The sequence below is a fragment of the Pieris brassicae genome, chromosome 6 (genome assembly GCF_905147105.1).
Source record: "Pieris brassicae chromosome 6, ilPieBrab1.1, whole genome shotgun sequence".
Taxonomy (NCBI): domain Eukaryota; kingdom Metazoa; phylum Arthropoda; class Insecta; order Lepidoptera; family Pieridae; genus Pieris; species Pieris brassicae.
The window spans coordinates 18,030,857-18,102,945 of NC_059670.1; the positions used below are offsets into that span (position 1 = coordinate 18,030,857).

The 72,089-nt window shown below is 31.7% G+C and overlaps 2 protein-coding genes across 5 annotated transcripts in view; both read left to right on the top strand.

Moving 5' to 3' along the window:
- The first annotated feature begins 1,642 nt into the window (after positions 1 to 1,642).
- LOC123710970 (proton-coupled amino acid transporter-like protein pathetic) lies at positions 1,643 to 40,424 on the top strand. Of its 2 annotated transcripts, XM_045663314.1 has the most exons (11): positions 1,643 to 1,751; positions 24,524 to 24,590; positions 25,567 to 25,710; positions 26,090 to 26,206; positions 28,178 to 28,328; positions 30,611 to 30,732; positions 31,424 to 31,508; positions 34,510 to 34,754; positions 36,224 to 36,436; positions 37,998 to 38,167; positions 38,441 to 40,424. In XM_045663314.1, the coding sequence occupies exons 2-11, from the start codon at positions 24,538 to 24,540 to the stop codon at positions 38,731 to 38,733; spliced, it is 1,593 nt and encodes a 530-aa protein (XP_045519270.1). In that variant the 5' UTR covers positions 1,643 to 1,751; positions 24,524 to 24,537; the 3' UTR covers positions 38,734 to 40,424. The 2 variants fall into 2 exon arrangements, with proteins under 2 accessions (XP_045519270.1, XP_045519271.1); XM_045663315.1 differs by lacking the exon at positions 25,567 to 25,710.
- A 5,224-nt stretch (positions 40,425 to 45,648) lies between these two features.
- LOC123711235 (proton-coupled amino acid transporter-like protein CG1139) overlaps positions 45,649 to 72,089 on the top strand; it is a 31,130-nt gene continuing 4,689 nt past the window's right edge. Inside the window, exons 1-6 of one of the 3 annotated variants that reach the window (XM_045663725.1) lie at positions 45,649 to 45,753; positions 65,777 to 65,937; positions 67,841 to 67,924; positions 70,486 to 70,636; positions 71,231 to 71,352; positions 71,753 to 71,837. In XM_045663725.1, coding sequence (XP_045519681.1) covers positions 65,858 to 65,937; positions 67,841 to 67,924; positions 70,486 to 70,636; positions 71,231 to 71,352; positions 71,753 to 71,837 — 522 coding nt within the window. In that variant the 5' untranslated portion in view covers positions 45,649 to 45,753; positions 65,777 to 65,857. Of the gene's footprint in view, positions 45,754 to 64,112; positions 64,131 to 65,776; positions 65,938 to 67,653; positions 67,716 to 67,840; positions 67,925 to 70,485; positions 70,637 to 71,230; positions 71,353 to 71,752; positions 71,838 to 72,089 lie in introns of those variants that run through there. The other 2 variants (XM_045663726.1, XM_045663727.1) reach the window with 2 other exon arrangements.

The following is a 72,089-nucleotide window of genomic DNA, read 5'->3' on the forward strand; positions in this document are numbered from 1 at the left end:
GTGGTACGTGAGATTTTCTAACTTAAATTTTATGTATCGTAGAATATTATTAAATAGAATACGGATAAGTACGTGATGATAGCAAATACAGTTTATAAACCAAATTCAACGGCTTAGTTGGTACTTAACATAAATGTTCTATTTTTAAAATATGTTGTTGAGTTGCTTCGAAAATCAAAAACCAAATGTTAAATATTTTAAGTACACCTGTACGTACGGTTTTTCCAGTTACCTTCAAACTAATAAAATATATTTGTAGGTATTAGGTACAAAACTGTAGGTCAAGTTGAAGTCACCGTAGGTTGTTTACATTATAAATTAAAATAAGTATACAATAATTAAAATAATTTTTCATGTGTACTCCCAGGACCCAGACAAGTTACGCATTATAGTTAAAGATGCAGGATAAAATATTATACATGAATTAATTAATTAATTTTATACAATATTTTATATTTTGTGAATTGAATACAGAATATTTTTAATGCGATCTATCAGATTTCAAAAGACACAAATCAGTTAATAGTAGATACACATTTGTAATAACCTTGCCTACTAAGTAAGTCATGGCTTCATTATTATTCCAATAACAAGGATTAACGTTTCAAACAAAACACAGGGAAAAAAACAATATAAATTATTCAAAGTTCATCTCGCTCCATCGAGTAAAAGTTGTCTGAACTTACCTCGCCTTCGTCCCTTATTCAGGAATGATTTTGATCGTAGGCGTTGACAATTTTTATTGAAGTTAAACCATATTTTAACTGACCGAAGTTTACCGAAGACTGACAGAAGTTTAACCAGCTTTTAACATATTAGTGAAATATGGATTTATATCATTTTGCGCCGGTTTCAATTTATTTCATATAGCATCTGAGCCTTTTAGATTTTAATAGGTACTACTAAATACTTAAAGTTTCCTTAACTTATAAAAAAACGGCGTCATCTCGGTGACTAAAATTGTTTAAAAGCATTCATAATAACTGGTTCTTAAACTTAATATTCTAGTAAATCTAGTTTTTCAGTATGATTAAAATTGCCCTTGACAAATTAATTTCAATGAAAGTTTTGGACCGCGAAATAAAAAAGTTGGTTTTCAAATTGACGTGCAATATCGGCGCACAGCAATTGTACAATAAACTTTAGATAGTAGTAGTTAAGACGTAACTAATAACGCAATGAAACACCTTGGTATATTTTTCTCAAGAACGCAATCTTGCGGACTTGTATACAAGCTTAGTATACATTTTAAAAGGTAATTCAAAATATCGACGGCTTTAAATTTTTGTAACTTAAATGACTTGATCTTGGTGACACCACACGTCAATCAAGTTTTTGTACACTCACTAATTATACTACGTATAACGAGGGCAGGCGAAAGGCGCAACCGTCCTGATTTCTTGGACCAAACCTATAGGACTGAGAATCGAGACAAACTACTTTTTCCCATCATTTCTCCCAAAGTCGATGAACCCACAAAACCGAGGAATAACTTTAAAACCGCCAAATTAATTATAATGGACGTCCAGTTTGTATGACCCACTTTTTCCATGAAATAAGCCCATAAGTGCATAGAATCAAGGGTCTCGGGTAACTGGTTGCAGTCCTGCGCGGACGCAATGTATTTCGCAAAGCGGGTGCACGTTTGACTATAGTGTCGTTTCGACGTTTAAGTGAATCGCACGTGGCGTGCTAGTGCAGTATTGGTTTAGCGAGATCGATGGATTAACTTTTTAATAAAAAAAAATCAAGTAAGTTTTTCTTTTAATTAAATTGTAAAATAATACTAAAATAAGAGAAATAATAGAAACAAAACTAACTTAAAATTAAAATATTTTTTGAAACCTAAATACATATGATACTATGTAAAGAAAATTTTAGAAGTTATTTTAACAGAACATTGTATGTATTTCTCTAGTCTCAGTGGGTACACTTTGAACCTTTACTTATACCAGTTTTGGAATGCTCATTTTAAATCAATAACTAAATACTTTTTATATATATCATAAATAATTTGTTTCTTAGCACTTAAAATATTTTTACAATACTAATATGAACACATTATCGTCTAAATAGTTCAAGTCAATCTAGCTAGCAAATAATAAAGTATAATCGTGATTTGAAAAGATATTAAAAATCTATTAATTTTAACATTCGTGGCTATATAACATAACATTTTTATAAATAATTTATAAAATGTTATTATTCATATATTTTGTATTTTTTATATATTATTTTTTATGGCTATTAAGTGTCTATTTTCTGCGTAATATGATCTGTCACTAGTTAATAAAAATTGTAATTAAATCAAAATATCATCTTAGTACTTAAATCAAAAGAAGGACTTTCATTCTTATTTCATAAAAATCCAATGCAAAATATTATGGGTTGCGTCAAACATTTAATCTTCATCACATCGATGATACAGTAAATGCTCACCTCAAAAGGGTATTATAATTTGTTAAAGAACGTATTTATTAGAATTTAAAAAATGTAGAATAATGTGAGCAATGAAAAAGGATTGAAATGTATATTGGTTATCAAATAGAGTCAAATAGAGCAGTGTTGGCATAGTGGCTTCAGCGTGCGACGCTCATCCCTGAGGTCGTAGGTTTGATCCCCGGCTATGCACCAATGGATTTTCTTTCTATGTGCGAATTTAACATTCGCTCGAACGGTGAAGGAAAACATCGTGAGGAAACCGACTTGCCTTAGACCCAAAAAGTCGACGGCGTGCGTCAGGCACAGAAGGCTGATCACCTACTTGCCTGAACAATTTACAAATGCTCATGAAACAGAAACATAAATCTGAGACCCAGACATAAACAGGTTGTAGCGCCAATTATTATTATTATCAAGGTACATCGTATGTACATACGTTGAGTATTGCAATTCGGTGGCTTTTCTAAAATCATAATTGAAGTTCAGCTGCTACTCTGTAATACGATATTCATGGACGATTAGGCTGTAGGAAGTACACTGGGACAGCTAGTTTTTTTATAGGCAGCATTATAAACACTTAGGGATGTTAGTAAAAACAATTGAATTTCTCAAATCAAGGCCGTAGAACGGACGAAAATAACTGACAATAAACCCTCTATCACTGTTTTAAATCACCAATGATTTTTTGATAAAATGTTTGTGAGCTGCAACCGCTTCATCACAATAAATAAAGCAACTAAACGTTACACCTCAGTCAGCAAGGTACAGTGAAATAGGAGTATGTACTCACATTACTGTGGGAATAACACGCAAAGATGTAGTATCAATGTGAATAAATGTTCAAAGATCACAGATCCTTTATTAAAGTATTTTTTTGAAGTGGAACTTCTTTATCGGCGTTGGAAAAAAAAAATTTCGTCACATTTTTCGGCTACGCGTCACATTTTTCGGTTACGCACCGCCTTTTTCTTGCCCCGGTTGATTCGAAGAGATTCGAAGCCATTAATAACAAAAAATATAATAACGATAACAATGATAGTAATAATTAATGAATGAATATTACAATTAATGAAATTCTGTAATAATCTTAGTAGTAATAAGGTAAAATGAAATAATTGTAATATTTGTATTCATGTCTAAGATAATAATAGCCTTATGTTAAACTTTATTTAACCAATTTCTGTGAAGTTGCATGTAGTTTTTTTTTTAAAATAAGGTTATAATAGGTACTTTGTATTGATATTTTATTACTTTGTTTACTAGATCGATATTGTTATCATATTTTTGACACAACACAATAAAAATCTATCAAGTATTGCTTCATATGTGACAATATAACAAATAGTCTGTCCCACATTCCTTTAAAAAATTAACGAATGAGCTCTTGTTACTTATTGACCAAGGTTTTTAAAATAAGTGTCAATGGGAAGCGGTAACTGTGATTTATGACTATTCCGTAGGCTGATCTGCTCCTCACATACAGAAAGAAACAAAATAGATCTTTGTAATCAAATATAATAATAATGGTAATACGTAAATGAAATAAATTATTATTCATATTATGTGGTTTATTAAAACCTCTACGGCTTATAGCCGGTGTAACGTCAGTACCACGTCCCATCCCGTCTTGATTGCTTCAAGAAAAGTCACCATATTTTTTTAAATATTATATTTATTAGTCGTGCGCTGTGGTGTAGTTGGTCTATAAAGAAAGAATCTTCTCTGTCTTAAAGCCGACGACAAACAGTTATTTTTCCATTTTAATTAAAAAATTACTATTCACCATGAGCTTTTTATGAAGAAAACTATAAATTAAAGCTTATGTAGAGTTGTGTGTTACGGCTACATACGACGAAATTCCGCATAGTAACCCGATTGGTGCAAACTTCATTTACATCGAATTTATTACTATCACATCGATTCATCGTTTGACTCGGTGAACATATCATAAAAAACTGATTCAAAAGACGAGCTGTCTTGCGTGAAACGGTACTTAAGGGCCTCACAACTCCAAAAAAGTACATTGTTTCTTTCCATTTTTTGTCATCGTTTCATGAAGTATGGCGAATGAAAAAAATATATGGTGGAGTTGAGTATCCATTTTGAAAGATCGATACACGATTTAATTAACTTCGCTCGATAGAAAAAAAATCCAAACAGCCAATTTTTGACACATTTTATGACGAAAATTTATATAGAACATGATTTTGAAATTAACACGATATATTTTATCGCAAGCCAAGTAATCCATTTCATTAAAAAAAATTGATAAAATTACACTAATTTAATGTTTTACATAACTAATTGTTATTACGGGCCGGCGGGCCTCAGCGTTCCAGGTCTCCATTGCGTACAGCAGTCCAACCCAAGACACTAGCACAGCAATGCGTGCTGGGATAGGGCCTTAACAAATTGATTTAAATTCATATAGACTGAGTGTGTTTAATTAAAATGCTTTCCTCCGTCAAATAACTAACGATGGAAAACACTCCCAATAGGGTTCTACCTCAAAGGCTGTCAAAGCACCCATTTACGTGACCATTTGCTGCGGCGACTGCCCTTTTGGGCGGGCTGTAGACTCGTGTGCATAAAAGATATATAACACCTAAAAAAGTAAAAGTAAAAAGCGTTTTATACTCCCTTGGATATTACTTAAAATGGCTCATGCAATTAAACAATGATTTAGGCACTGTAAGCAAAAGCATGTTTAAAAATTATGCATAGTAGTGGTACAAGTATTCGATATGCAGCCTGTACCGCCTAAATTTTAATTGTAAACTTAGATAAGAAAATAACTTTAATAACGCTTACGTTAGTAAGCGATTATGCTCTTGATGTGCATTTATAAGGAATCACCACTAAACATCCTTTTTGAGACTCGTCTCAAGTTTTGTGTAAGTTATGACTCAAAACGAATATGTTTATATGTATTACGTTAAAAAAACGATAAAACCCTCAATTCAACTCAAAATTTTATATCCGCAAAGATAATGCAATAAAAATGCAAATTAAAATCACTTAAGTAAATTTAATGCAAGTTAAATGCACAACATGACCAACGACCCCAATCTGTCGAGTGCTATTTCAATTAATATCTCTTATTTGTATACCTGTTTGTTTCATACATAATTAAGATATCTTGAAGGAAACAATCACTAAAGAATTAGGTCTGCGATATACTTAATTATGGGTTAATGAGAAAACATTATAAGCAGATAGTCTAGGCGGCAGCGATTAAATTTTAGATTTTTAATCTGTTTTATGATAATTTATTTCTAATAGGCTAATAGGTGATCAGCCATCTATGTTCAGGTCTAAGGCATGCCGGTATTCTCTCGTAATTTCCTTCAACGTACAAGCGAGTGTTAAATGCACACATTTAACACCTGTAACATATTGGAGTACAACCGGGGATCGACCTTACGATCTGAGGGATGAGGGTCGCATGCTGAAGCGACTAGCGCAAAAGTCTGCTGTCTGTTTTTATTAATGATTGATGTTTTCGAAATACGATTCAAGATCTGATGATGATGCAACTGGTAGAATGCGATACTGACCCTAGGGCCGCTACTGCAACCATTTTGTACCTACCCCAGGTTGTAGGGAATAATTATTACATTGATTTATTCGATATATTATTCGACGAGTCTTTATTGATAATTATTGCTAAAGTATATATGTACTATTCAAGAATAACGTACAATCAAAAAACTGGATACTTGTCTAATATTATTCTTATCAACACGGCGAGTTATTTTTCATGTTATACAATTTATTTTCTTATTTTGTTTGCGAGATTGATTTTTTGTATAAGTGTAATTTCACACTCCTAGAAACTGCATTATATCACCGATTTCACTTATTATTGAAATTTAACCATGTCGGAATAATCTACGCAAATAAAAATGAACCGTAAAATTTGTTGCTAAGCTCAAAACTTGAAAACCATTTCAACTATTTTTTATTTATTATTTTATTGAGAGAAAAAATGTTAAATTTACAAAAAAATGGTTTTATTTATTAATTAGGTTCTGATTCCGGAAAAGCAAACATAATATTAACGGCGAAACGAAGTTTGCGATAAAAATAATCAGTTAAAGTCGAACGAGTTCCCACTTTAAAAAACTATTAAGTATTCACTCTCCATTTCGTCTTTTCATATATGCCCAATCAATCCAAATCGATATAGTAAAAATGACATCTTAATTAACTCTGGTTGGTAATTCCGACCATCACACTAACTTTTATTAAATTAGTAAGGTTTTTAAACTACAGAATAACTTGATGATATCATAAAGTAAAATATATTTAAAAAATGAAAACAAGTAATATTTCGCATGAGGCATACAACAGCAATCAACAAAATCATTAGCTCTGCTTACTCCGATAGTTTTTGAATTTCGGGACACTTGGAGCCTTGGCCCAAAAACCAAAAACTATCGCATTCAAATTGCCTAATGCAACCACAAACGTATCTCCATGCTGTCGTATTTAATTAAATTTACATAAAATAACTTTAACAGAGATTAACAACTTGCGAGTAGGCGACATCTTGACATAAAGGTAGAAGTTCCTGCCCCACGGGACCACCTCTGTTTATAGAAGGATTAGGAATAAATTGAATACACTCAGACTCAGTTATGAAGTGGTTAGCCTTTTTACTCGAGTAGAGAAGGCGTAGCTCATCACTTGCTCCGTGTAAAGTATGCAGAACTATCATTCCATCTTTTTCATTATATTACAGTTAAATCACCACTGTGGTGATTAGTGAATTATATAGCAATAACCTTGTCAGTCAATTAGGGTGCGTTTTCACTGATGCGGAGACGAGCTGAGGTCATAGCTGGCTGTGACGAAACAAATATGATTTGCTCTATTTAAAGGACACTATGTAAAACGTACGTATATACCTTAAAAAAATAGTAATTTTACAACACTCGTGTTAAAGTTGCTTGTTGTTTGTGCAAATGTTTATAAAAATAAACAGTGTTTCAATTTTAATTGCATTCGTGATGACTTGTACCAAGCATAATTAGGTAAAACATAAAAATAAGAAAATTACTCTACATACAGATATCGGCAAACCTTTTGAACAAATGTCCTTGCCTGCGCAGAAGCTATTTGTTGGTATAGCTTGGGGGAGAATGACGTGTCGATCGCGTGATTGGTAAATCAGTTGACGTTTGTGTTGTTGTCTTTTGCTCGTGTGAGTGAGAGTGAGAGCATCGTACACATACGCAAACTATCCCTCACTCTCTTGTTTAATGCTCAAGAAGTTTGCCGGTATATGTATCAAAATCGTATTGCATTTGACATATAGTCTTAAAGTAGAGGATTGCCGGTACATACAAACTTATCGTAACTCTAATAGATTTCAATTTTGTGTTTTCGTCCCACATAATTTCAAGTGTGAAATCAGAACGTTATCGAACAAACTGCATTAGAATTGGACTCCACCGTCACATAAAAACTGTTATTCTCAACGATCGTTTCTATTTATAACAAAATTTAATATTACAATACAACAAGAGTTGAACGTTAGCTGATTAAAATTATATTACAAGTAGCAGAAGAAAGACCTATAATATGTCAAATGTAATACGTATAACGTTTTGGCTCCGATTAGCAGACGAACAACATCCTTTCGCATTAATATAAAAAAAGTATATGACGGCGGTGATAGGTAGTTAGTACAAAAAAGACAGTCATATCGAGCGCGCGCGGAACGTGCACCTGACGCCATCGCCCCATTACGTTTCGGGTTTATAAAAACCCGAATCGCCGCTGTATCGGGACGCCCCTTCCATAGCATAATGGATGAAGTTGACGTCCACACGCCAACTTCATCCATTCCAATCCGCTGGTGCGTAAAAGCATCAATTACTACCCATTCCCGACAAAAAAGGCTCGTAGGAGGCCTCGACATACACTAACGGATCCGGACGATCCAATTGCCATAGCTAACAATAAATTAAAAGCCGCCCGCGCGGCTAGTAATAATAAAAATAGCCAAACACAGATTAAGGTAAGAAACCGCCTCCACCGGGGAAGGCGAGGACCTTTACTTCGCACTCCAGTGAGCTTCCGTCTTGCCCTTCAGGCGATTGTCCACCCCGCTTCGGCCTAAGCCGAGGTTCGAGTCTCACAGGAGACGCTCTTGCGCTACCCGCGGGATAAAACGCCATTCTGGCCGAGCTACGCTCGCCGAAACAGCCCGAGCTGAGCTGTAAAGGCCCTTAAGGCTAACAGCGAGATTCCATTCAAAAAAATGAAAGAAGTATCGGTACGCATTTCTCTGGTTGCGTCGAGAAGCACGGACCGCAGTCTTAACCGACTGTTACCTCTCTCCTTCACTGCTATTATTTTTATTGATTGAATAACTAATTAAATAGTATTTCGGGCTTTACTTCTGATGTCTGAGCCAATTCCAACATATACAATCATCAAAGATTTTATAAATAAACTACTTTCACAATACCTTGTAGATGAATCGGCGAATCGATAAGTTTTCTTATCGCTGATCATGATGATTAATTCGGTAGCATAATATCGAAATCTATAGAGGTACCAATTGCCTATTATCTTTATATTTTTAATGAATTCATGTTATAATATGTCGATAATATAAGTATAGAAATCATGTAAAATATTTATTATGACAATACCTCATAAACTAAACGCAAAAAATATATAGTCAACTAAGATGATTTCTTACAACATAGAATTTTCACACGTAATAATTAACTATGAACAATGTAATACAGGTTAGTGGCGCAAGCATATGAGTTTGATGCGAATTCTTTTTCTAAATATGTTTTATAGCTTTTGTTAATATGACGGTACATATTAGTAAATTATACCGTCAAATTTGAAGTTGTTGTATATTTTATAGTCAGCATTATAACCTATTGGTATTGTATATGGAAAATCGGTATGTAATTATTGATAAAATTTATCGTTTAAAGGATGTTTTATTTCCGCGGTCATTTATTTATATATTCATGTCATTTTTTTATGTGAAAAGTTCATAGTCCTCTAATTTATACTTTGAGATATCAATTACGTAAAAGATATCTATCTAAACTGATTTTTTTTTCAATTGCAATAGAATATTGCTGTAAATTTCACTCGCAGCCTGTTCAAGAATACACACAAAATTCAACTTGAGTTTAAATTACTCGCGGCCATTTCGTTGGGATTGTCCGGAATTTTATTATTCAGCTACTTTCGTTGAATGGATGGCTAAAGAGAAGTAATTGCGTAAACTAAATAACTACGTATATTCTGCTCAATTTTTATAGTCCAATTGCACAGATGTCTAACCCGACCAAAACATTATGAAAGCATGTCCAGCACCGCAAGTTTTAGCTGCTTTAATGTTCTTCTAATATTAACGCATAACAAAACGCTTCTATTGTGATGACATTCTACGTCATTCATGGAGTACCATGACTCATTGAACCTTGCGCTGACCGGAAAGGCTTTTAGGCAACACATAACAGCACTTTCGGTTTTAATTTACGTTCGAAACGAAAGTGTTTTGTTACGGAATAAATGTATCTAACGCATAATATTTTATCACCTCCGATGCTTACGACGAAACAGTTGTTATTTTAATTTGGCAATTAAAATGGCAGTAGAATATAACAAATTAGCAATAAAAACTTACATTAATTAAGTCTAATAACATAATATTTAACAATTAAAAAATGTTTAAAAATTAGCGTAAAGCATTTATATATTCCTGTTTTTATGAAGATTTTTGTGGGTGATAATTATTTAAACCAAAAACTGTTTCTAAAAGGGACAGATGGCTTCTAAAGCTAGATAGCTAATAAATAGCTAATAAAGATAATTAGGTGTCCTTGTATTATTTGGAACTTCAAATCGTCAATAATTGTTGACGATTTAATTTTATTACTAAACAAATATTTTGCTAAATCTTTGTTAATCATTACGAAAAAACGGTACATGTTTTTTGAAAGGAGTTTGTTTACCTTCAACTTAACAACTTAACATTGCGGTAACAAAATCTGAATGACTCACGCTTGAGCAACTCTGAAACAATGAATGATTCATTATCATATTTTTTCTTATTAACTTAATAATATTGGAACAACCCTGTATAGGTTTCGGAATCTGCATTCTATGATTTTTTTAGAAGGTTACCAGCATTTGCATTACTCATGTTGTCGATAAATGTTTGATAAGTATCGAAGACTAACTATGTCTCAGATATTAAGAAAGATCCATTGGTGCACAGCCGTGGTCCGAATGCACGACCATTGTCGAGAGATTCGTTAAAATAGTTGTGGGGGTTCCTCCAATTTCCTATATCTTTATATAAAAACGTTATTTTAATTTCTTTAGTTTATCAGTTTAAATAGTATTGTATAATAGTTTATAAATTATATAAAGTATAGGAGAAGTATATATCTCTTTTTATATATCACCGCGTAAGCGTAAGTTGGTAGAGAGAGAAAAACATACAAAATTGTAGCCATCTATATTAAAGATAATTTATTCCAAGAAACAAAATCAAAATATTTTTTTTAACTAGTGAGAATTCGTCTCTGTCATAGTGGTTTTTAAATTGGCTAAATACTCGTAAATATCTCATACTCATACTCATCTCATACTCGTATTAATCAACCTAAAATTAACTTAATGCTTTAATTCTCACCGGGTGAGATTAGCTTTAACAGAATCCGTATGACAGAGTAATTCCCTCTGTCTTGCTGAGAACAACATACGGAATTCTCAGTGCGAATGCGCTTAACGTAGAATTAACACATAAAGTCGTAAAGTTAACGTAATTGTAAAAAACAGTAAATTTTTTGAAAGAACTTGAGCTGGCTGTGGGCTACTTTAAAGTTATTTTATTTAATTTTTGCTTTGTTCGGAACTCAGTAACGAAAGTGATTTGTTATCTGTATCGCGCAATTATAAAAAGTACATAACTATCAAATGTCAATTTGAAGTAAGCTAAGGGGCTACAAGATTTTTTAATAATGACAACAATTTATGTTGCCATTCATGACGCAGTCTTACGGTGTAATAAGAATTTAATAATATTAGCCTAGTAGACATCAAAACCATTGACTATTCAATGATATTTAATACTATTGATGTAAGTGAGAATCGTGTTACATATAATTTAATATCTAATGAATCCTATCGATACATTGATAATTGACCTCAATCACCATCATATATCACCAGATTTTGTAACATACCAATATTATCAGTTATTTGTTAAAAATGTGATAAAAGTAATATTTCGTAATTCAAACGATTAAGTTATATACACACAAAGTAATAATCAAGTTTAATTATGACAATTAAAAAATATTTTTTAAGTAATAGAATAAAACTGTCTTCACATTGAGAGTGCAGCATTTATAATCGCGTTTATACGTTTATAGACTTTTCGATTGTTTCACTATTCATTTATTTGATAAGTCGAATAAAAATCGTCGCTTTTGAGTAAAGAAACTAGTTTTTAGTGCAGTTTAAAAAAATAAAGGTAAAGAACCAAATTGCACTAAAAGTATTTTCATTGGATTTGTTTAAAGTGAGTTAAATATATTAAGCGATAATTTATTTATTTATACACAGGGGTTGTAAAATATTAAACTAAATTGGCTGTCGGTACCTCACCCTTTGGCAGCAAATTTGAATCTTTTGAAACCACCATCATCCAGACCGGTCAGATTTTTTTTCACTGTGTTACACGGTACTTACACGAAGTACGCAAATAACAATTTTTTCTATACAATCGAACCTAGGAATTCCAGTTTATATGCCCACTAGTGGTCCATTAGCTATGCATATTAAACTATTACCCTAAATTGAGTACTAAAAATACACGACCTCTAATTAGACTAATTATTTAAAATGTAGTAAAATTATTTAATGTTAGTAGAACACGGTCGAAATGTATGAATAATTAATGGGTTCTTTAGAACCGGTTTTACCATTAAATCAAGTTATTATGCGCTATGCAAATTGGAATGCATTTATTGTCTTGAAATAATATCTTTATATTTAGAATATCTCCACTGACTGAAACTTCCAGTCTTATTAGCTTTTAGTTTTTTTTTAATTTAAGATGTTAGTTTCATAATTTTTGAATTTGTAAGTCTACATTAGTTACTTTTAAGTTAGTTTATTTATGCAATTAGTATTTCTTTTTTCCTATGTTACTTGACTTTTTAATGTATCAAAGTAAATTTTGTCTTGCTTTATAAATAAAAAACAATTGCAATGGAACCTAATAAACGTGAAACACGACGGCACGTCGTTTGTCGTATATCTTTTTTGGTTTGTTTACGATATCATTCCTTACCGTATGAGCAACAATTAATGGACATAGGGTCCGAGTGCATGAACGCACCGTTCCCGTCCCCAAAACATCCATTCCCCGACACATTCTAACGGATCTGGATGATCCAATCAGGTAAATAACAAATACACAATAAACAACTCGTAAAAGCCATCCTCGCGGGAAGACAAAGTCAGATTAGGTTAAAAAACGCAAAAATCTCACTCCAGTTATCTTCCATCCTGCCCTTCAGGCGATTGACCATCACGCAACGGACCAAATGCGGCAAAAGCCTATTAACGCCGAGCTACTATCACCAAAAGCCAGCCCGAGCTGACCTGTCAGGTTAACAGCGAACCTTAAAAAACGTTTTACCATCTGCCTTAGTCGGCAATATGGTGTCATGAATTATTTACTTAAGAATGCCATTGAAGTTGAATGAGGCAATCAACTAGTTATGACTTATGACTCATTTTCAAATTTGCCATTCATAGTAAGATATATGTTCAAATTCAAATACCTTACATATTTTGTTTCTTTAGACAATATATTGTGAACGATATTATTTTCTCTACGTATACGTATTGTTATTACTTTCTGATTGGAAATTTTATTAACCGAGTTGCAGACTGAATGGACTCTGTGCCTCGTAAATTTACTCTATATAGACCATTTGTTATTTATTAAAGTAATACTATTTTCAATCGGGTTTGAAAATATATAGATTTTATAAAATCTAAAGTATATAAAATAGCGGACTTTTTTTAAGATTTACGAAGGAAGTGCGTATAGTTGTCACAGCCTCGCAGGAATGGTTTTTTTTTAAATATTTCGTTTTATAGGATACATTATAAGCATTATAATTGTGAAATGGGTTTGCGAATTTATTTTTACATACATATAAAATATAAATCCTTCGTTTTGATAACATTAGTAAGGTTCATACTACACATTATATACCTAATTAAAATTTGGCTTCATAGCTAGATTAATGAAAAGTTTTCAGCGTACTAGATATTTTCTTCCATAATCCTATTAAATAAATTACATAAGTTCAGGCGGTTATTAGAAAATATTCTTCGTCCGCAAAGAAGTCGTATTCTTTGAGAGAACGCGACAATTAAGTTAAGAATAAAAAATAAATTAAATTTAAAAAAACCTGCAAAGATGACTTCTGTTATGTGACTCAGTTAATATATATTTAGGTCTCAAGTAAATACTAGTAAGCTTAGCTTTCAAGGTGAAACCTCTCACTCCGACACGATTGTTCAGATAAACGTACGGGTTCTATTGCGCATTATATCACAATTTACAGACATATGGAGAAAGTAAAAGCTACTTGTGGTTGACATTTGCGACCTATCTCATGTTTTATAGTGTATTGGTTGTCGAAAATATATATTTGCGGCTTATTAAGATTAGCTTAAGGCAGTATATTGTTTGTCTCTTTTTTAGACACGAAATCGATAAGGACATAACATTGAATAGCATATTTTTAATAAATTATATTTGGTATATTTCGTAACAACAAGTTTCCACTAAATATTATAATCTTCACTCTAGCAGTCAGAATTAAATCTTTTATAGTTAATAACCATTTCATCCGTTATCTATACTAATATTATAAAGAGTAAACATGTGTGTTTTGTATGTATGTTTGTTCGTTTTCACACAAAAACTACTGGATCGATTTTAAAAATACTTTCACCATTAGAAACAAAACCAAGGTGTGGAAAATTATCAATAATAAAACCGTCATCGCGTGCGCTGTGAAAACTATTGAAGATCGAACAAAAAAAATGTACAGTATTATATAGTAAATGTACGTTTCTTTATCTACAAAAATAATGTATCCATATATATACCCATGGGAAATTGTATTTTGGCCCGTCCCCAGTGAGAACACGAAATTTCTTTGCTGCCACATAACAAAACTACGTCAAATGTAGTGATAGGGAAAATCAATGACGAAGAAAGTTTTGCATTTTGAATGTTTGTTGTTATTTTTAACAATATATACAGCTAAAAATTCCTGGGGTGATTTAAAAAAATCTATCATTACCTACTTGAAATCAAGAATTTTACAATATCTGAAGTGTATTTTCAAATTTACTAATTAAGGACATTCTACGTAAATGATGTAACTAGTTTAAACATGTATTAGATATATATTCGTTGTAAAGTAAAAAGGGATAATAAATAAATCTAATAATCTGAAAGAAATTAATTAAAAACTAAGTAAAATTAAACTTTTATCATAACAAAAATATATCTACAGCCCATCTTAGTAGACTTTCCACTACCACGACGTCGGTATATACGCGATTGAACCCGCGGGTTAAACAAAAAATCGTCTTAAATTTTTAAAGCTAAAGCTTTTAAAGTTCACTGCACTGCAAATTTCTTTGTGAGGTACTAAGCATAATTTATACACTAAGTCAATGTGTTTATTGTGCCTTTAATATATACGTTCAATTAGATAACTATTTGGATTTCTATCTATCTGTTTTAGATTCACATGTAACTAAAAAGTTGGCCAATCGAATATTTTTGCTAAGATTTGTTTCTATATACGTCAATGTTTCGTGGCTATAAATTGAGCTATTGACTTGCTTACAAATGATTATTTAGATCCATATATGCAATAATAACGCTATTATTTGCCCGCACCAAGGACATCTATTCAATCTTGAATGGCACTGAGTGTTTTGATTTCTAGAAACGATTAAACCTCGGTATTCGACATGACCTAAAACTTTGTTTATTGGTTGATTATTTTTAGGTTTCAACACTTATTAAAAAATATCATTAAAAATAAATGCTGGACTTGTTCTGGATCTTGTTTAAATTGTAGGTTTATGACGTTTTAAAGAAGCGGATACATTATTTATCTCCACTAAGGGTTAACTTAGGGGTTCGTTTCACTAAATAGAATACCTAGAATGTATATTCGGTTGCAAGACTGATGAACAGTCTTGAGCTCTTAGATTCCTGTGCTATATTTTGTATTTTTTTATAAATTATTTTTTTGTACACTCTTTGATTGTTTTAGGACTATTCGTTTACCAGGTGTATTTTAAAAAAGCGGAACCGACTCTTGTTACGGACTATTTTCTGTCCTTCTGATCAGTGTACCCAACCGTATAATAATCGTGAATGCCGGATAATTTTATAACGATGTACACCGGTAAACTTCGTAAGCAGATTGTAAAATAATTGTTTAATGTAATATAACGCAACCAACTACTTAATTAGCCGTTCAATTAACAGCCTGGCCTCTTAGCTAAACAGTGCCGTTTAACTAGCGGTCTGAGCTATTCAGCCATTTGATCAAAGAGCAAGGCAGATTACTGGGATCGATGACGTTTCACGTACTTGCCAATTGACTGTTCATTTAAATTTAGTTCCACTTTCTGCAACTATCAAACTCGAAACGAAGCTCTTCCAACAATGGTTTTTTTCCAAATTCTAAAGAAAAAAAAACAAGTACACTGGAAAAGTGTAGTACCAATAATAATATGTATTAAGTTGCGACAGACTCAAGCAGTTTAATTTTTCAAGAAATATTATATACACTCATATATATAATTACTTGTAACTTCCAAATCAATGTACGAACGATGTATTCCTTCCGTTATGTCCTTAATGGGCGTATTAATACTGAATTTTATCATACTCACGCATTTCATTTGACGTCTTAGGCTTGCTAAGGGTAAAAGGATTTTAATACATTATATAGAAGTCAGATAATATCAAGACTATTGAATATAATTAATTTATTATCGTGATTCATGTGCACTTTTTACTTTCACGTATCCTTTTTTTTAGTTTAAGTTTGTTTATTTTTTTTTGTTCCTATTTAGTTTTGTTTCAATAACTATGTGTAATATGTATTTTTGCACTTCTTGCCTACCTAATTCAATTTACTACATTTTCTTTTCTATTCTCACAGTGGTTGCCTGGCAGAGATCACTCGAAAGCGATAAGGCCGGCAGTTGCCCTCCTTTTAATTTAATTATGTTCACTTTTTATATTATGTGCAACGAAGTATTAATAAATTAATTAATTAATATTTTATTACTAAAGATTGTTCAACTAATAAACACGAAGACATTGTGAATTCATTTTGATAAAAACTTTACAGACTTTCAGATATGTATGCAATGTAATGCCAACCTTAAAAGCTTAATATTAACTTACGATGAACTTTTATACAAAATCTTAAATATAATAAATTAGTGAAGTAATTTATCTTCTATACTCTTCTATGTTTAACACACGCACTTTGCCCAAAGAAAGGATTTGGTAAACCCAGCCGTGGTTCGACGATAGTTAACGCTCGTAAGCTATAGCTTCTTGATAATTACTACACTAAATATAACATAATACCTAAAAAGATAATCTTTAAAATATATATGATGGTAATTTGACGAACGGATTAATTTACGATCTGGCGGCAACATACCTGGCTGTTTTTACATCCATACCATTCAGTTAATAAAAATGTTTCGATGCGGAACTCAGAGAACTACATCAACAAGATTCCCAGGTGTAACTGTGAGAAAGTCAAGGTTGGTGGCAACAACTCGGTTTTAAATGGCCTAGATCGCTAAGGATTATTATACACGCATTGTAGTGTTCTGTAATATACTGTTTTATTTATTTATAACTTCGTTACATATACGTTACGTCCGGTCAGCGGGTAAACTTATTACTTAAAAGTTATCGAGGCGACCATCATAAGGACTAATCAAAAAAATTTGGTCAAGTCAACGAAATCCAAATCTATATAAAATGCAGCAAAGTACAAAATAAATGTTGTTCGCATTCGAATTTCAAAACTATTATCCTGTTGGATGTCGTCGCATTAAGTCGCAGGTATTTAGACTCCATATTTGAATACCGCAGTTGTGAAAAAAAATAGGAAGAATATAGAATTTGGTTTTAAAAATAAATTCAAATTATTTAAGACCTTAGAGTCGTCGACGTTTACAAAAATACCAATTATCGTTCCTGCAACAACCTGCATTGTTTATTTTTAGTTTAATTATTGTAAAACAACATTAAAAAACAACCTTGTTTGTTTTTTTTAATATTTTATAAAAAATTATTAACATTCAAATTAAGATTGAGGAAATATTATTAAATTACTACTTGATTTTCATTCATTATTTTTTCTTAAATCTTTTGTGTGTTTTATTATGTTGTACATAGCTCCAATTACCAACTTACTTAAAAAAGGTAGTTGGCATTTCTTTTTTTATTGATTTTGAAATATACACACAGGGTAAAAAAACTAACATAAAAACTAACAACCCTAAAACTAATATTTGGTTAAAGTAAATTATTTTGTTGAATTTTTTACTTTTTGTTAAATATTTACTATTTTTCTTTCTTTACATACACTGGCATTAACTCAAATAGTTAAGTATTACAAAAGTGACTAAATAAATTAAGGAGAGATCAAAAAAAACTTATTGCAGGGATTATTTTAATCATTCAGGGGAATGGAATCAAAATTCCACACAAATTCACACAAATTCCTACCAAGCTGTTTAATCCAGTACTAAAAAACATATTATATGAACTTGACTGCACGTTAAAACGTGAATAATAGTTTAAATGAAACCTGTCCATACGTACACAACAAGTTTTCAAATAAACAACAATAAAACCACTTTCAACCCATAGTCTCCTGTGAAGTGTTCGGAATTTATCCGGAAAACCTCTCATGTTCAAGTGGAAACATACGCCACATGCCACTCTAAAAGGGACAACATTCACCAGGTTCCAAGCAACTGGAAATCTTATAGAGTTGAATAGAATATTTTTTTTCAAAAAATACATATTACGCCTTTACATAAGTTTAAAAAGCCGGTTACAAAACAGTGAAGGATTGATAAACTATCTAAACTTAACTAAGACACGCTGTATAGAGTGTATATAAAGTATAACACCTGTAACAATGAAATTTGTGTTTGTGTGAGACGTGATCGTTTATATGTAAACGGCTATATAAGTAAAGTTTTCCGAGAATTCAAATTATGTACCTTAAGCCTTGATAGATCTATACATAATGACAAGGATCTATGCAGTCATCAATTTCAGTACCTCGTGTTCTTCCGCATACATTAAAACAAAGATTAGATTTATTTGTTTAATGAAGCAAGCCGGTCTAGCGAAAATCTTTTTGTCCGCAAGTACGTTTTTATAGTTTATAGTTGCATCAAATGTCATTATTTTCATATTTAAAAATAATATTAAATACTTTTAATATTTGATCAATATTCAATATTGAGGTTCAATATTATAAAACATTTCTAAAGAAAATTCTGTGAATATTTTAATAAGAAAATTTTTTGGTTAGTTATTGATAAATCCGAAGAAAATCAAGTTTATAAAAGATAAGTCAAGAAGATTCATTATCAACTTTCTAAGTCAAACTACCTCCATACTTGGCGGCAAGTTTCCTAGTATGATTTCCATTTTCATATAACTGCGTAAGCCCGTAACTTATTTATTCCCGTACTGGTTCGGCACTCGACTGGTTTGATTATTACGTTCAAGTCCCGAGGGAAGTGTTAATAAGATTTTTAAATTAACTAATTCGCAAAATGAACGCGCCCCTTTGCGTTCATATCAACTAACATTTTAAAAGACCTTATAAACTCCGATGGATCATTGTCGTTCAAAGAAATGAGTCATTTGACGGATTAGCTGCAAAACGGCACTTAAAAAGGTTATCCAAAAATCCATAGAGTGGAACTACAGCCCTGGGTTCTGGCCTCCTCCTAGATCATCCTCCACTTCCACTTCGTAACTTTCAACCTTTGATGATTCTTAAACTCTCTCGTGTCTTGCTCTTGGCATATTCTGCTGTTGTGTCCACTGAGTCATCTTTGCAGTATAGGGCAGTCTCTAGTTTCCCTTGAGCTCAAATATCCTTCTTAGAACATTTATTTCAATAGCCAGTCTCCACTCCTCTATCTGTTTTACAATAATAAGTAAGTACGGACCATACGATAGGGGGGTAAATAGTTTTGACACTACACATTTCTAAAGATGCTTAAAATAATATAATTAAATACCCTATAATGATACAATATTACAATGTGGGTCTTTATACAACTACTTGGTTCACTTATATACGATATAGTTCCAGCGAGTGTACACAAAATAATCAATTCAATAGGATGTCTTTAGTGTAGTGTACTTCACAAACCTTTTTACAATTTGAAGATGGATTACGTAAGGTAAACCTTCATTTAGGCATTTATTTATAATGTAACAATTGCCAAGTAATGTTATTGACTAAGGCGATAAATCAATTCACACCATATCACTAATTTACAACCAAATTAAGTAATTAACCAAAGTAAGTCGGTATATAAAAATACAAGTGATATAAGGGTATATATAAGGGTATATGTTAATGGCATATATATAAAAATTTAATTAGTTTTTTTCTAATACGCACCTAAATTTTTTTCGTGTATTGGGAGCAATAAACAAAAGCTTTAAATATAAATTTTCAAAGCTTATGTGCTTTGAAAATTTATCTGAATAATGATAGAAGTACAGAAATGTTAAGCATGAATTTGTGTATTATCGTTTCGGGATATCGGACTTTATTGTTATTATTTATTCCATCTAACGTACTTTGCTACAACCTTCTCAAAATATACTATATAATAAATACATTTATTATATAAATTTTAATAGCGAATCCCATTTTTATTTAGGGCCTCTGAACACTATCCATGGTAAATGCGGTAGAAAATGCAGAGAGACCCTACATCTCTTTGCAACGACAAGAGATCAAGCCGCTCGGCAAGTGGTCGTTGTCGATTCGAATCGGTCTTCGTTAAATACAGTCAAGCGGAAGGAGCTGTAAATGAGGAGCTCCTGCTCAGAGGTGACATCAGTAGTGTGGGGCCGAATTTGCGCTTCATGGTGGCCCAGAGTGAAGTACCGTCTCTCCTTGCCGACCAAGCATCGAAGAATATAATTCAGACCGCGAAACTGAACCTCATTCGATATGTCAACACCCAGTATTCTGATGCTAGCTGAACCAATAAGGAAAATGTCTTCAAAGAGAGGAGTAGCGACAAAGGGAGTTGATTTTAGTGAAAAAGGCACATACTTGTCTCTTCGGTCGGGGATAGAATACAGCCTTGTAGGACCCCAGCATCCACGGGTTTAAGGTTGGAACATGATCTGTCGATGACAACCTTGATACTCCAATCAGCGAGAAAGGTAGAAAACTGGCTGCATAATTTCTCGGGGAGCCCATAGGCTGGAAGGCTCGAGAGCAATGCTCTGTGCCACACTCCTCTAATTAACTCACGAGCTGGGCGTTAATAATGGTATCTATTATTTTGGAGAACAAGGAGGTTATAGCTAGTGGGCGATAGTTGGTTGTATCTTAGCGATTCCATTTTTTAGGTATCGGATGTATTGAAGCGGTCTTCCAGCACTTAGGGACTATGCCGAAAATTTTGAGATTTAATTAAAACTTTAGAGCAGACCATTCTATCTATCAAGTTTTTGTTATTAAGGGGGTTGAGAAGTTGTTTGAAATAGATACTGCCAAAATACCGAATGAAAGTTTCATAAAAGTTCCAAAAATACCCACGGAAGGAATATTTTTTCATAGCGAACTTTGAGCCAAGTCTCATTAACAAAGTCAAACAATTATTATATAACACATTTGGCAATTGTTTTTGTTTGTGCTTAAAGCTTGCGAAACACAATGAGACGCTGATTTTGTTTGGTTATAGGCAAGGCCGACTTTCGGGTCAACATTTTATCCATTTTCTAATCTATCATACCCCGGCAAAAGATCGCGCGGCTTTCTAAGAACAAGATATGTCCATAAAACCAGATATAGATATATATATCCATATAGCCAGATATGTCCATGGAGTCAGATGCTGCCGCCTATGAAGCCAGAAGCATGAGCTAATAGAGGGAGATCCGGTATTCTCATGTCATCCATTGCCATGCCATGTTTATGAGGAAAGCCTATGTTTTTGTTAGCTCGGGATTATCGCACACTTTAATTTCACTTGAAAATTATATCTTTCAAAAACATCATACAAGCACTGCTTGTATTTTTAAAATGTCTACGTTTAAAATTGTATGAACGTGATTTTAACCCATTGTTTTTTTACCGTTCATCATAAAATAACAGTTAATATTTAACTCTTTTCTGATCAATGATAAAAGTACTCGTATTATTAAAATATCGTATATAAATATATTGTATACACTATGATAATATTTAAAAATTGCCAAAAAAAGGCAAATTTGTATAAATAAAGAAGTGCTTTATATTACGTATATCGCAGCGGCTGGCTTGGTGATTCCTCTGACGCTTCGAACTCTGCTTCTGGCGGGTGGTGAAAAGTCGTCCAAATGTCAACCCTGAGACGTACCGTGAATATTAGGTCAAAGATATGCAATCCAATTCCCTTCAGCAATTCCCTTATCAGTCGTAGGCGGGTTAAAATAATTTAGTTTTGGTAGTTTAATACGCAAGTCAGAATCATATCGAATAACAACATTTGTAATACATATTTTATTTATAAATAATAGAAGGAACGAATAATATTTAAACAAAACTAACTTTTACCGTTACAGACAGAACATCTGCTGTGTTCCGCTGATGAATATTCAGATGGGGGTGAAAGGATTTGCCCTTGAATATTACAGTTTTTCTCTCTCTACCAACGATAATATTTTAACACTTTTTTGTACAGTAAATGTATGCACAAGTTTATAATGCCTACAAATTTATCAGAAAAACCCAAATTATCCCAATGAATGATAATATTTTTTGGTTATATATAATTTAACAGCTTTAAGTATCACTTGTGCTATTAAGAATATAATTAAGCTTGTTAACCTATCTAAATAAAAAACAGGAAAACTGAACTCCGTTTATTTAAATACTAATTTACCTTAATAAACTATCCCTCCTATAACCATATATCAGTAAATTTATTTAATAAAAAAAATCTACATCCATACATTTTTAATCAACATCAAAAAAAACGAAGGGTCAATCGACGTGTAACTTTTAATGATTAAATAATTTAACAATCCGGTCACGCTACAACCTTAGCTTCAGATTGCATTTCTTACTTTGATTATTATTGTATAGAAAAGTAGCCAGCCTTCTATGCCTGACGCCTTTTCTTCTTCGTAATGTATGCCCTCACCGTATGAGCAAGTATCAATTGCGCACATAGATGGAAATACCCATTGGATCCGTGATTCGAACGCCAGGCCTGTAATACATGCTTAGGGAACTAGGCAAACATTCATATAACCTTTCATAGCTAACGAGTAATGAAATATGACCAATTAAAGCTTACTAGATTGTTTTACGATTGTCATAGAAAAAAAATAAAAAAGGATTAACTATGTAATTTTTTTTTAAATTTAGATTCTAGTCGGTCATTATATCAATTTATGATCAACATATAGGAAGTATATACTCACTCGTGATACTGAAAACAACTTGAAAAGGAAATGCAAATAATTTATTATTAGTAGAAATAATCATATTCTAAACCTACCACAATTAACATATCAGAATGTCATATGTGAATGCCAGTTAGGCCTAAACCGAGATTAAATTAAAACAAAATCAAGTTTTGGATAATGATGAAATAGCAAAAATGGCAAGATTACAACTGTACATGGGTGTCGTTGTTAGAGAGAAACCTTAGATGTACAAAATTATTTAGAAAAAAAAGGAAAGTTTATCTAACCAAACAGCCCTGCGATTTTCTAATAAAGATAAGAATTATTAATTATGTTATTCAAATTACTTAAAACTTCTATACAACGATTAACCGTAATTGACGGATATAACTTCTCAATGTATTAGTATGATAGGAATAAATTCGTACATTTAACTACACCTTTGGTAGATATAAATTACATACCCTAACAAAACAAAGCTTATAATGACGACCACGTCTTATAATTGTAGATACTCCTGTCAATTTATTTTTCATCCTACCCTCATTCAATTATTGTCCTAACAAAACTTACTGTATGTTAGGGTGGGTAGGCCACCCTAAATTTGAAATTGTTAAGTCTATTACAGTTGTTCCGTTGTTCAATAAACGTTTATACATTCTATAAATTTAAATAATTTGATTTATTGATTCTAAAACGAAAAGTACCAAAAAGAAAAGGTTACATGACATGTTCAGTGCATCAGAATTAATTTAACATCGTTTTTGTTGACGTTCATAAGTGTGCTTGTTTACCTATATGAATAAAGTTATTTTGAATTTGAGTTTCATACAAAAAGACTTCGAAATAAATAAAATCCGTCAAGTTGTGGGATATGCCGACTACGGATAATCGTATTAAGTATTAATTGTGGTTCTAGAAAGTTCTCGTAGGCTTAGGTAGTATTTTAGGATTCTAACATTTCAATATTAGTTAATAATATATTATGTATTTAAATATAACTATATATTGTTATAGTATTCCGGTAGTTTTACGAATATTTTTCAAGAAATGTTCAAGGAAAAAACGTGCCTAATATTTTAAAAGTCTGGTATTTTTATGTAAAAGACATCCGATACAGTACTAAACTGTAGAAATAGTTAAGTATATGAGACAGCATGTATTCATATTGTAACTTTATCGATCGCATCTAACTAAATCATCTCCCTTTGATCTTAATTGTGCGTAACCAAATATTATTAAAAAATCAAAATCTTTTTTTTTCAGATATAAAAATCAAAATGGGACACGGCGAGAAAAAAGGCACTATAATTCTGGACAATTTTAATTCGACGTAAGTAACTGTTTTGTGTTTGTTCATTTATTAAAATTTTATCGTTTAGTATGAAATTATTATTATCTTAAGTAACCGTGGGACTACGTTATTTTATAATAAATATTAACGGGAAAATAACCGCTTTCAATAATTATGTAAAATTTTAAAACAAATACCGTCAATTCAGTCGTTACATCTAAAGGAATATACAATATAAAATATAGTATACTAAGTATTTGGTCAATGTTCTCGTTTCAATTAGCTATCCTTGTACGAGACAAGAGGTATTTTGAAAGTCAACAAAAGACGAGTCACGCTCAAAAATTCAAACAACAAAATATGTTAATTCCTTCGTACGCTTATTACTTACTATGGATTCCACAAATTTATCCTTGTAAGCAAAGTTCGACTAGCAACCTGTCCTGTTTTCCCAGGACTTAGTTTTAAATATTGCACAAAAGGAAAAGATAATAAAGTCATTGATAAACATTAGAAAGACCCTAGTTAGTTTACGGAAACCGCTGTCACCCTTTTACCTGCCGTACATCGCCACAGACCATTAAATAAATAAATTTGGTAAATGTTCTGCAGCGAGAACTATGATGGTTCTTGTAAAGTCACCGTATGAAAACGTATTAAAAGCCTGAAATATACTGTCTTACCTTTACATTGACGTTCATAGTAACCAATATAAAAAAGTAACTGACTGCAATGCTGTTTGATGGCTGTTTGAGGTTTATTGTATGTATAGAATGTAAGGCTTTCATGAAATATTGCCAATTACTTGATAATATTATCTGTGGTTTTCACGAGAACTACACATTAAAATACTAATTCTTTAGCAAATTAATTTCTAAGATTACGAATGATTATGAGCGTATTATTCGCGAACCTTTGAAAGCCGTCGAGGTATATACAAAATAAAATGGCATTCATATTCGTTTATAAAATAATAATAACATTTCATAGGCATTAAGGCTTATTATCTTTGCAGTCAGCAAGAAGAGTACCACGTTTTATTGCGAACGTCAACCAAGAAGCAACACTCAAATATATACTGTTATGTTTTATCATCGAAGCAATACGTGATACGTCACAGTCTTATAGACTTGGAAATGTTCTTGAGTAGTTTCGATCGGTTTGTTCATTTGTAATAGGGGTCAGCACTTATTTATCATCTCTTGCACTTTGTTTTTACATTTTTCATATATTTGTTATAAATTTGAAATATATTAAAACGAAAAGAAATAATGTTTTAAAGAAATTATTACCGCCTAACATATTGTAAAACGCGTCGATAGGAATAAGTCTCATTTTTATATTACAGAAATCTGCATCCACAGGTTAGAAATTAGAATGCATAGCTTTAGCTAAAATTGTTTTATTAGATAACATTGTCATTCTATGATTTTCAGTCACCACAGATATTTCACGAATTATTTATTTACTGGCTTTTTTTCTTTATGGGTATGGGCAAATACCATGCATAAAACTAATTAAATATTTTATATTTTCAGTTCCAACCTCACATCCAACCCTGGTTTCCAGTCGACGTTAACTTTGGGATCAAAAGATGCTATTAACGAAAAGGCTTATAATCCCTTTGAGCACAGAAAAGTCGAACATCCCAATTCGTGAGTATTGATTGTTTTTCAATATGTATGAAGTGGCCAAGTGAATGGCTCGTTTTAAAGTATTTTCGCATAAAATTGTTAAAAAAATCTATTTCATTAAGAGCCAGTAGACAAAGAAGAGCTAATGCTAACGAGAACTAGCGGTCAGACTAAGATTAAAAAAACGGGACATATGGCAAAGTGTGGCTTCCGTTAGTCAAATCACGTATTGGATTTTCATCATACCGGAATCAAAGTTCATTCCATCTCATTTCTGAACCAAATTGTATCCTGGCTATTAATGTGTATACTGCAAACCCAACCCAACCAACATCGTTAAAGTAAATATTGCGTCTATGTCACTGATTATCAAGTATCTGTAATATTAACTTTCAATGGCTCTAATTAGCTGGTATTGGTATTCTAATTAAGTGCCAATTAAATTATTATGGCATCATCTGACGACGTAACCATCAAAGTAGGCGTTTCAAAATGCTAATAGCTTTGTCGCAATTTTGATATTGAGAACTTAATATTGAAATTGCAATTGAGATCACAAGTATCAAATTTACACATAAGCTTCCAACAATAAATCTATTTAATGAAAACTAAACCACAATACGTTATATACGCTGTTAAAATCAAATTATTTTCAAAATATTCCCAAAAAATATAGAAATTTATATTGAATTTTCACTTGTTTAATGCTCTTCTAAGTATTAACAATAACAATTTATTTTGACTGTTCTCAAAACTCTATAAAAGACGTTTTACGGCTTTCAAACTAAACATAAAGCTTCCGAACGCCTAAGAGCAAACTCGAGGTTCCAAGACATTAAAACACTTTTAACTTCCCTAATGGTGATGTATTCTTTCACATTGTTAAAGCTAGAATTTAAAGTATACATAACAATAAGGAATTGAAAAACAGTAAAAGTATTATATATATAGTATACAACAAATCAATAGAATTTATATTAAAACCATTACTTTGTATCAACAATTTAATGAGGTAGATTAATTGCGGGATCATGATTTTATTAGAATGAAGAGGAATACAATTTGACATTCCATTATTATAAGTTAAGTCCCTGTATAAAGCCGGTGATATTGGACTATTTGGACATACAAAACGATTATGGTAAAAAAATCACTAATAATACTCATTAGATAAACTAAATTAAATAAATACCAAGAGCGTTCAATGATTTTTTTCTTTTTAACAACTATGAGTAAAAACGTTTCAACTGCATTTGATGCTTTATTTACGAAACTCGTAAATAAAGCTCGCTAAAGTTTTAGGTGCCTTTTAGCAATCGCAATCAGCTACAGGCTGTACTGTGCTACTTGTTGATAATATGATTAGATCTTAGGAGATGGAGAGCTTTTGTTTTGTTATTATTCACTATTTAAAATATAAATTATTAAAACAGTATGCTATAACAGAAAATTTCTTTGTAAAAAGTGAATTAAAATGATAAAATGAGACAGATGTCTCTCTGATGATTTGTCTGGAGAACAGAAGAATTTCCAGTAACCTCTGTTGTATATAGAATGAAATATTAATCGATCGAGTTCTGTAATCAAGTTCAGTGAAGTTACTATTTGTAACGATCCTATTACCGTTGGTTTTTATTCTAATTGTTGAATATTTTAGATGTACCTAAGATCTCATATTTAACTATGAAATATATCTAAATACAATTATATATTTTCATCAATAAGGCTGTTTTAACAAAGACTATAAAGTCTTTGTTCGTTTGAATGCCCAAATCACATGAGTTCCTGCAAATCACAAGATTTTGTATCGACCAAAGGCCAGTGGACGGCGCGGCGTGTGTCAGGCATAGATGACTGATCACCTACTTGTTTATTAGAAAAAAAAACCAAATGATCACGAAAAAGAATCATAAATCTGAGGGCCAGACTTAAAAAGGTTCACAATTTCACAGCATTACATACTAATGTTTAATAAGAAGTTTGTTTTTTTAGGACAATTGGTTCCCTGGCTCATCTTTTGAAATCCTCACTCGGCTCGGGGATCTTGGCTATGCCAGCTGCCTTCAGGAATGCTGGATTGGCTGGTGGGGCCTTTGGAACGATTGTCGTTGGATTTATTTGCACGCATTGTGTATATGTACTCGTACGTAGTTTTTAATATACCTATTACCTACATATTAACTCGCTGTCTATTGAAATACGATATGACGTAAACTAAATCGAACAACGCACTCAGATGCCTTCAGTCTTCGTAGGCAGTGGGAATAATAAAAGTTCAATCTTTTTTGGTTATATATTTTTTTGTTACGTTCATTGTCATCATGTCAAGTCTTTACGTAATTTATTACACACAATCAAGAAAATAAAAGTAAATATTACATAGTTCAGTTCTCAAAGCTTTTTGAGACTCAATACAGGCCACCTATTTAATGAATTCCGAAATACCACTAACAATATATTATTCACGTTTTCTAAAGTTATTATAAAAACAAATATACGTAGTCCAGCAAAAAGTTCTGTTACAAATGAAAATGCATTTTTTTAAATGGAGGAATGTAATATTATTAAAATCTATACCTGTATATATATTAAAGTTTCAGCAAAAATAAATAAAATATGATATTCAAAATGGCCACCTTTGGCTTTTATACAGGCCTTTAATCTGTTTCGCCAAGAATCTACGGATTTACGCACTCCTTCCAAAGGAAATTTCGCTACTGCTTGCTCCAAAGATTTTTTAAGAGACTCAATGTCGCCGTATCGTTGAAAGCAGGCCATGTCCTGTAAAACTGACCATAATTTGAAGTTAAGTGAAGAGGATATTTCTGTGCTTTTTACCACAACAAAAGGCGTTTGATCGATCCACTATCTTTAATTGTAAATATTGATTTTGTCCTGTATATTGACAATAAGCACCGAGCATCGGGGCTTGTTTTATAATATGCGACAGAGTCCTAGCGGTAATTTTCATTTCTCGCGATAAGATTTTTAACAGCTTTAACAGCCTTTTTAGTTCGAAAAGCACGCGGGCGCCCCGACCTTTTCTGGTCTTCGACAGACGACGTGTTGTTGTATCTGTTGATAGTACGATATACGAACATAACGGCTGATACCAAGTTTTTGAAGTGTCTGGAATATGGCTGTCGGCACCATACCCACTATGTGCAAGACGATCACTTCAATCCTATTTTCTTTAACATCCTATCCCATATTGTGATTTGATAATAAACACGAAAAAATATGTGAAATGGCGCAAAATCGAAAGAAGTTAAAAAAAATTACGTGTTCCAAATTCGAAACAATTAAAAAATGAAAAGTTTATATGTAACAGTATTTATGGCTAGACTAGTTAAATATTGTATACAAAAACGAACAAACAATAAACTTTAAATGACCAAAATATAAAGCTATTTAACGCTAGTACGATTCTAAATAGGTTGATACATTTACAAAAAAAAAACAATTTTAATAATATTTTACCTTACACGTATATCGCTATAGCACTTGAATTATAATAAAAAGCCCAAACCACGTGGAATAACCTTCTTACAAATTCATCTACGTGAATTATTTTTCTACTTTGGTTTCAAGAGAAATGTAAATACTACTTTATTCAATGCATATTATACGGTTTGTTGGCGAATGTTTAACTTCGAACTTATTTAAATATAAATAGTCAATTTTGTTTCTTTATTCATTGATGAATACATATTTTATTTATATAAAAACTGATTATCTTTTCTTACATAGAAGTATCTGAAGAGCAACGCCATCTATTGACGATATATTTTTTTTTCTTTCTTAATATTAGAATTGACATTTATTCTTACAAAATAATATCTTAGATAATCTGAATACATCTTGTTTCATAGTCTTATATAATCGACTCGACTATAATACCGTTGGATACGCAAGTCCAAATAAGACTCTCCCAGACCAAGTGAACATTTACATGACGGGACGTTTATATTCGTTAAATTTTGTAAAGGAATATTAGGCAAATTATGAAATATTTTTCTTTAAAATATAAACTAATAAGGAACACGAACTTTTAAGAACCCTGAGTACGCTTATTAAACTTTGATGTTCACAATTTATTTAGAAATTTATTATTGCCAACCTACTGTGTGATTTTTTTCTCTGAATACGCTCCCTCGTTATTTGTCTTTTTATAATTCACATGCATATAAAACATTGGGGCTCGCCAAAACTTGATTTTTTTACTAAAGTCCTGTTGTTTTATGAGGATAACGTTGGCAGCCACATACGTCTTGCCTTTTTGTATATTGCGCACTAGATAACTCGGAGTGACTGGGTAACGGAAGTGCGAAAACAAAACATTGCAACCAAGCAATCATAATATATTTTTTTTGTAGTCTTTAATATTAAATTAATGTCTTACATATGTTTTTTGCTGTATTTCAGGTGAAAACATCACAAGAAGTATGTGTAGAAGCAAAGAAGCCTTCGATGGGCTTTGCGGAGACCTGCGGTGCAGCCTTCGAGTTTGGCCCTAAACGATTAAGACCGTGGGCGAATTTTGTTCGGTATGTATTTAAGACAAGTTCAAATACATTATCACTTCGACGATGCTCTACGTTTTTGAAAAAATGAAATATTTTGCTTTAAAAATATAATATATAAACTATATATTATATTTTTATATATTTTAGTTTTCTTTAAAACGCTATGCTAATTTTTGACTTTAAAACATGCTTCTGAACTCACGATATGTGGTTAGAATCATAATGGCTGTAATTTTAGATAACATGAATGTATAAATTTAAAAAATAAAACATTGACACATATCGAATTACAAATTTAACTCAACCTTTGGCTTTACTATTTAAATTACAATACTTATTATTTAAATTACACTCGTATATTTTATATCGATCGGAAGAATCAGTATATAATAAATTTTAGTATCAATAACTTAATTAAAAACAGGAAATATAAACGTCCAGTAACAGCTATCATAATTATTTCATATATATAATCGTTATACTTTTTAGAGCCTATAAACGTTTTATCTTAAAAAAGGCCTTTATTGGCCTTGTTTCGTAATAATGTTTTCCTTTTACTCGGAAGGACGTAATCAGCCTTCACACGGTAGTTAGGTCTAAAGCATGCCGATTTCACTAGACCAACACAGGTTAAAAGTTATTAGCAACTATAATTTATTATTATAGTTCACCACGTATTTTTAAGAAATAAAAAATGATGTTTTTGTTTCAGAATCTTTATAGATTGGGCTTTGACCTGTACATATTTAGCCGCACTCAGTGTTTATATTGTATTTATCGCAGAGAATTTTAAAGAGGTAAGTTTTATATTTTTTTAGTTTGGGTTTTCCTGTGATTTCGAGGTACAAGGTGCGAATTTCAGCCTAATAGCTACCAGATAGCTAGGGATCAAGCCCCTAATGTAGTGGGTTTGATCCCTAGCTATGTGCGAGCGATTGTTAATGCGATAACAATCGCTCGTATGCAAGTAAGCCGGACTGGACTTAGAAACCAAAGTCGACAGGGTGTGACAGGCACGAAATAGGTACATAAATCTCAGGCCCAAACCTAAAAGATATTGTTCCTATTTAGTTTATTTTTAAGTTACTGTACTTTAACATTTTATTTGAAATAGTAAGAAAGATAAAAACGCCGTTTCATAAAATGCTAACCCGAATACATAAGGCGCTGGTGTTCTGATCTGGGTTCTAATGTGCATGCTCTCAGAACCCGACCCAAGTTTCACGAGTCCCGAGAATCTTTATTGGCGCAGTTTATACACAAACTACTGTAATGAAAATTAACTTTGCGAAGATTATGACCAAAAAGTTTTCCTTTATTATATTATGCTTAGAGACAAGTATGTGATGACAACTTATAACTTATCTCTAGCATCGCCATCTTTGCGCGTTACATTATTCAGTTATGTATCAAAACACACGTATCATAACCATCATTATTTAGTAACTGTAATATATTGTTTATTTATTTTTCTATTTAAATAGTACAATTCTATAATTGAATTCCAAACAATTACATACATTACATTGTTGTGATTCCATCTATTTCAAGAGGATAACAAATTAATATTTAATATTCAATCCTAGTACAAAATCAAGTTTCAAGTACTATTCCGCTTTGATGTGGCAAATAGCAGACCTGCTGTTAATTGCAAAACCACTATCATAATAAATGTCTAGTACTTATTTGTTATAAGCGCTAAGTTTATTAAATATTTGTATTTTTTCGAATTATTTCAAATTGCTTGAGAAGTATTCAAAAAGGTAACTGTACTAAAAAAATTAAAAAAAATATTTGTGATTATAAATACAGAATTAATTTGTCCGATATCAAAACGTTCATTATTATCCTATGCATAAATTATAACGTAAATATAATCCAAAATGATTAATTATTTATTCGTGCGTACATGGTCCTGAGTGCGGCTATTAACCCCCGGTGAGGTCTCCCGCTAAAGTCTCTCGTTGAAGGAAATCGAAAAAATGTATCCTGAAAATATTAATAATCATTTTCCCGTAATGCCAAGCTCTCTGCCTGCGCCCCAAGAGACATTCTTGAATCGTAAAAACTTAAATTCCTTACTTTGGTTAGAAAAAACAACATTTGATTTTAATACATAAATAAACCACAGATAAGAAAATCAATTTTGCTTTAAGTTATAAATTATATGGTAAAATTTGATTTTAATTATATGGCTTTGATACTCAATAAATCATATTTTAAATAAAGTTCTTAATAACTTTAAAAGTATGTTTGATAACAAAGTCTTCAAGTCGGCAGTAACATTAACAATGATTTACTTCCAATACTCTGCCAACCGATATAAGATTTTATTACTAAGACAGTCTAAAGAAGTGAACAGTGGATCAGCGTTAATGATTAAGGTCTTTCATTTCAAAAAAATACATACATACATAGAGCTTATTTATCAGGATACATTCTTATTTTTGCAATAACATATAGCTATATTTTTGGATAAATCTATGTAAAATTGTACTCTAGAATAAATTTACTCTAGAAACACATACATGCTGACGATTTTATATTATAATAAAGCTCTCCGGAATATATAAAATTGTGTTCATCTAAATAAAGTACACAATTAAGTTTATTTTACATTCTTTTAACAGTTACTGCAATTGGTGTTTGGGGACTAATACATGACATACATCCTATCAAGTTATATATAGTTAATAACTGTTTCGAGTTGGAACATTTTTGCCGAATTATACAATGTATATTGTATATATATGTATAATCTGTAGATATATATTTATTTATTTATTCTTTAATATTTATTACAGAGGTTAATGGAATAGTTTTTGTCTGATCAATTCAATCAAACAAATTAAAAATCTGTTCAATTATAAATTAAATAATACATTCTTTTAACTGTGGAAAAACGGAACAGTTGACGCAGATTACTACTACTTCTTATCTGTGTTAACTAGTTTTGAACTTTATTTCAACGATTTTAAATGTTTGAACGAATAATGAAAGTGGTGAAATTCGTGCAAGTCTTCGATAGATTTGGTTTCCGACCAGTATAAGTTTGATCAGTATGTATTTTATTGAAATTGTATAAAAATATAAGCTTGAGAGGTGGCTAGGTACCCCCGGATGGAACAGAGTTCCTTCCGATAAATTAGTTAAGGCATTCTAATAAAATATATTGTTTTAAGTTATAAAAACCTGTATACACTCAACAAAAATAATCGTTGCCATGAAACACCATTCAATGCGAAATAGTAAGATGAAGCGAAAATAATTGACTAGCTTTCTATGAGAGAGAGAGAGAGACAGACAGACAGATAAACACGCGGACGCCACACTGCTTACAACTATACCAAAAAGTGTCGTTGCAACTTTTGGTCTTAATTTTTTCCGTGTAGCCCTTTCGCAACACGCGATAAGGAATTACATAAACTACTAAACAACTAAACAATACACGTTATTTGAATAGAATTCTGACTCAATTGTTTAAAAAACTATAACAAACAATTGGATAGTCTAAAATCACATAAGAACTTAAAAGTAGTTAGTGCTTACAAATTTATCGTTTTTTAAAATAGAGTTATTTTCGTAATAGTAATTATTGCGTCAAAAACAATTTAAAATAAGCTTTTAGCGACACATACAATTGCGCTTACAAATCACTGCTTTGATAAAACAATTTGGTTAAAGTTTTTAAGCTTCAATGTTTTTATAATTAAGTAATTAACTTATTGGTATTTTGTAGCGAAAAGTTTTAATAAGGATCCATGAATACCATTTTTAAATTCCAAATTTAAATTTCAGGTTCTCGACGCGTACGTACCGGAGTACAAGTTATCTGTGGAAACCTACTGCGCTCTTACTCTATTACCTTTGGTGATTATCTGTCAAATTCGAAATTTAAAGTGGCTGGTGCCTTTCTCTGCTATCGCCAACGTTTTTCTCGTCATATGTTTTGCGATAACTATGTACTATATATTTACCGATTTACCTAACCCCGTGGAAAGGGAAATGATTGCTAGTGTTTCTCAATGGCCTTTGTTTATAAGGTAAGTTAAAATTGTTTAGTTAATCTTCACAATATGGTTTGTCTAAACATCGGCCTGGTATCTCACATATTCTTGTATTAAAATAGAAAATAATAAATATTCGTTCGAATTAGGTATATAATTAAAATTTGATTCGATAGGCCCACAATATTTATAGATTATACTAACGGACACAGTTAGAATAAAAAATCTAATAATTGTAAATCTAAACCATTCTTGAAGCTTAGAACACACACAATAATTTCATCAAATTGGTCTAGCCTTTTAGAAGTTTAAATAAAAACACACGCCAGAAGATGAATAAAGATTTAACCCCCACAGAAACAGATCTATAGTCTTAATTATTAGTAATAATTAAAGTAATAAATATGGTAGTAAATCGAAATTAGAAAACTGACAATTTGAAATATCGACATTTATAAAAAAAGGCACCTATATTATTTTCATTTGAACAATCCAACACAACACAAATTGAAAACTTTAAATACTTCCTGATAACAGTGCGTTCAATCAATCATAATTTATAATATTAGGATAAATTAGTAACGCGATGTTCGGCACATAAAAATAGAGTTCATTTATGAGTGGCCACTAACGAATCGAGTCACGTCCGCATATACTTAAATTGGTTATAAAAGTTGTTTGAAGGTTGACATCAAATTTCCTTTCTAATTACATAACTTAAATCTAACTTTATTGCTTCTCAGTTAAAAGCACTTCACTTAAGTAGGTACTGGACGACTTGTAGAGGCTTAATGGAGCATAACTTTTTGTAATATTGTCTTTTCTTTTAACGCCTGCTGTTTTTAGGTACGGTGTGGGTTGAATAAGTAACACAGGATAGCAAATTAAGAATGATTTAATAATTTTATATTAATAAGTAAGTCGGGTTTGTTCAACCTCAAGAACAGCTGGATATTCTTGGTTTTAAATTTGATGTATGTCTCGATCCTTAAAAGACCTATAAAGAAAGAATAATAAAATATAAATAAAATCCAACATTTTTTTCATGGATTTAATGTCCATCCCGTCGATACCGCAAACTCCCACTCAAATTGTTATGTATATTTAAATAAAGGTTTTGAATCGACAATCTAGATATCGATAAAATTCGAATAATAGGGTATTTAATACATTTTTACAAATTTAGAATAATGCCTGTAATGAAAAAGGATTGACATAAATATTTATGCGTGCGTTCAGAAGTCTTTTTGTATAATTTAGGGAAAAAATCGCTTTTTAAATACAATTTGGTGTTTTAGTAAAAAAAAAATTTATGTATTCATTATATCACTTTCATAAAATCATGAATTAAGTTGAAGTTATCTGTAACACGACGTTCAATTACTGTTAGGCGGTACGAAGTTCGCCGGGTCAACTACAAATAAAAAAAAGTGTGATTCATACAATATTTCTAAACCTCATCCTAGAATAAATTGCAATTGATTAGAAATGTATGTTCCTTTCAGTACAGTGATCTTCGCGATGGAAGGCATTGGTGTCGTGATGCCAGTTGAAAATGAGATGGCTAAACCAGAACAATTCCTGGGATGTCCCGGAGTCCTCAATGTGGCTATGACAGTTGTAATCGGCTTGTATGGTATTGTCGGATTCTTTGGATACATGAAGTTCGGTGATGAAGTGAGAGGAAGTGTCACTTTGAATTTACCTCAGGATGAAATGTGAGTATTTGGCAGAATTAAAATTCAGTTGTCATTTTATATGTTAAATTCACTGCACTAAAATTTTCTATAAAATATAGAGATTTTAAAAGAATACGTCAATGACTACGCTTACGTTACTATGGGTTATTTTAAAATAAAACAATATGAGTACAGGGTATTTGTTAAAGGAACCACAATCAAGTTATCTACAACTATACAATTACTTAAAGAAACTAAACTAAATATTATAATTAACTTAAGTAAATAAAGAGCACCCGGAGGAATTTTGGTCTATTCTACCTTTATGAGGTAATTTTTAAAGAAAAGACAAAGTCAAAATAATTTTATTCATATAGGTAAACAAGTACACTTATGAACGTCAGAAAAGAAGTTAAATTAATTCTAAATTTAAATTAATTCTAAATGAAATTTTAAATCTAAATGTAAATTTAGAATTAATTTAACTTCAATAAAAAAGTCAGTCAACTTCAAGTCAACAAACTTTCCGCCACTCTTTTTAATACCTAAGTTTTGAGTCACACAAATTGTTTGAGCTAGAACAAATCAATCCCAAGGATTAGAATCACTTAAATATTCGTCAAATTTATAAAAAGCTTTATTGATTAATTTACGACATATACAAATTATTATTCTGTCAACCTAAAAAAAATTCAAATCACTTGAATAAATCAAAACAATTATCCTAAATTAATAATTAAAGAAAACAAACCAAAGTTATAAAAAATAATAATATAACACGTCCGTCATGTCAAGACATAATTTATAACTCAAGAACCTCCAATACACGGCAATCACCGTCCGTGATTTCCACCCTTTTTTCTTTTTCAATGACTCTCAGTCAGCAACATATACCATGCTGACGGGAAAAATGACTTTGTATTATAAGAGATATCAAGCTAGACGCCAATTTAGTTCGCCCGAGAACTACATTTTATATAAATTCTGTATAGTGAGTTCCTTGATCATGTGTAGTACTAACAGTTACTTACATCATGTAATAAATTCGCGTTTATACAAATGATTTAATGATATGATAATTTTTATTCATATTAACACTTCAATTAGTAAAAACAGAAATGTTGTCAGATTACGACCAATTTAAAACAGAACCTAACACAATTTTCATCTTAAATTGAAATTATTTAAGCGTTCGACTAATATATTCACAAATTTCTGGCCTTCTTCATTAATCTTCAATCTAAAGTTTTCGTCACGACTTTCATTACCTTTTTTGTTTTGTATTTAAAATGACGAAATTCGTCCACTGTGTGTGTATCAGCTGAAAAAAGTATTTGTTAAACACAAGGACGGCAATTTTAAAGAATAATAAATAAAGAAAACTAAACTGTGCAAATGTTTTACAATTAAAAGGTTGCGATATTTTAAATAAGCAACATTTCGAAGTGAAATATCGTTGTTAAACGGTACTTTTTGCTATTCAAACGTTTCATAAATGTAAAGTCCCTGTTTCAGCATGATATGGGGTACAGACATCTGGTTTTGTATACTAATTTTCAAAGTTTTTTACTTTAATTTAAATATCTTTCGTTACTTACAGGCTCGCACAAAGTGCGAAAATTCTAATGGCGTTAGCCATTCTGTTCACATACAGCTTGCAGTTCTACGTACCTATGGAAATGATTTGGCGGCAACTCCATCATAAAATTGCTGTCAAATTCCATAACATCACACAGATTAGCATACGCACTGCTTGCGTCATTGGATCAGGTATATTTTTTTTATCTTTTGTTTATCGTCATAAGGTATGAGAATTTTTGGGCAAACTGAAAACAGTAGCTAAGACGTAATATTTTCGAATGAAAGCTTTGATTTAATAATCGTGGTTAATAACCTAACAATTAAAAGTAAGTTAAAAGAATAACAACAATCCATAACGTGCCGTGATCTTCAAGTTTAATACAAATTTATTTAGGTCCTATTATGGGAGATACATTTTAACAATTTCCTGCCACTGTATATAAACCATGACTTTTGTTACAGTCGCTCTCGCCGCAGCATTCCCAGATCTAGAATTATTCATCAACCTATGTGGAGCCATCTTCCTCTCAACACTTGGTCTTTTAACACCAGCTATCGTAGACAGTGTTCATAAATGGGAGCGTGGACTTGGCATCTTCAAATGGATTCTTATAAAGAATATTGGCATAGCTTTACTTTCACTGGTGGCATTATTCGCAGGGTCATACTCTTCTATACATGCTATGGTGGAAAAGTTTAGTACTGTAGAAGTGATGAACGTAACAATTAGTTTTAATGATACTTTGACAGTATGAGGTGCATTTTTTTTTTTTAAAGGAGTAATTGTCGTATGTAATAATTTGAATTTTATCATACAGCAGCCGTACAGAGTCGTGGATTAAATTATTACTTATTGTATCATAACTTAGATTTACTAAATGCCTGTTTACTCAGAACCTGATTCAAGGAGTGCAGTGAATGACCTTTGAAATTTAAATCTATTGAAAACCGCTGTACCGTATTTTTAAACGGTATAATAAAATAATTTACGACTCTTGTATGGCTGTATGTTACATAAGTAAACGTTAATATCATTAGCTAATTTAAAATATTTCTTTAAGTACAGTACAAAATATTTATAAATTTTAACATCAAAAATAATTTATAATGTTGTCTTAGTACAGATTGACTGCTTATTAAAATGCTAATTATTTTAAGATGTTTACGACGTAGACATTTGCGTATAGACAAAAAATTGGTGCAAATCCAGAATCTCGCAACCATTATTGCATTGCATAAAGTACGTCAAAGACACTTTTTGCTTGACTTATTTGTAAATAGAACGAATTGATAAAGTTCATACAGCCTACCGAATTTCATGATTCATTTTGGGAATTGTCAACAATATAGACAGAAATGAAATAAAATATTACCTGAAACAGAACTTAAAACCTAATATTCATTAAGCTTGGATATATGATACGGTGAAACCGATATGTTCATATGTAATAAGATTTATATGAAAATCATAAAATGTGATTTGCCGGATTTAAATGCACTTAAAAATAATATAATTTTGTAACTTATCCACTGTAATGTATTTGTGATTTTAGTGTAATTCAGTTGAAATTTAAACATTTTCTTTAACTAATATTTTGTTAGAATTCAAAATTAAAGGTAAATTTAGTGAGAATCGACCGCAATCCAATCGCAATATTTTCCCTTATTAAATGTTCTACCGAATGTATAATTTTATGAAATGAGTATACTGCCTTAATTATTGAAATAAATGAATATTCATTGACGGTATAGTTAATAATACGATGACATATTAAAAATAATATTTACTTAAATTAATAAACCGGCTGTGTTAACAAAAAAATAATATATCTGTTTTGAAATCTGGCGAACGCCATATAAAGAATTTTAGAACATAGCTTGATATTCATATTATAGTATTATTATATCAAATAACTTATGCAGCAACAGATGACAACAGATTTCTACGACACTTGACACTGTTACCAAAAATCGGCTTTAAAGTAATAAAATACGGTGCAATTTAATTTGGCACCATTTCGACAACTGCTGCATATTCAACAAATTTAGACGCTCGCTTAGGCCTGAGGCATCACTATATATATATTTATGTAAACGCCAATCACAATGCACAGGTTAGCTAAACTACAAACTCTATTCAAACTCATAAATTATTGACAGATGTTGCTTGACTTGATTATAGTTAATGGCTTCTTGATTTCTAGTTAAAACAGTTTCACCAGATTTCAAACCATGATCGCCATTTACTAGTATTACAAAATAATCGTACAGACCGTAATTAAAACAACATATATTTACAAGTTAATTTTTGTGACATAATCATTTCATTTATAATCTATATTTACCTAGCTAATTAATTCTAACCATCTGGCATAGCTTATAACTGTGTAAATTAATTAAATTCTGAACAATTCAATTGGATAAACGAATAGAAATGTTTTATATATTGGTCTCTTTCATTTGTTTCAATTTAACTCGTACGAGAATCAACTGATGAAACAATTGAAATTTGACAATGCCGAGTGTATGTAATTTAACTTTTCTATAAAAGCTTCGGTATTGTATGTGTAATAATTCTAGATAATTTTATAAATAAAGAACTCAAATATGTTTTATCTTTATCCGGTGTGACTTTACAACAAATTGGCGTAGTTAATTTATTATTTTAATTTTATAAATCTTCAAAATATGCCCAATGTAGCCGTGTTAACCGTGTTTATTAATAACGATATTTTGTTGTATATTTTAGTTATTTTACTATGAGTTGTGCAGAATGTGATATTTAATGTAGAATAGAATGTAATATTATTTTTAAGTAATTAAATGCAATATGGTATAAGTGTATTTTAATTCGATTAAGCGTCGTTCAAGATAAGAGCGTAACAATTCTAAAACGGCCGGCACACAACGCCAACCCTCTGGTCCATGGATGATATCACTTGACATCAGGTGAGCCTCCCACATCGTTTTATAAAAAAATCCTGTTTTCATTCATCTTTCTTTTTATTATCTAAAGATTTACAGTTTCTGTTGCCAAGCAGGGTTTATGTAGGGAATATTTAAGATATATTTAAACTGCAGCAAAAGAATGAAACTGAGCAGTGTTGGCTTAGTCAAAGTCAAAGTCAAAAAGCCATGAGCTGAACTGCATCCAGTAATGGTTGCATCTCAGGTCATGGCTTCAGCATGCGGCTCTCATCCCTGAGTTCATAGGTTCGATTCCCGACCAATGGGCTTTATGTATGTGGACTTTGTTTCTATTTAACATTCGCTCGAACGGTGAAGGAAAACATCCTGAGGAAACCGGCTTGCCTTAGACCCAGGCCTTAGACCAAGTCGACGGCGTGCGTCAGGCTCAGAAGGCTGATGACCTATTTGCCCTTTACATTAACAAATGATCATGAAACAGATAACAGAAATCTGAGGCCTACAAAAATTAAAAGAATACAACTTACGGTCAAGTTGGAGATTAAACGCGAAGTATGGCATGCTTATGACTGTCTTCGGTAATACTCCACTTAGAATTTTATCCTCTATCGTACCTTATATAGCATCTGCATCGTTTATTACTTCTTAAAATGAATTCTATTATTCTATAAGCCTTTGTGATTTAGTTAATAATAAAACCTTAAATCTAAATCTCTCTAATCTAAAACCTGTAAAACTGCAAAGCCGCTATTAAAGTTTATTGCTGTAATAAATTCTTCACTTATTTACTAAAATAGATATCTTATAAATTTACAAATGTTAAAAGGAACTGCATAATCTATTAATTTTAAACGTTGTCTTTGATGAAGAACGACCAAAATAGTACATTTTATTAAATTATCTTGTACAACTGTAATTTTTTTCAGTGACAGATTCTAAATTCAATTGTAATATTTTGATAATTTTCAATTGTAACAGCATTTATGGCCAGAATAAGTATAGTAAGTGTATATAACATTAGTCTTTGGGTTTATATACTACTCTTGTAATTTTTGATACTACAGGAACGAAGCGAGGAATAAATGTACGTAGGTCAACCAAGGTCTCTGGCCTGACGATTCAAACATTTACACTATAATCAAAGAAACAACGTACCCTACGTTATATTTATAATCCAAGACACTATAATGAATGTAAATTTCTATTTAGACATGCCTACTGATGTCTATATTGTCTCATTGTTTTAATAATTCATATGGAGCACGGTGAAATGATTTAAATGAAAATGTTCGTGCAAACCGAAAACCTGTCGATTTAAAGGAGCAGCGGAGAGTTTCTAACCAATTCTTCTCGTCCTCTTGTCCTCGATTTGGGAAAGGTAGTATATTTATATTTAGAACCTGACTATTTTAATATTAACGTCCAAAACTGTATATATGAATAAATCCGTACATTTGACAATTAGCGGGGGAAATCAACTAATTGAAAGTTAAAAAAAAATATCTCTACTCAGATTTACGTTATTTTTTTTTTAATTAATATCACTTAAACCTTGTTCTCGATTCGAAATAGTAAATAATTATTTTAATTACTTATAAAATGACGACTTTCAATTAGTTGATTTCCCCAGTTAATTGTCAAAGCGATTATTTCAAGTAATAATAAAATCAATGTTAACCTAGTTTAGGACGAATTTCAACAAGAGATTGACCGTTTTTTTTAATGTGCGCAATGAACCAAATTTAAGTACCAATGGCGCTACAACCAGGGTCTTGGCCTGAGATTTATATATTATTCTTACTTGCTAAGTAGAGTATGTAGTCATGGCATTTATCAACGAGTGTCAAATGCATTAAAACAAATCAATTGGATCACAGTCGTGCTTTGAACGCTCGACCTCAGGTTTGAGAGGAGCATGCTTAAGCTACTAAGCCAACACTGCTCTACACACACTACGTTGTACGATGAAGGAAAACATATTGAGTAATCGATTTTAAGTGTGTGTCAAATACGTATTGAATATTGGAATTCGGCTGTGTATTTAAATATATAACATAAACCGTTTAAGAATATTTGTATAATAATTGCAAAATTATGTACTTATTGCTCACAGGATGTACTTTAACGTAAATTAAAAATTTATTCCACTTAAATGTAATTTTATCAATGTTAAAACATTTCAAGCGTTATATTACAAATCATCGAATATTGTCCAATCTTAATTTTATCACAGAGAAATTTCTGTTTGATTTCCTCCGAGTGATATACCAATATTACTGAAGTACATTGAACGATTTTCATTACTTTGTTTCGCAGACATTGACAAAGAATTATTGCAGTAGAAATGACTTTTATTAAATCGAGGTGTTTTCAGAATCAAATAAAAAAATATTCATATGTACAGTATATTAAATTCCGTAATATTAAAATAATAAGGTTCTAAATTTAAATATCCTTTTCCAAATCGAGGACAAGCGGTAAAAAGTCACTTTTTGAAATCACTTATGTTTCTTACCGTGCAACTACGGCGATATCGACGTTTTTACAAGCAATTTCGATAAATTTAGTTAGTGCTGATGTCGCTAAATATCCATCTAGGACGCCGGTGGAGCAGTGTTGGCCTAGTGCTTTTAGCGTGTGACTATCATACCGATATCATGCATCAATGAAATATCTGTTTATGTACACATTTATCACTTGTTTATTCAGTAAAGGACAACATCGTGAGGAAACCGGCAAGCCATTATATCCAAAGAGTCGACGGCGTGTGTCAGGCACAAAAGGTCATTAAAAAATTCACGAAATAACAGACATTCGAGATCTAAACAACTTACTAACTAAATATATAATAAGTCAAGCATGAAATGCTGTTGGGTTTTTTCTTGGAAACAGATAACGCCGATATGTGTGAAGTTAGCTGAGGTAGTATGCGCAATTTGGACGATGTAAATATATTTAGTTTATAGTATTATAGTTTTAAGGAGTACGTCTATAATATTATAAAAATAACCGCAAAGCTTTCTAGTTTTATCTCCAAAATAACAGGGACTATCTTTACTTGACTGACTGACTTGCTATATAAAGTAATTAACGACATTGTGGATTGCCTGAAATTTTAGAACGTTCATCTATACAAGTTCCTCGAGTCGGGAGTCGTTTATACAACATGTGGGATGTTTTGGAACAAACGTTGGCATCGCTCCATAACGACATTTCACAGAGTTTGACGTATTACATGGTTCTCTGGCCTCAGCAAAGAGTAGAATTAGGAGACAGTACCGATAGTTCAATTAGTTTAATCCTTTTAATAGTTTGTAATTTTGTAGTTATTTATTGTAATAAGATAGTTCACTATTGTTAGTTGTTTATTTATTAATTGTTGTTTTTTGTATTATCATAATTATTATGTATGTAAACACACTAGCAGCTTAATAAGCTAATGCGCGCGTATTTGGGGATTTGGAGAAACTATCCAACCTATTTTTAAAATAGTTCAAAGAGGGTGCACTAATTACACTCCCGGAAGTCTATTCTAATCGGCCACTACTCGGTTTGGGAGAAAGTTCTTTAGTAAATTTATGTTTTAAAGAACTACCCATCAAATGTGTTTTTTCACTTAAATTAAATAGCTTCTCAATTCCTGGAAGTGGTCAGTGAGGATTATAGGTTTCAATGAGTGCCTCTCAATCGTCTACTTTTTTAATCAGTAAAATCACGTGCTTTTAGACGCTTATTATAAGATTTGTTCCTAAGTGCTATTACCATTTTCGTGGCTTTTCTATGAACTCTTTCATGCATTTGAATGATTTTCTCATTAAATAGAGATTGGATGTCACAACATGAGTATTGTAAAAAAGGCTATTTTTACAATACGAAGTACGAAACAAAGGTTCACACACAACGGAGAAAAGGCGGATTTTTACCCAAATCTGATTTTGAGCTATCGTGATAAGATCATTCGGATGCGTTAGTACTGTATGTGGGGGACTCCTTTGTAATAAATAAAAGTAGCCTGATAAAAACTGATAGAGAACATCGTTTAAACTAATATACTTTACTACCGTAATAACCAGTTCGCGCATCTATTGTAAGAAATACTGGAATAATATAGAATAATGTACGTACATTAGTATATAATATTTACATATATTTAAGTCTATATTTTTTGAGTTAAATTTTGTTAAATTACTTTTTGATAACGTCAGGTTTTTTAAATAGTGATATCATATATTTATCACTTTCGCTTTCAAAAAAGTTATATAATGCTCAAAAAGATTGCTTTTATAATCTGTAATATTTTGTATCTATTAAAATTATTTATTCGTTTGTTATGATATATGTCATTAACAAATTTGAATCATATGTCTTTCGCTTCCATGGCTTATTCATTGTCATATAAACCCGGTATTTCTGGATTCGGTTCCCAGATAAACAATATTTGAACGTTATTAAGGGCCTTAAAAGGATAAAAAATCATAGCTGCATCGATGGTTTTCATTTAGGAAGTTAAATTGGACTATTGTAGCAAAGATCACCCGCAATTTTATTGTTACAGATGTCCTTGATGCTGCTTCAAATTATGGTACAATACCATTACCATAATAGACCACACTATATTATATGTATACACACCCGTGACTTGTTCGCTGATCTAATTTTTTAATCGATTAAGAGCGTGATCTTATTCCGATAGATCATTGTATACTGGTTTTCTCAGGGTGATTGTCAACAATGAATGTTTTCTTCACCCAATGTTTTCTGAAGCCGTGTACAGTGCGCACGCGTTCAAAAATAAAAATACTATTGTGAATATGTACAAAAGTTAAATAGTGATATCATATGTTTTTGTAAGTACTATATTTAATTATAAAATAAATAAATAATAATATAATTTTCACTTTTGCTTTACAATTTTTTTTAAGTCTTCGGAAAATTACTGATGTTTTAAAAGATTTTTGAAGCACAATAATTCTCAAGTGATACAATTTTTTTCTTTAACTCGTATTTTTATTATTTTCAATAAACGAAATCTAACATACTTCCTGCCTCTCTTGCTTTAGGGTTTCTGGATTAAGCTTTACTATGGGTACTCTAAGGAAAAATCACCCAGTTTTGATAGGACTTGGCAAAAATCATCATCCGCATCTAAACAATTCTTTTGTTGTTGGCACACATTTTTCTGTTTTGAAATAATGCTTAGACAATAGGATATTGTTAAGAATGTTATTTATAACAAATGGATGTATAATAAAATTCTGTCTTGTACCGTGACTATATCACCTATTTACAAGAGTATTACTACTTTGTTAGTGAAAATTAAAAATAATATATGGATATTAAGAAAAATATTCACAGAGCATTCTTTTCTTTGCTACTTTATTTTATTATTTCACATTAATTATTATTTAATTGATAATAAATGAATGCAGTTCAGACTTGTTGGTCTTGAGTGTCGGGTCTTAAAAACGACCGGTTCCACAAAGTTATTTTAACCTCATTCTATATATATTAATGCATTTCTGTGTGACATGCATGTAAAAGAGTTTATTCCTATATTGGATTAAATTGTGTTTACCCTTTTTTATTTTAATTAACAAAATTAGCAATCGAATTAAATATACCAAGGGTGTTTTAGTTGCATACGAACAGCGTTAGAATTTGTAAAGCAGTCTTTTTTTTATTTATAATTAGATTTGATACTTGAGTTGAGCGATATTACCGTATAAGTACTAACTCTTTAAAAGTATTCAGAAATACTGTTAATAAATGATATTGAAATAAGATAGTGCCTTAGATCGTTTAATTATGATTAGTCAACAGAATCTCGGTTTCAATCATAGAGTAATAATACGATCCGTCCTTCCCTTTGAGCAATTACAATTTTTTTTTCCTTTATATATTCAAATGACACAAACACTAATTTAAGATCTTTAAAACAGATACGACGCAACATAGTATATATATCCATCACAGCTTGAGAGATCTTCAATATGACATCCTTAAACATGATAACGATCATATTGATCATGGGAAGTAAATTCTTTATCCAATTTAATATTGCAGTATAGAAGGTCTTTCTATAAATAGAAATTACCGTTAATTGCACGAACTTACTGATAATGCGACCCCAAAAAAGGTATTTTTGAAGTTGTGTTAAATACACGGATTGAAACGGGATTCAACAAAAGTCTTTTGACTTTTTAAACTGTATGGCCTCTGGTACATTGTCCTGTGTACATACAGCCTTTCATATCTCACTGTCGGAAACAAAAATATCACTGTTTAGTAGAATGCTAATAGGAACCGTTCAAGCATGAACTACCTAAGTTATTTTGGTCACCATAGAAACAATAAAAGAAGATTTTTCATGGACTATCTTTCTTTAAATCAATCGCTATTTAAAAGATCACATGGTGGCTGGGTTGCACTGTGTTTAGTAATATATTTTTCTATTTTATAATGATTTCTATTATACGCGCATGTAGTACTCAATACTACGTTATGAGAAATGAAAATAAAATATAGTGAAAATATCGTAGCCATGTCTAAAAGCCGAAAATCGACGGAGTTTTAGAACCAGCTAGTCGTTTATAATTAATAGGATTAAAGATCAGATTATAAGTACAAAGGTACCAAATCCAGTTAAACAATTTTATCGAGTAAATTAATTAATTTTAAGGGTCGGTCAAAGCGAACGTCAAACGAAAGTGGTATTTTAGCTTTACATTTACTAATTATGACCTGTGACATCGTCTGCTTAAAATGCTATACAATGCTCTAATGTAACATTATTAAAAAAAAATGTCGCCTGATTAGGTATTATTCTGTTAAAAACGACAAAACTAACTATGGACCTACTTTACTTCTAATTTATAAAACTATATTTCTAAGTATATAATTTTATAGTAAACGACTAATTTTGGTCTTGTTCTTGATCTTGATACTGTTCTTAACAATTGAAAAATGGTTTTAGTTTAAATACATTTGCCTTTTTTCCTGTTTTATTTAATTATAATAGCTTTGGAAGTAATCGTTTAGTGGCGATAAAACAACTCATTGTATTTACTTCTAATATAATTATTTAGTTGCGTTCAAAAAGTTTGAATACATAAGATAAATAAATAAATGAATTTTAAATTGTAAATCATTTTCATTAAAAGAATGTAAATGCATGCATAATTGACTACCAAGATAAAGACAATCTAGGAAGAATTTATCATATAAACACAATACCTGAACAAAGAACAAGTCGTTTGTAGAAATATAGGAATTACAACGGACACGAATTCAATTAATATTAAATATAATTGTTAGAATTACATTTTAAGGCCCTCATATCGTTGTCCACAAAAACAATAGTTAAAATTTTAACAAAAACGGAATGAGTAGGTAGGTTTCGCACAAGAAACAAATGGTCTTAAATTTCCTAAACTTATGTGAAAATATAGGATATCTTTCTATACGGAATCAATCCATATGGAATATTGACACAGTCTTTAGCAAGAGATATTTAAAATGACTCCTATCTATATGTAAGCCCATGGCGTACGACCCTGAGTGTCTGAGGTTCTCGATTCAAACCCCGACCGTGTAATAAATTTTTCATTATGTGCGCATTTAATACTCGCTCGTACGGTGAAGGAAAACAGGCATAAAAGGCTGGTCACCTAATTGCATTTTAGAATAATGAATCAGATACTGAAGCCAATTTATCTACGAGTATATTTTACAATAAACAGATGAAAACTTTTTAAACATAAACTCACATACTTACTACTACTAAACTAACTACTACATAAACTTTGTTAAATATTTCCGTTAATTTATAAACCTAAATCACACGATCACTTTGTCTTTATTATATAAGAATAAACATTAAGAAATGAAAGGCGCAATTACCGACACGAACAATTCAACAAACCAAAATTGTGAGGAAATATATTACATTGTTCTTGCGTTATCTTACTCAACATTCTTGGCTTTAATAGCCAAGTCTACTTCCTCTGTATGGATTTCTTTGTGGTTTTTTAATTACTTTTTGTTGGTTGTTTTTAATATCTAATTTGTGAAAGCTGCATATATATATGTACAACAGTGCATGCTTTAGTTCGTCATAATATAGTAATAGAAAATACTAAATAATTGTGGACTCGAAATATTAAAGGCTCTTTAGAAGTATACGTGTAAAAACACGATAGATCTGTATTTATAAAAACGGAAATTAACATAACTTAATACTTCACTGAGAAAGATCAAGTAAACAAAATTCGTAAAATAAATTTCTTTTCAGTTTCAGAGAAATTAACAACTCAATTTTTCAAAGTGTTTCAATTAATTCAGGACAAAATTCTGAAACGAGAATAACCTTTGTTTTACTGTCATAATTCGCCACTTTATAATTTAAATGTGCATTTTTGGAATGTTTTATCTATCTATTTCTCATAAAAGCTGACTTACATGCTTTCTACCAAAGTACCCTTTATTATTTGTGTCAAATTGAGCTGACAAAGAGAGAGTGAGCTGTGATGAAAAGGGACCGATTGAGTACTGTAGTGTTCAATTAAATTGATTTATTCATGATATTAGGTCAGCGACAGTGTTAACAAGTTAGTTAAACAATCGCCAACACTTGCCGTCGAGCTGTCCAAAACCTTTTTTTGAGTAAACACTTGTTCGTACGGTGACCCAAAAATTTTATATATTTTTTAGATTTATATGTGTTTAACACATCATCCAATCATTAAATATCGTAATCGTCAGCCATATTACACCAAAGCCTGCTCAGTAGTTACTCTATATTCATTGTAATCTAAGTCATTACAATCTGTGTTATACATTTAACTTTCCGTTCTAATACCTTGAAAGGTACAACGCTTTGAATAATTAATTGAAACTCATACAGGACTTATTTAGATAGGCCGGAGATTTATTTGTATTTAAAAGAATTACAAGTGGGCTTCGGAGGTTTGCGAATTTGAAAAAAAATATTTAAAAAGAGTCAAAAGTAATACTTAAACAAATTTATTTTTAAATTAAAGTACACATTTGGGAAGTTCACTTTTTCTTAAATAACATCATCTAGATGTGCACCATCGCGCTGCAAACATTCTTCGAATCTTGACTTCAAATTGCCGAAAAATCGCTCACACATGGCGCGAGGAATAGCGTCCATTTCTCCGCGGATGTAGGCCTTCAACTGGGAAATTGCAGTCGGATTATTGCTGTAGCATCTACTTTTCATGTATTCCCACAGAAAAAGTCTGGCGGGGTCACCTCGGCACGAAAGAGTTTTCCAGCAAACATCTCCTTTACGACTGCCAAACCCTCGTTTGATGTATGGCATGTGGCGCCATCTTGTGAAACCATGTTGCACTATAGCGTTTTATCGTAATTCGTACGCCTCCGTGGCTCACCCTGTATTTTCTCGTCCAGAATTGAACCCGATGCCTCAAAATACCAAAGCGATAAGAAATTCGATGCAGTAGTGGTAGAGCCATTTACCAATGCTTACACCGTCATTCTACGTTTATTTAAGAACCTAGTGATAACATGTATGTATATTGTTTATAGCAATCACTATGATGCATATGACTCACGGTATCCTCTATTTTCGCGGATTGTTTGTCTTGGGGTTTTAATTTGGATATTATTTTATCCCAGGTGTTTGATAATTTTAGGCCGTCTTCTTTATTTAAATTGGGGTGTTTTTTTATTTCAATGGCTTCGCGTACCAATCTTGGGAAGAATCTTTTTTCTTTCGCAAGTTCTTTCGGTTGGTCAAAGCGAATGTAATGATTAGGCTTATCTAGTGTGTGTTTACAGACTGCTGATTTTGTGTGTCGTCTATGTCTTATGTCCGCAATGTGCTCTTTGAGTCTGCTGGACATATTGCGTTTAGTTTGCCCTATGTAAGACAAGCCACAGTCGCAATCCCGTTTGTATATACCTGCATCTTGCAACGGGGTGTTACTTTTGATTGGTCTTAGGAATTGCTGAATCTTCTTGTGCGATTCCATGTTCGATGTTTAACAATCAAAAATACAGGATTTCCATTTTCTTGACCTACATGGTTATAATAAAAAGAGTTAAAAATTAATAAAAATAAAATTAAAGAAAGTTATTAAAATAATTTATATTTTACGTTTTTAATTTTTCTCTACATAAAAACCTTCCTTACTCAAATTGGTCCAGTCCTCTTCGAGTTTTGTTCTTACCATCATATTTTGCTTATTCTTATCAAACGTCACTAGAAAACCGTAAGATTTAGAAATGACTCCCACAAACCGAACTTTTACCAAGACCAAAACATAATTAAATAAAACCTGACTTGAATAACTCAATAAACCAAAGCGAGATAATATAATAAAGCAAAATTCTGCTGCAAATTGAAAAATCCAAAAACCTTTTACATTCTGATAAATACATACAGCGAAATTTAAATAAAACCTGTCTTGAATACAGATAATATTGTTGCCTTGTTCTACTTTCAGAGGTCGCTGAGTCACTTCGACAATTCTTAATTTGACCATCAAACAGCAATAAACTAAAATAATTTAGTTTCTCATTTCTAGTAATTTTTTAGGAGTAAATCGAATATCTTCAACGTGTTTTGTTTTTGTTGATAATTATTCAGGTTTCAACCCAACACCGGAGTTATAATGTGTACTTTATATAATTAGCATATAAACTATATCCGTAACTCGTTGTCTTTCAGGATTAAAATCCGGTTTTTCACATACAGGATACTTTGCATTTCTCGACTCTGATTCTCCGAGAAACGACCATAACTTGTTTTTTTTTTAGTTTTTCCTACAATAAAGTTCACAAAAAGAGTGCAACTTTACATCAATTACAATCTAGACTATACAATAATTATGGTATTATAATAAGTAATATTATGTTGACTTAATTTTCTACAATACTAGTGAATAACTAAAACTAGGGTAATCTTCCTTAACAGTCTTAGTGTTCTGTAATGTTTTGACACTATCTTCGTGAGTCCGAGATACCGCACATGCACTTATATTAACTACACTAGGTTTATTAACTCAAAAGGTTTAGTTCTCTTTAGATAAAATAAAATAAAATTAATAAATTGCTTATCATATATCATATATATATATATATATATACATAAATATCTCATATTAGTTAGCTGCGTTTATTGAGGAAGAAGGTTATATCAATTAATTTAATTAATTTAAGGAAACGTTCAATGGTTGTGCATATAACCTTAGCCAAAACAGGAAAGAAAAGACCACGTTATTGCTAAAACCTTGCCCTTTTATTGACCCTTAATTATTTTTCCATTGTCTGCATCTAAAAGGCCCTCAGAACTCTTATAATTGATGAGAAGAGGAAAATATCCTGATATGAAAAGAAAGCTTTTTTAAGGGTTAAGTGAAGTTTTAAGAGTTTTAGAGAGTAGGCACGTAGGCAAAAACTATTTGATACTCGAATTATAATTCATTCATCAATCGAAGACCTTAAGTTCCTCTTCAAAAACGAAAGAAACCTCTTACATATACGTAACTACAACAATTAACAACAACAGTAAGTATAAATTGTAGAAGTGCACTTGTGTGCACACTATGTGAATTTGTAATATTTCTAAAGAATTCACCCGGCTAGGCATCTATAACAGACCCTTATATGTAGGTATGACACATTCGTATATATTCTCCCAATCTCAAACTGTCAATCATAGAAATTGATTCACAGAGAAACTAAACGTGATATTGGTTTATGTTTGTGAGATTTATTGCTATGGAAATTGAAATCCTAAGCGGTCTACGTGAACCATTTCAAGTCAAACAAATGTTTCTAACTAATATTTCACCCCACTCGCCAGCAAAAATTTGTATAGCAAAATCTCATTTAGGGATAATAGGGACGATTTAATAATAAGAATTACAAGAAACCAAATAAATGTTGACAATTGAAAACGCTTGAAGAATTCAAGTAATCCTAAAAAGATGATTGAACTAGACTTAAGTAAATATCTTTTATTTAATTAGAACACTTTATAGGATTAAGTGTCTTTTAAACGAGATCTCCTCTGGGCTCACTATCATCGCTGGAAATCTGACTTAGTCATTACTTTTATTTTTCCCTCCTCAAATGGTATAATGCTTTATGAAAAAAAGGTAATATTATTGATAATAGTTTAATAACAAAATTATTTTAACTGTAGGTATTTTCGAATACAAAGTCTAGAAGATAAGGTTAATTGCTCTAAAATGTAATTTGGTATAGCAACCGATCATTTCTATAAAATTAAATTTTTAAAACGTTCGTAAGTATGTGAAATTCTCGAAAAAAATTGCAACGAACTGCAATTTCTAACGTATTTTTCGACAGGGATTGGCAACCACATATTATACGTGACAAGAAAATTCTATGTCATTTTAAATTTACTGCGTTTCAGGCTATCACAACTTCAGTAGATTTTCTTAATGCAATTTATCGTTATTTTCATAATCAACAGTATTCAAAGAAGAAGAACTAAATATGAATATAAATAAATAAAATTTAATGAAAATAATACAATAATAAGAAATAATTAAGTAATGAACACAAAAATAAATAATCGTTTGCCAAATGCCAATCCTTTTTCATTATTGTACATTTTTTTAATCTAATATTTTCCAAATATTGTGGATATATATTTTCAATTACAACCTTTATTACAATTAAATACTTTGATATACCGTATCGACGGTATAAATATTAAATACTTGACAGTTACGAAACTCATGAACAATTCGTATTAACTTTTTTTATTCTATATTCGTCAGTTTTCTTATCCTACTTCAAGATGGAATCCAACAAATGAAACAATAAAAAATTGGTACAGCCGAGTTATAAGTGTTGAACAAACCCGACTTAGTTAAGATATTTTAGGATATTTCATAGAAGATACAGCTAACTTTTGTATATGTATGGCAATGTACACCATACATTGCAAAATACCATCACTGATGATGTGCGTGCGGGAGCCTAACTTTGGTCATTGAAATTGGCTACACGTGCCTAACGATAAAAATAATGTGTGTTTGATTCGGTTGCGTGTATAGGTAATTTTTAATGTTTATAACTTATAACTTTGATACTAATATACTAACCCAATGGACTTACAATTGACTTAATTAAATAAATTATTGTAACGGCCATTGCAAGCTTTGGTTTTAAACCAACGACGAGTCGGAGTAGATACGACACATTAGAAAAACACTAGATTCGTCTCCTGCTGTAAACGATTACTGCAACGCACTTAAACTCTCAAGTTTACACAACTTATTTGTAATTAAAAATCCGCTACCCATCTCGGCGATGGCCTCAGGTACCAGACTTCTGTTCTCTTGATCGTTAAGCTAGCTGGTTTCTTTGCTTATTGAATATGGGTTTTATCGAATAAATTGAGCAGTATTTAACATTAGCTCGAACGGTGAAGAAAAACATTGTGAGGAATCCGGCTTGAAATAGACCCAAAAAGAAAAGTATACAGCGTGAGTCAGGCACAGAAGGCTGATCACCTACTTGCCTATTAAATTAACTAATGATTATGAAACAGATATAGAAATCTGAGGACCTAAAAAGGTTGTAGCGCCATTGATTTATTTTTTATTTCTTATTGTTACAAAATAAATTTATTAATACTCCTCGGTCGGTTACTATAATACTACATTAAAAACTTAAAAATTATACATAAAAATTGAATCTCACTGATTGACACGAGACATTGACGTAAATTTTCGAACAGTCCTTGAAGAAAATTGTCTAGATAGTTAGAATTATATAAATAAGTTAAGTCATTTATTTCGCCAAGCCTGACGTCGAACGAAGTATTGTTTCGCTATATGCATGTTCACTTTATTTTCATATTAAATTCAATTTTATTATTATATTGCCATCACCTTGCAATCAGCAAAGTTTATCGACCATACCGCCTTACGTTTATATCTTATGTCATAACTCTTACTGACTATAAAGTATTTTTTGTTTTATATTCTCATTTCGCCGCAGCTAGTCTTACTATAATACCTTGTCATAGAAAAACAAATATATATCACTAATTTAACAGTCTCGTTTGGAAAAACGTCCCAGCCCACCATGTTTTGTTAAATATTTTACAAATGGCGATAAAACCATCAGGCCCACAGATATTAATTCGAAATTAGAATATAGCAGATATAGCAAGTTTGCATAAAATCCTTGTCAGAATTCATACAAAAGATTATGGATAATTACTCATATTAACATTATTAGTAACAATATTTACGTTCATTACACCTTCAACAATCGTTGGGCTCACATAACTATTGAAATTTCTTATCAGTTGCAATGTGTGACACAACATAGTACCTATATTATGTGACGTTGGTGCTCAAAGTAAGGGCTCTGATAAGACCAAATATCAAACAGCACAGCAGAGAGAGAGATATTTTAGAGATGTGGGGTCTCTCTGCTTCTTCTACCACATTTACCACGAAGAGCGTTCAGAGGAGTTATTCGGACTTATACCTGCAGCTTACTTTCATCATCGGACTTCAAGGCAAAATAAAAAATAACATCCGTATTACCTCGACGTCCGGTGTTCAGTTCATACTCAGCGTTTTATAAGGCTGTTTTTGCCGCGCACCACCGCTATGTGAAACCTGCTGCTCACTGAAGTATTTCCGAAACAATTCGACTAAGCGTACCAATTCTTGAAATGCCGGCAACACACTTTCGAGCCTTCTGGCAATGTTAGTGTAAATGTGTGGCGGAATCACTTGAGATCAGATGAGCCTCCTGCCCGTTTGCCTCCTCTTACATAAAAAAATATTATGCTAATTTTACATTAATTTAAAGTAAAATTTTGTATTGTCTAGCGTCGTAAGAAACTTTTTTTTTCAATGTAAAACTAGAAGTACAAAAACCTAGATAACACCCGTTGATTACATTGTCTTTGTTTCATGCATCAGTTATTTTTTATTTTCTCCCATATAACATGTTCAACAATAAATGAGATTACAGTTGAGAAGGTTAAATAATTCGTGTTTAATGGGTAAAAGCGAATTCCAGTTTTAAGAATTACATAATTTGACGGTCCCAGTTTTCGTATAAATTCGATTATGGCACGTATTATGGAGCCAAAAATTAATTGAATTATATCACATCAATTTTATCTAGAGCTGTAACTGGCGATTTTTATCAAAAATGAGGGTAGGCAATAACGTACTCGTTTCGTATCTCGGATATTTTATGTTTTTTTTATAATCTGATAATAGTAAATTCAGATGAAAAGTAGTTAAAATCGTGCATCAGTACTCGATAAATCAGTCTGAATGATATCTCAGTCGTTAATACGGTATTTGTAGTAATTTTTCTCCTCAATCACAACGCCTCAAGCGAGCATGTTTTATTGTATATACGTGGTTATAAATACTACAAAGTGCCTGACTAGAGTAAGAGATTTTTAGTGTAATTAGTTCGAGGGGATATTTTTCAATAATATAACCTGCATGTGTAATAACAACATTTTCAGTTTGTTAAAATAAAAGCACACAGCACGTAATATCGCCGTCGGCAGAGGGTATTGCACTGGCTGAATATTATTTCCACATTAATTATATGATATTTGCCACAACCTATTTGGGATGGGTTACTCGTTACGTTAAAAATCGAAGACAAATTTTCGCAATTAATGGCTATCTCTCTGAAGCTATATTAATGCCCTCAGGCATGCCGCAAGGGTCTCATTTGGGTCCTTTACTTTTTGGAGACCTAAATTATTGTATTGGTCACCAAAACAATATTTGAATTTGATGAAATGAAATGTCATACAGTCTCATATACAAACAAGACCAATATAATCGAATTTTTTTATCACATTCAAAACTTATCATTAGTTCATAAATATTCTTCAAGAGACTTCGGGGTAATTTTAGATCAAAAACTGAATTTTAGTGAGCAAATAATTGCCAACAAGGCTAATAAAATGCTAGGTTTTGTATTAAAATCCTCTTCATCCTTTACTAACGTTCAAAGTACAGTTACTCTTTACAAATCACTTGTTCGTAGTATTTTAGAGTATGCTACTGTAATCTGGTCACCATATTACAAAATGGACGTAAATACTATTGAAACAGTTCAAAAACGTTTCCTTAGAAAGCGTTGCAATCGTCTATACTTGCGTTGTGTATTGCAAACGTTCGAGGCTCGTTTGGACTATTTCAAGTTAGATACTCTAAAACTTCGACGTGACTTCATTGATCTAGTTTATTTGTATAAAATATTTAAATTTAATATACACACTAATTTTCTTACAAAATTTTCTTTTCTTTGTAATGCTAGAGTTACTCGAACTAAAAGTATAGTATATATATGTCAGACATTACGTAATAAACGACATGTTTTATTAGAAAGGCAACATCAAGCCATGCCATTCGTTTTATTAGAATGGTAACACCACGCAATCACAGGTTGTAAGTTGTCAATACGTTCAAGTAAATTTGTCAGTAGTACGCAGAATCGATCTGACTGTATTTAAATATTAAGTTATAATGTCGGACGACGGTAGTAACACTAATTTTGCAATTATTAATCGCGTTGAATCTGCAACATCGGAAGTGGAATCGATACAACAATCATCCTGCGTGCCTACCCAATGAAAGAAATGGAGCGGCGGGCCCATCGACGACAAAAGACGACGGACCCAACACGTTTACGCCTGAATTATGGGCAAAACTTCTTTAAAATATGATGAAGGGCTTCCAAAATACCAAAGAGAAGCCTCGAGTGTGGGTGATAACAGATCGCTATGATCAAGTGAGATTTATCTACCCTCGTTTGATCCAGACGATTGTCAATTTACCGCAACTCAGTGGTGTGAAGAGATTTAATACCACATGAAGAACAATTCGTGGTCAGATTACGAAGCTAGGAATGCTGCCTTGACTCACTTGCAGGGACGTGCCAAGAAGTGGGCAGCACGTTCGTACCCGTTGTAACTAAGTACAGAGGAGCGACTTTCTCTTCAGTTTGTTGGAACTAGGAGGTTTCACGACTTGTTTCGTGATAGGGTGGACTATACGAGTGACCATGCGGTGACCTACGTTGAATATTCTACCAACAAAATGGCTGGCTGAAGACGGGTTGTGATGAAGCTTCTAAGCGCTCTAAAATAAGCGAGTTAACTACAGCTCGTCGTTGCCATTTTTGTAAAAAGGTAGGACATTTAAAAAACATTTAAACAGTGTCGTGTTTATTGTTACGTAATAAAAATAAAAATGAGGGTACCCACCCTCGCACGTCTGTTGATAAATCTAGTAAACAGCCAATAGTTATACGAGACAAAATATAAAGAAAATTTTACTACTACCGTGGAAATTCTAATACTACCGTCACTACGGGCACGATGTACATTAAGCTAACAAAATTGTACAACGACATCCATATATAGTTGAATCTGCGACATATACGTACCTACGGCTCGCTTATCTACTACTTTCAATGGTCCAGTGAATAGGCTATCTCGCTCTTACAACTTAATTACAAACATTGATGAAAATATTGATGTGTTTAACAACAGTCTACTAATATACCGTAACTTTGCTTTGCAGGCTCTTAATATGGTTTAAGTTTTCATTATGTTTTTTTTTAGTACTGTTATTTTTTATCTTTTAGTTTTAGTTGATATAATTTTATTTTTATTTATTTTGTGGTTGTTTGTTTATGTTTATGTATGTTCTAATGTAATTGATGTGTATGTGTGTTAAATTTGAAATTTCATATTTTCTTGTATTTAGGCAAACACATTGTTTTATAATATATATATAAATAAATACATAAAATAGTTTTTTTACTAAACATGATACATACCTTTATATATTTTCCGCCGTTAGGTGTCAAAAAATAGATAAAACAAATCAACTAATACTAACAATAGTTAAAAATACACAAATGATTTTAGTAATTTTTAATAGAATATAAAAAAATACTTAGACAGTGCATTAGTATCGAAATAATGTTTAGAATCGGTTAAGTACTAAAAAATTGTTTTTTTTTTGTTTTTGTAGTATGTATACCTAGTATTGCCATAAATACTAAAACAAAGAAAAAAAATTCTATTGCAAATAACATTTATTACATTTACAGTGTGTTAGTAGATTACTTGAATATAAAACAATTTAAAATATAAAAGTCTTATTCGCGGTGGTCTCTATAGATCCACGCACTCTTTTCATGGGAAAACTCTTCACTGCCAATCATACGATTTTTTTTAATGTCATGGCGTTTAGAGCAAGCCGTACTAAAACCATAAATCATACCATACCATAAATCTTAATCAAGCGGATTAGGATTGGGACTAGACGACGGCCAGTGTTCAGCTCTGGAGCATTATGACCCGGCGCTGAGTCTTGCTGGAAGAGCCATTTTTTGTTATTGAACATGGTGTTGTTAAAGGGCCTCACTTCCTTCTTAAGAATGGTATCTTGATACACTTACTCCGATGTTTTGATACCTATTTCACAATAGTATGGCTAAGTAAAGCTAATACTCAACCAAACCATGACAGAAGTCTGATAGTGCCCACGTTGCACTCTGTCCACTAATTGGAAAGCTTCCTTAGAGGTTTGAGCATAAATACAGTAATTATATTTGTTAAAATGTTGCTCTATTGTAAAAATGTTCTCATCCATGAACAAATTTTTTACGTTACCTGCCTTTGTATACCGCTTCAGTAGTTGTTTCGGTTTTACCGCCCTATTCTTTTTTAAACTCCTGAGAAGAAGAAAGAAAGAAAGGAAATCCTGTCCGAAACCTTTTGCTTTCGGCAGGATTTCTTCGAATTATTTCCCTCACTGCTTTGACCAACCTTTTTGTGCGAACACTACGCAGACGGCTAGATCTTTCACAAATCTGTCACAAACAGAGGATGTCTCATTGTACCTATAAATAGCCCGGTACACAAACATTTTGCTAATACCAAGAGTATGAAGAGTTTTAAAAATTGCATTTTTGATCCATAATTTGCAATCACAGCGATTCCGTTCCTTTCATCACTCCATTTTAATATCGTAAAAGATTGTTCAATGTATTGGCGCCAAACTGAGAAAGCCCAATGAACAATCATATAAAAATGACAGCATTTTGGCGTGGGGCTCGTATCATTTGCTACTTTTGCCACTTGGTAAATCTGGCACTGATTATATTAACTATCTCTAGTCCTCCTACCTTTTTATCATATTGTATTGCATCTACGGACCGTACAAAAATGCCCTTGAGGGACTGGACTGTGTTCTCGCCGGTGTAAAATGTGTAAATCATAAATTTTGCTTTCGCATTCAGTTGTTTTGTTTGTAATAACTGTTCCATAAGTTAACTTGCATAGCTCATGGTGCAAATTAATCACAATTGCAAGTGCTCTATCAGTATGCTAAGCAAAGCAATCAAAATGAAAGTGTTCTATCAGGTGTTCAACAATATAATTAAAATTGCTAAAAGCCTGCCGGAATCATTCAAGTAAGGGATGGCAAAAGGTCTTTTAGTTCTAAATTCCCCAATTAAAATTATTTTTATTTCGTGTTCATGCTTGTCTTTAAATATAAGGTAATAAAAACAGATTTTTTCTGCGATCATTAAATATTTAAGGCTTTAATCTGATTTTCATCGAAAGCTTGTAATCTCGAACTTGATCCGGTTCTTCACAATCACATCGTTTTGGGAAAAACGTATTTATCGGAAAATTAAATAAACTAGAATTTATTCACAGGAATCGCTGTTACATTATGTTTGACACACTTTATAGTTAATCTAGTAGTATATCTTTATCTATTTATATAAAATACTTTAATATACGTATAATAACTTTTTTGCGATAAATAAATAAAAAGCCTTTTACGTTGTTCAAATTACATGTTTAATTATATAGACGAAATATTGTCTTTATCTATATTTAATATCTATCGACAAATGGTTATTTATTTATTTAAAGGCCTCCACTACATTTCTCCAATATTGGCGTCCTCTAGCGGTTTGAATCCACATTGGACCCGCTACCTTTTTTATATCTCCCATCTTCGTATCTGCCTGCCTCTTTATCGTTTGCCACTTCGTGGGTACTACTACATTTAAATTTGTTCTTTTTTGTTTCTTTTCTCTCATGATATGATCCATCTTTACTTTAGTTTTAGGAATGGGTTGTATTGGTCTTTAAAATATAGTTTTATTTCAATATCGCTGAATTTTATTTTAATTTTCCCTTTTACACCTATTGTATATCGTGCCATACTGTTTTGAACTCAGTTTAATATTTCAAGGTTTCCGTAGAGTAATACTTATTCGTTTACGCAGCATACTCAAAAATCAGTCAGGTTTGTTGTTCCCAGTGCTTTCCAGTTAGTTTTAAGGACAACTTTTAAACTTAGGACAGACTACTATTTTTTAGATAGACTTGACTTACGTTACATCCATGTTTAAGTCCATAATCTAAAGTTTACTTAATTACTTTATAGCCTCAAAGTGTTGTATCAACTCTGTTAATAACATGCGATAGTTTTATACAGAGGTCTCATCAAATTTCGGTTATAATCTGTTTTTGGAAATAATTTCCTGTGTGCTGGCGATTTTAAATAGAAAGGCGCTTTATAGTTCCAAAACAAACCCACTTCGCATATTCCAAGCCACCAAATTAAACAAATCAATCAAAAGTTACTATCGTCTATAATTATAAATAAAAATTTCACTCAGGCTACAACAATGTTTTTACGTAATGATTAAAAAATTAAGCAGCGGGAGAATTGTGGTTTATTTTATATATGAAGATATTTTATTCTGGTAACTATGAATTTAAATAAATTCTTATTAAGTAACCAGATCGTTTTTTAATACTACGGATAAACTGGATTCTTTAAAATTAATAAAACAACGACTGATGATTTTAGGTATATAATGAAATTTGTCAATTATATAAATTATTGATACACCGATATTTAAATTACACGTCTGTGTAATTTAGGCGTCTTCCTACGTGAGCATTTTTAAAGGTGCGTGTTACATTGTAAGTAATACAATGAAACACGTATAAATAACACATAAAAATTGATTTATTCTTATCAATCTGCAATCGACTGCAAACTGGCATATAGATATTTCAATGTCGTTTACATGGAAACTATATATGTCAACTGTCATGTGTTTAGTATGTGATGTATTCTGTGCTAATAACGCATGCTTATTTATTGTTGTTTCTGTTTGACAATACGTACAATTTAAATTAACGTATAATAGTATTTATCAAGTAAATAACAAATTATATGGGCACATTCAGCAAGTAGGGAAGTAAATACGTAATTTGTATAGACGCATGCAAATATTTAAGTGTAACATTTTTGGGGAGTGTTATACGAACTAATTACATTTATACAGAGAATAGGCGTAAAGTGATGCCCATCTTCGCTTTCTGTGGACTTACGGACAGTTACATTAGAGGGCTTATCTCTAATCTTAATGCTGTTCATCACAATCTCGAAACAGCTAAGCCAGCCTTGTGTTTTCTGAACGAGGCCTCAAATTTCCCCTCCGGGCAACAAGTGATATCTCTTTTGACCCTATAAGTTTAAACATTCCTTTGTAGCTTACGCTGGAGTGTCTATACATCCGGGAGGATAAATATCCTAAGAATTGAAATTAGCCAAAGCCTAGAATCGAAAGGTCCTTGCATTTGAAAGGTCCTTGCATTTGCATCATCTCGCAAAATCCTAATGCAATAGAAATACAAAATGTAATATTTAGTTTAAGAACAGCCATAGAATCTCATTCTGGTTTTGGCGGCCATGTAAATTTAAAAATATTCAATATTAAAACATGTCAACTTTGCAACAACGGTTGATTGCAAATGCAAGGACCTTTCAATTCTTTGGCTTCGCGTAGACTGCGACGACCATCCGCTATACTACGCTTGTTTGTATAGGTCCCATAGCTTTAATGCCTTAATTAACCGGATCAAGGGGTATATTCCATGTGATATCTTAAAATACTTTGCCCTGGACTGAAACAGAGATCCTCTCGATCACAAAAACCCCAGATGTTACGGTCATAACGAATGTGATAGAATGCGTTTTTACATGCTGGCGTTCTACAGACAGCGATTTTTTAGGCACTTTCTGCGCACTATCTTTGTAGAACCAGCTTTTTTTAATGGAATCTCGTTGGCCTTTAGAGATGTAGCTAGTCGATAGGCCGTAGCTCGTCTGGAAAGGGCATTTTCTCCTGCGAGACTCGACCTCGGCTTGGGCCGTCGTGGGGCAGTCTGAAGTGTAAGACGGAAGCTCACTAGAGTGAGTGGAGTGTGAAGTAAAAGTCTACGCCTTCCCTGAATTCCTGTGAATGCGGGGTTTAACCCTAATCTGATTCAAAATCAGATAAGGGTTAAACCCCTCCTATTATTCGCCGCGCCGCCAGCTTTTAATTTATTAATTTATATATGTCCATGGGCGGCTATTATCACTTTGTTTAAAGTACCACCTTCTAGTTTGCCTTCTGTCTCGTAAAAAACTCTATGCGGCCTTAACTGACTCCAAAAGTAGTGTTATATTAACCTGCAATGTTTTCGCTGATCTGTTGAAGAATTCTGTTGGTAAGTGTTTTAAGGTCACAAAGCTGTGACAATAAACAGTTTACGATGAGTATTACTGCTATCTGAATAACAAGAGGTTTATATGTATTAGATTTATTACTGATAATTTTATTGTTAGAGGGCTCAAAAACACAATACCGTCAAAAAATATGTCAATAAAATTAACTTAATTTCGTTATATTATGTTCTTCGATGTAGAATTAATTAGTTAGTCGTTATCATTTTAACCTAATTTTAGAGGCTTTCTCGTTTTACTTTGTGTTTGGTTTGGTAACCGTTTCGTTTTTCCCTTTTCTATGTTGTGTCCCCTTGTTTTCCGTCATCTTTATCATTAATAAGAATAAAATATTTAGCGAATGGTCGGCCTGTATTTTTGATTTTGAAAGATACATCGAGTCGTTTGACTTTATGGGTATCCAAAACAGTTGACAAAATTCATTTTTTTAAAAAACTTGTTTTTCTTCCGATATAAATACCAAAAAAAAATATTTTTTTATAAAATTTTACCAAGACATCAGACTGTATATAGATACAACATGTGACTAGAGACGATAAGAGATTCTCTAATGATAAGACAAACATCACTAATTACTGTCAACGGTGAGTCAAATATAACTTATTTTTTAAAAAATAAAATATCAGAACAGAATATTTTGCTAACTTTTTTTTGTTTTCCAACCAAAGCGTCTATAGTGCTTACGTAGAGAGTCTTGCGTAATAAATAATATAATTCGACCGTTTAAGATATTTTTTTAACCTGTACTTATTGTGAAATTAATAATGTTGTTGTTATACGATATGGTAAGTTTTGCCGTTGAACTTCACTGTCCCGAACGACCTTTAATGCCTCTTTTTAATTTAAAACGAAACATTTACTTACATCGGAATTGCATTCTACACTATGTAAATAGCTTCAACCATAACATTTATTTCAAATTAATCACGTTTCAATGACTTCCTAGATAATTTGCAAGTATGTACGTTAGACAAAGAACACGTGGAAATTGATTTTCTGTATTCACACACAGTTAACTTTGCCGTCTCTATTTTATAATTGGTATTCCGACTTGACGACATCGTTTAACATTGTCTCTTATTAAAATCAAAGGAAAAGGAGGATTATCTCATGAGAATATACATTTATGTGTGTGCTGAGATTTTATTAAATCTTATATTGTAAATTCTTGCACACCATTAAGTACGTTTATCAATTTTAATTTAAAGTTTTCAGTAGAAAGTAATTAGAAGCATTTTACTTTTTCAAAGTGAGATTAGAACCAGTCCTTAACCTTAACTTAACCTGTAACTGCAGATAACGATATTTTTTTGAGTTTAGCGCGTTCACAAAGTTACGACATCAGCGCTATGATTATTCTGAAAACGACACCGAATAGACGTACAAAAGCGTTGAGATCGTGTCCTAAAATGTTGAAAATATTGAAAGTTTCAGAGAACGGGTGCCAAGCGCCAACCATACGATAGTTTCTTCAAGTTTTCGTAAACGCCACTCGAATAATAAATAAATGTCAGTCTTTGACAAAAATTCAGTTGCTAAAACTCACTGATGTTGCATAAAATTTAGCTCACTACACGAACGATGAACCACCTTCGTGAATCCGTTTCATGTTTTCTACGTACCACAATTTTACGTATTCTCCGTGCTAAGTATGTCTGATGTGTCCGTGGTAAATACAATCATTATAGTTAAAATTATAACCAGGTGAATACCCGTACAAAATGAAAGTGAGAAACAATACGACATCGATAATTAATATCAATGCAAATAAACGCTTCAAACTACAAACGAGTGTTTGTTTTGATGTTAATCAATAAAAGAGATGTAAACAAATGACAGTCGTGTACATAAACCTTTTCATCGTTAAAATCATCTTTTCAAAATTAATGTAACTTCCACGCTGTCATGTCTCGGATGTTTGTTATAAATTTAATCGGAGGTGGGCAGTAAATACAAAGACTAGGATGTCCGCGACGAATTTTGGCTTCAGAAAGCCACTCTCAGCCTTGAGATCGGGCGTTTGAATCGCGACTGTGCACTAATGGACTTGTATGCAATTTTCCTCGTACGGTGAAGGGAAATGCAGTGAGAAATCCGGTGATAGACCGTATAGTTAAAGACAAAACAAGTACAGAAATCTGAGGAATATTTATGTTTAATTTTTACCGAGTTGTAGAAGCAATTTCTTCTTCTATTCTTTAAATATTATTATGTTATTTTCCCATTACAGGATCTACCGTGGCGATGCAGAGCGAGAAATAAATTCAAATACTATTCTCAAAACCCATTCAATTTAAATAAAATTGATAAAATGCCAACTGGAAATGAAAATGGGAAAACTGATGCACCCATTGCGCCAGTTCAAAGTGTTCTTGACCCGTATAGTTCAAAGTAAGTGTTCCTCGTTTATTATGCCTTAAGAAATATATTTCTTATACGTTTATTTGCTAAGAACTGAAGGTAAAGATAATAATAATCTCTAAGGTCTTAGTTGCAGATTGTAACCGTTTCTGTGATCATTTTTATTTTATTATAGACAAGTAGGAGATCAGCCTAAGCTCTGTCTAAGACGTGTTATCGATTTTAGAGTTTGCGTAACGCCGGTTTCTTGATTGCAAACCTTCTAGTTCCCACGCCAAAACTTTGTATTGTTTCGATCGGGACGATACCGTTCTGGTTTTCGATGGATAAATTAAAAAGTAGCTATGTATGTGAAAATTGTGCCCTATATGTTAAAAGCTTTAGCGTACGACCTTTATCCCTTAGGTTGTTGGTTTAGCTGTGCATTATTCTATGTATGTTCATATTTAACAACTGTTCGTATGGTGAAAGAAAACAGTGTGAGGCAACCGGCATGTCCAAAAAATCGACCGCCTGTGTCGAGCACAGAAGAATGATCACCTCCTTGCCGATTAGAAAATAAGTGTTCAGAGGTGTTGTTGGATTATCGGACGACAAGGCAGAATACAAAATACCATCCGTATCACCTCAACGTCCGACGTTCTACAACTAAGCGTTTTTTAAGGCAGTTCTTGCCGCAGGCAGTATTGAAAGGAAATAAGGGTATTTCAAGAAGAGACCATACCAATTATGGAAAGTTACTGGGGAGCCTTCTGCCCGTTCGCATTCTATTACATGAAAAAAATAACAATATAATTAATTTGTTTTTATTGTAAAACCATTCTCATTTTTAGGCACTAAATTTTTTGCTATATTTCATATTTTAGACTACATGCCCAAATCTCATTTCTTCTAAATAATTTACCTTAGCTAAATTAATAATTGTATTCTAAAAGGCTCGTTGCGTGTATAATACTCAGAAACAAGCATCGTTATTTTTAGGACCCTAACAATTAAAACAAATATCCACAATTGAAAGAAACCAACATCGCGCAATGAGTCTTATATTCTCTAAAATTATAGGTATATTTGTATGTATATCAGATGAATAGGTAAAGACTAAACAGTAACACCGCTCAGTAACAACTTAAAAACACAGACTATAAAGCCTTTTTTTCAGTATTATCAAATAGAAAGACAGGTCTTATTTCTACAACAAATACAACAATAGAGAAATATGTTATTTATAAGTTTCAAAGGTTTTTACATTCTCAGGGTTTGGCTTTAATTGTATTCTATTAATTGCTTAAGTTGATTGAACTCGTAGAAGCGTGTCGCTTGAAACTAATTAGAATAATAAAAATGCAAAATTACTGTGTTTAAACTGATGCAATGAAAAACATTTGTTTCATCACCCTACGCGATAAATTGGGATCAATTTCATTCAATATCGATGATATATTGTCACGTTTAACTAAGCGTTTGGAATATTCGACATGGCAACTGAAGGGACTACTCGTAGGGAACTCGTGGATTTAAAAAGGTCAATAAACGATAGAAAATGATCATTTTAAAAAATAGTTGAAAAACAAGTTAATCATTTCTAACTTCGAAATAAAATTATAATACGCTAGCAGAACCAATAAAAGAAATACTAAATGATAACACAATTGTTCGTAAAAAATGTTCGTATGAATAAAAGTGTCATAAAAAAGCAATAAATAAAATAAATCAACAATTTATTCACTCTTTGTTAACTTTAATGCGTACACGTGTTTCTAAATGAAGTTAACGTGCAATTTTTTTATATCACGGAATTCCTATCAACCGTAATTTTTATTGATATAAGTAAATAAAACATTTTCAAACATCACATACAGCGTATTGTAAAAAAATATAAAATAATTGTTTCATAGTTATAAAGTCGTTCATATATGATTTTTTTCTGTTCCAGGATAGAGTTAACTTGCAATGGCTCTAGAGAAGACTTGGACCCCTACGTACCTGCACAAAACAGACCATTGGAATCAAACACATCGTAAGTATAAATAATCATTACTAATTAAATATATTACTTACTAATACTTTAATAATAGATTGCCTTTCACATGACGTTATTATACAATGGCTGTTACTAAAGAAAACCTCAAACGTCATCTATTTTCATACGTCATATTATGTACCATATATTATAACAATACGATTTAAATTAAAGGAACATCAACGACCTCAGTTAACTTTCTATATGCACTTTTATATTATTGTGTTATTTTTAAAATTCCTACATTGACGTAACGATATGAGGCAAAGTCAATTCTTATCTGAATCGCTTGGTACTATTGTAAATTTGATTTAAACGTTTTTACAGATAAGATATTGTAATTTTTTTAAACCCATTTTTACGGAGCTAATTTGATAGTACCAGGTCAATAGGCTTTTATATTTCTATAAATATATAAATATTCTCCTACAAAAATAAGTCATATACAGATATATATATATCTGTATATGACTTATATTAATTTATTAATTATATACAACATAATATATAACATAAAAATGCTAAGAAAAAATTATAACAATCCTTAAAATATATTATTAAAAGGAGTTAGACAAATAACCTTTAGGCAAGGTTCCAAAAATACTGGCAGCGTTCCCCCTTTGAATAGCTAGACTAATTCTTTGTCCGCGGTAGCTGCCAGCTCTTCGGTCTCCTGTGATATCGACTAAACTTTTTGTTACTAAGCTTTTGGGAATAAGGCCATAATGGTTTTAATTTTATAAAGAAATTATCCAATAGAAGTTTATATTAGGAAATGCATTCATATACATAACAACCAAAAATAGTCTAAAGTACTAAAAATATAATTTACCAATTAATTATGAAAATGTAAATTTTATCATATGTGTTAAATGTAGTGATTTAGTGGAGAGGCCTTCAGACAAACATAAGCCGTCCGTCAAACTTTACCGTAACCGTCTTTGCATCGTCTTTTTCTTCTTACAATCGTATTCAGAAATATTGTTCTTGTATTATAGAACGTTCTTATAAGTTTTTGAAACCGTAGAAAATGTAATAATGTATTCATTGAAAAAATATATTTCATATATATATATTACAAAAAAATCATCTGAGTGTTATCACACTGGAATATAGAGAAGTTTTATCCAGTTAAATTTCAATTTATATATTTATTTTAAAGTTTTAGTTGTGTAATGTCTTAAACTGTATATCAACATTGCCTCCTGCCCGTAGCTAATGTATAAAAAAGTCATTTATTTTTATTACTTGATTGTTTGTAGGGTCCAATTTCTTATAACGTTTTTAATGAAACATTGGAAAAATACAAATTATTAAGCAATACACTCATATATACGCACATACACCACATTCGCTTCAAGGCAAGTTTTTCTGATTACACTTTTAGTGAGTTAAGTTTAAGTTTATTGAATGCACAAAGTCAGTTCGCGAAATTATTATAAGTAAAAGGCTTTTTGAATGATCTAAAAATTATTAAAAAAATGGATGGCTACGAAAGACAGTAGAAGGACTCACCATGGGTATTAAAAGTCCCAAAATCGATCACGTGCACATGTAATTTAGTTACAACACTGTAGTAAAACAAATAGGAGTTTACAGTTAAGGGATCCAATTATCTTTGTCAAATCCAATATGCATGGGCGAATAGTGAATATGTGGGGCACGATGGACGCGCATCGCACATGTGTTGATTGATCTCAGGGATTCCCCTTCTGGTGGGTTTTTTTTAATTTAGTGGAGCCTGTGGGCCTTTGTATCCACGTGGCCCTAGGCTACAGCCCAAAAAGCCCTTAGGTAGATACGCCCCTGCCAATATGAGAGCCAGCCTTCCTTCAATAGCTGTAGTGGTATATTTTTAATATTTTAGCGTAACCAAGAAAAAAAACGCTGCAATGCAGCTAATTACAATTTTCAGAGCTTTCTGCTTAATGTAAACGTTATATTATAATCTAATTAAATTGTACTTCGGTGTTCCAAAATTCTCAATCAAAAACAATTTCAATACTTAATCAGCAATCAGCTTAAGTTATCGAATTGATCGAATATCGAAATTGATTGATTACACTCAATTTCCGAAGTTAGTTTCCAGGAAGTTGATTCGACATAAGCCTCGTATTCACATAATCTCGATTGTAAACTTAACGAACTCAGCCTACGCTTCGTCAACGCAAAGTGACTTTGAGTCGAAATGCGTACGATTTGATACCGAATAGCACTACTTAATTAACATCAACGTTTCAAATATTTTATACATATACAAGTGCCTTATTATACGACACGTACGACACCTATAATTTCCCCTTACAAATACGATGACGTCACACCCTGAAACGCGCTAACAAAGTTATTCTAAGAATCTGTACAACATCTGGACTTTGGCCACTGATTAGTTCCTTCCTTCACACCATAAAGTACTGAACTAACGCGAAACTGTTATTTTTTCACCGTAAAGATATTATATTAGCAAACCATTGACGTACATGACACTTACTGAAGACTTTATTATTACAACTGAGAATATCAGTCTCTGGAAGATATTAATTAAACTTTTGTTGCAGGAGCTTCGGAGCGCTGGCTCATCTTTTGAAGGCTTCTCTTGGTTCTGGAGTGCTGGCTATGCCCTTGGCTTTTAAAAATGCTGGGCTTCTTGTCGGATGCTTTGGAACTATTATTATTGGCTTTATTTGTGCACACGTCATACATATTTTGGTCAGTATAATTGTTATATGTAAACTAGGAAAGATTGACTGAAACTTAATTACAACATTACAACGAATTTTTGTATTTATAATACATATATATAGAGCAGTATTGACCCAGTAGCTTAAGTTTGCGACCTGCGAACCCTAAGGTCGTGCGTTCGAATAACAACTTTTGGATTTTTTTTCTATGTACGCATGTAACACTTGCTACATGGATAGTTCCTATAATGGTTATAATCGTATCCTACAATGGTAATAAGGTATAAATAACGGTGAAGGAAAATAAAAATAGCTATACAACTACACCAATACACCCACATTTAAATACCGATTTTAAAAAATTGTCTATAACTTGTAACAAAAAATGTAATAGGCAGTGAATGTGAAAAATTAGTGAAAGTTTTAATATAAACACTAATTAATTGGTGATTTTTATGTCCGAGCTATTGTCTTCGTGCCATTAATCTGTTTTATTAAAATAACTAAACAAAACGGACAAAACAAGCTTAACAAAGATAAAAGTTCGAAAACAAATATTTCATTATAAAGTTACTAATTAGATAAACTGGAAGAGCTTTCATTAATTAAAACTATCTTACAGGTTAAAACGTCACAGCAACTTTGCGTCGAGGTGAAAAAGCCGTGTTTGGGATATGCTGATACTTGCGATTTAGTATTTCAGAATGGGCCTAAATCCGTTAGACGTTTTGCACCACATGTCAGGTATAAACTAATTATTAACGTAATTACGAATAAAAGGAAATCATTTTTAATTTAAGGGTGAAAAATTCATCAGCAAATTGTTGTAAATCCCACCAAAAGAACGAACGTAGTAGGAGGCTAAAGGTTGGCAACACACGGCTACAGGAACTGCCTTATAAGATTATCCTGTAAGCTCGTTTGGTTTCACTCCTTAAGATTCTGAGCCATTCAAATAATATCTATTTCGCCAAGAATCGAACTCTAGAACTCTGTTGTATTGTTAATCAGTTTAAAAATAATATAGTATAGTGTATAGTAGACATTTTACCATAACATCGTGTATTAAATATTTTAATTTTTACTATATATTTTTCTAAACATTACCTGTAAGAATTAAATTATATATTTTTCTGTTTTTCAGAGAATTAGCAGACTGGGCATTGGCTGTTACGCACCTGGGTGCTTGTTGTGTGTACGTTGTAGTTATTTCGGAATCATTTAAGCAGGTTAATATATTATGAATTGATTACATTTAATATGATTTTTTATCCTTAGTCTACCTTATAGGTATTTTATATAAATGTTGCTATGTTATCTGTAGTCTCTAGACTGTTCTATTTTCCAGACTAAAAACCTGAGAAGAAAAAAAAATTTTTTTTATTTTTTTCAAATTATTCTCTCCATAAAAAGTTTAGAATTCATGAAATAAATATAAAAATAAAAGGCTAAATACGCCAAAATTATCTCTAATCCGTCCA

Coding starts and splice junctions, on each gene's coding strand:
- LOC123710970 (XM_045663314.1), top strand. CDS start 24,538: ATGGGACACGGCGAGAAAAAAGGCACTATAATTCTGGACAATTTTAAT. Junction 30,733..31,423: donor CCGTGGGCGAATTTTGTTCG/GTATGTATTTAA, acceptor TTTTTGTTTCAG/AATCTTTATAGATTGGGCTT. Junction 31,509..34,509: donor TCGCAGAGAATTTTAAAGAG/GTAAGTTTTATA, acceptor TTTAAATTTCAG/GTTCTCGACGCGTACGTACC.